Source organism: Salvia miltiorrhiza, chromosome 7 (genome assembly GCF_028751815.1).
Source record: "Salvia miltiorrhiza cultivar Shanhuang (shh) chromosome 7, IMPLAD_Smil_shh, whole genome shotgun sequence".
Lineage (NCBI taxonomy): Eukaryota > Viridiplantae > Streptophyta > Magnoliopsida > Lamiales > Lamiaceae > Salvia > Salvia miltiorrhiza.
The window spans coordinates 27,878,596-27,950,684 of NC_080393.1; the positions used below are offsets into that span (position 1 = coordinate 27,878,596).

Consider the following 72,089-nt stretch of genomic DNA (forward strand, 5'->3'; position numbering starts at 1 on the left):
GAATCATGTGGAAAAATGGTCATTGCCAGAGAAGCCATCGCTACCAAAAGAGTCATCTTCGCCAGAGGAAGTATCCTCGTCAGAGGAGTCATCTTCACCAGAGGAGGTATCCTCGTCAGAGGAGTCATCTTTGCCAGAGGAAGCATCCTAGTCAGAAAGAATATCCTTGCCAGAGAAGTCACTACCGCCAGAGGAGACGCCTTCGCCAGAGAAGACGTGTTTACTAGAAGAGGCATTTCCACCAGAGATGTCAACATCACCAGAGAAGACGCCTTCGCCAGAAAAGACATTGCCATCAGAGGAGCCAACAAACGCGCGGGAAGATCTCCCTCATATTATCAAAATTACCAGCGTACCCTTCCATCACGCAACACGCATGCACCGCAGATGTTTTTACTATTTTACCCCTCCGCTTGTAAATCTATAAATAGGGCCCGAGCTCGTGTACTGTGACTTACGCTATCTCATATTTTGAATACAACTGCTATTTTCTCTTGCGCAAGATTTCCGATCAGCCACTTTTACTCTTCTCGACTAGGTAGAATTCGCGATTTCCCTTTATAGATTTAGGTGTTGGTTTCGCAAACACCAACTGGCGCCGTCTGTGGGAAAGCTACTGAATTAAGACGTGAGGTCGCGGTTGCCGACGTACGCAGATCTGTAAATTCAATCGGATTTGCGGGCGTTGGCACCGATTGGTCCGATAATCCGGACATCCAGCTGTTTTTAATCGGTTAATTGTGTTTTCTGGGTTAATATGTTGTTAATCTGCTGAGTTCTGTGTTGATTTGTGTTTTGGGTGCATGGGGAAAGGTGGCGACGAGCGTAAAACATGAATCAGGGGAAATTTACGTTTATTTACCGCTTGTTTGGGGTAGTTATCTGCGAATAAAGGGTTCTATTGTAGTATTGAGGTTTTCTTCATCGATCTAATGTTTTGCATGAGGGAATCGTAGTTGGGTGCTCTGTTCCGATTGTGTTCGTCGTTTCCTTACGGATTCCCGATATTTTGGGTTTACGTTGCTGGTATATGGTTGTTTCGCGTATTAATACGATAATTGTGGTCGATCTTCGTGTTTTATCCTGTTTTTGGTAAAGCATGTGGTTATTACTGTTAATTCCTGGGTTTGCATCGATAATACGCCGATTAGTACTTTGCTTCTTTTGTGCTCGGTTTCGCGTTGTTAATCCGTGGGTATTCTTTGTTTGCGACCGATAATTACCGTTACTTCTTATGTTTTGGTGACTAATCCTTGCTTTGTATCGTTGAATCGGGGGTTTATAGACATTTTTCGTTTAAAGGAGGGGGTTTATGGGGGTTTTCCATGCTTGTCGTGGTTGATCTTCGATTTCGACGATTAAATTGGAAGTTCTGTTCTGTTCCTGATATATTGGGGTTTCTTGCTGTGGATCTTTGGGTTTTGTGGCTAGCCTCCGATTTCAAGGGTATTTATTGTCGTTGATGCAAGAGATTTGCCTCAATAATATGATAATTAAACGCTTCGTCTTAGTGGTGGTGAGATTCATATTATTGTTTTGTGGACGATCTTCACTTATGGGAAACTTTTATTCATGTTCTCCATGTTTTCCTTGACTAATCTTCGTATTATGGTAGTATTTTACATAATTCTTTTTGTTATCATGTTTAATGAATCGTGCTAACATGTCTTCCGGTGGTTGCTCTGTTTGTACTTGTCTCTGGGTATCTCGCGTCTGCTGGATTTTACTGAGGGCTCTATTTTCCTCAATCTATACTCTGGGTTTATTTTCCAGAGTGTAGAATTACTCGGAACTTTTTAACGGTCTTTGTACCGGTGCTCGGGATTCTTTATTGGATTTCTTATATTGGGACTCCCGTCGGTAACGGAGGGTTTGCTCTTTTGTCCTTGAGACTTTTCTCACTTTGCTTACATGTAGGTACTATGGGATCGTCAGAAGCTCACCGCAACCTGGAGAAAGAGTTCGACTCCGCTGCTCTCACCACTGAGGTGCCTGCCTCCTTGTTCGCTGGCCTACAGAGTAATGCTACCCTCACTGCCCCACCGGGGTTTCAGGCTATCTCCGCCACTCCGTTGACAGGGTTGAATACAAGCTTCCAGAGGACTGCTCTGGTGACGCCAGGATCAGAGGTGCCGAGCTTGGCCCCCACATCTGGTGGGGGATCGATTAACTTTGGGATAGCAGAGCAGATGATGGCCTTGCTCAGTTACGCTAATATGCGCCAAGCGATGGGAACACCAATGCTATCTATGGTTCCTACAGTAGCTCCCCTGGTAGGAGCAGTAAACCCGCAGGGCACTGAGGCCCCACCTCCAGCTGCTCAGGAGATAAACACTTTAGCCATCAACAAACAGGCTGCGATGCCTCTGGAACTGCAAGGGGACCCTGCTGATAGGGAAGTGGAAAGAAGACCAGAGGGGAGTCGGGTCAGACTCAACAGTGTTGTGAGAAAGGAAAGGGTTGACGAGTCTGATAGTCAATCCGTTTCCCTTGTGTTCGAAGAAGAGAGGCCAAAGGAGAAGGCACGGTTGAAAAACCAAGTATCCCAGCTGAAACACCAACTCCAGGATCTGGAAGAATCTTTGAGGGAGAAGTCTCGGAGAGATGACAGAGGTCAAAGATCAGAGAGGTCGAACAGAGGGGAGCGTTCGTACGGGGTAGAGAAGTCCCACCGTCAAGAGAAATCCCGATATACGGAAAGATCAGAGGAGAGGGGGCCAGAGTATTCCTCTGGCAGACATGAATATAGAACTCATAAGCGCCACGCTCATGACACACCCAGGGACAGAAGGGAGCAGGGGAGGCAAAAGGGGGACAAGAGGGCTAAGATTTCACGACATCATCCCATCAACAACCGTAGTCCGTTCTCTGATGATATCCTGGAAGATACTCTACCCAGAAGTTACAAGCCCATCTCGTTGGATTACGATGGCACTACTGATCCGGAAGTGCATCTCAATCGGTTTGAGGGATTGGTCACATTACACATGTACACTGAGGGCATTAAGTGTCGAATCTTTTCCACTACTCTCAATGGACCGGCTCAGTTATGGTTTGGGACGCTGCCCCCAAATTCCATTCACTCTTTCGAAGAATTACAGATTCGTTTTTTGCGTCAGTTCGCGAGTTCACGAAGGGTAGGGAAGTCAGCCCTTTCGCTGATGGATATTAAGCAGGAGCAGGGAGAAACGCTACGGGAGTACACAGCGAGGTTTAACCTTGCCGCTCTGGAGGTGCCAGAGGCAGAATCGCAAATCAAAAACTGCGCCTATGTCAGAGGACTCAGGCCGAGGATCTTTTTTGACGAATTACAAATTCGACCAGCAAGGGACTTTGATGACATCATGGCAAGGCTGCCGGGTTATCTACAGTTAGAGGATGCCAAAATGGCGAGGAAGGTGGAAAATGAGAAACACAGGGTCAAGAAAGCTGAGGAAGCACCCGAAAGACAAAGACATCAAGATAGGGCCCCGTTCAGAGGGTTGCCTCCGAGAGTACTCCCACCCCAGCGAGGAATGCCGCCCCAACAACAGCGCACTGTGAATGAGGTTACGCGGTTCACCGAGTACACGCCCCTGAATAAACCACAGGACGAAATTTTTCACTTAATAAAGGATCAACCATTCTTTCGGGCACCGGGAACCTACCGGGCTGGGCCGCCACAGGAGGGGCCTAATAACAAGTTGTGCGAATACCATAACTCCTTCGGGCATTACATGAAATATTGTGGACATCTTAAACATCAATTGGAGTTACTAGTACGTCAGGGATACCTCGACCAGTTCATTGATAGAGGAAATGAGGGTCAGAGGCGGAATGATCAGAGGGATCAAAGAGATCAGAGGGATCAGCGAGATCAGAGGGATCAAAGAAATAACCGTGATCACCGACAAGAGCAGGGGAACAACAGGGATCGCAGAGCGGATGATAACCGCGATAATCGCAGAGAGGGGGCAGACAGGCAAGTGCCTCCTCCTCCCCCGTATAGAAGGGAAGTTCACATGATTTGTGGGGAGAACGGGATGCCCACATCAAACAGGGCTAAAAAGCAAGTCGTCAGAGCAGTCAAAACAGGGTATTATCCTAAAAAGGTCATGGAAGTCACCAGTGCGGCAGAGGAACCGGCGATTACTTTTGGGACAGAGGATATACGTACACTAATGTACCCGCATGATGATGCGCTGGTCGTAACGGCAGACATCGCCGGTTGCATTATCCACCGTATTTTCGTGGATTCGGGTAGTGCTGTAAACATCTTATATAAGGAATGTCTTCAAAATATGGGAATTGATGCCCGTATCGAGCCGACCAACGCCCCGCTGTTTGGGTTCGGGGGAGAGATGGTCATGCCTTTAGGGTATGTGGAGTTGCCGCTAGTTCTTGGCAATACAGTCACAGGCACCAAAACAAGGATGGTGCGGTTCTTAGTAGTGGATATGCCTAAACCTTCATACAACGTCATACTGGGCCAGCCCGCTTTGACGGCGTTCAGAGCAGTTATTTCTTTGTTTCATCTGAAAATGAAATTTCCCCTCGAGGGAGGAAGAGTGGGAGAAGTCTGTGGCGATCAAACGACATCAAAAGCATGCCATGTACAAATGCTGACACAGTCAGCGGGGCAGAAAAGAGAAAGACTGACAGAGGGGGCGGATAGTCGGAAGAAGGGGAAGGTAGGTGAAGTGCATGCCCCAGCCGAGGAGCGCCAAGAATTGACAGATTTACTGCAAAACAGAGATTCCACAGGAAAAACCGCGCTGGTGTCCACCAGTGATGTGTGCAACATGATCGAGTTATTTCCAGGGAAAGAAGGTTTCCAGACTAAGATTGGATCGGCCATGAGTGATCAGGTCAGAGAGGAGCTCATTGGTTGTCTTCGGCGAAATGCGGATGTGTTTGCTTTCAGCACCGCAGATTTAAAGGGAATTGATAGAGGGTTGGCGGAGCACTGCCTCAATGTGGACCCTAAGGTCAAGCCGGTGAAACAACGGACAAGGAATTTCGGAGCTGAAAAGGATGCTGCCATCAGAGAGCAGGTCTATGAACTATTGAAAGCTGGACACATTGTGGAAGTGCAATATCCAGAATGGATCTCAAACGCGGTGATAGTACCTAAGAAAACAAACACCTGGAGGATGTGTGTGGATTTCAGAGACCTAAACGCTGCCTGCCCAAAGGACCACTATCCTCTGCCGAGGATTGACCAATTGGTGGACTCTACTTCAGGGTGTGCTCTGCTATCTATGATGGATGCATACCAGGGATACCATCAGCTAAAAATGAACAGGGGAGACATCGCCAAAACGGCTTTCGCTGTTTGTTGTGGGGTATATGGATGGAGAAGTATGCCTTTCGGCTTAAAAAATGCGGGAGCTACATATCAACGGATGATGGAGAAAATTTTCAAAGAGCAATTGTCAAAGAACATTTCAGTTTACGTGGATGATATGCTGGTGCGAAGTGTCAGGGCAGAGGATCATGTTTCCGATCTGGAGGAAATCTTCACAGTAGTCAGAGATCACCGACTCATGTTAAACCCAGCCAAGTGCACCTTTGGGGTCACGACAGGGAAGTTTTTGGGATATAAGGTCACGCCTGCAGGGATTGAGGTTAATGCCGAAAAGGTCAAAGCAATTTTGGAAATGACACCGCCTAGAGGGATCAAGGAGGTGCAGACTCTGAATGGGCGTATCACTGCCCTAAGTAGGTTTATATCGAGATCGGCAGAACGGAGCATGCCGTTTTTCAAAGTGTTGAGGAAGGGAACCAAGTTTCTGTGGACAGAAGAATGCCGAGTGGCATTTGAAGATCTTAAAGCATACCTAGCAGAACTACCGACTCTGACCAAACCAGTTCCGGGAGAAACGTTGTATTTATACATAGCTATGGGGGAGGAATCAATCAGCTCGGTGTTAATCAGGAAGGAGGGAAGTCATCAGAGACCCATTTATTTTGTCAGCAGAATTATCCAGGGCCCGGAGCTTAACTACACAGAGATCGAGAAGGCTGCTCTGGCGGTCATGATCACGGCAAGAAAGCTGAGGCCTTATTTCCTTTCACACAAGGTAGTGGTGCGCACGTCTTTACCTTTTAAACAAGTTTTGGGGCGCCCGGATTTGTCGGGGAGAATGGTCAAATGGGCTGTGGAACTAGGGGAATATGATGTAGAGTACGAGCCGCGAACGGCAATCAAGGCGCAGGCATTGGCAGACTTCATACAAGAAACAACTCGGCGTCCCGTGCCAGAGTTCTGGGTTGCTTTCGTAGATGGATCAGTAACAAAAGAAGGGTGTGGAATTGGGGTTTATATCACTTCGCCGGGTTATGGGACATACCAGTTCGCCATCAAATTCACCTGTCGGTTATCTAACAATGAGGCGGAGTATGAGGCCGTGGTCAGAGGGGCTCACATCCTATCAGAGCTTAAAGCTGAGTGTGTCATTATAAAGACAGACTCCCAGTTGGTTGCACAACAATTCTCGGGAAGTTACAGTATCAAGGATCAGAGGATGAAGGCATACCATACCAAAATAAATGAGATGAAAGAAAAGTTCATGGAATTCAAGCTTGAACATATTTCTCGGGAGGAGAACACGAAGGCCGACTTACTGGCGCGCATGGCTAGCGCAGTAGAGCAAACTTGGAGCGACGAAATTATTTTACTCTGTGATACCAGAGAGATGGAAACTTCGCAGGTGTTCTCGGTAGAGATCAGAGATGATTGGCGGGCTCCGATCATACACTTTCTGAAGACAGGGGAACGACTAAGCAGAGAATCCAATCAAAGGGCCCGCTATGAAAATTACTGCCTAATCAACGATCAACTCTTCAAAAGATCTTTTACTCAACCTCTGTTAAAATGCTTATCGCCAGATGAAGCTAACTTTGCTCTGAAAGAGGTTCATGCAGGTTGCTGTGGTGGACATACGGGATTTCGGGACCTGGTACGCAAGATCATTCGGGCAGGGTTTTATTGGCCTCATATCAACAAGGAAGCCAGAGAGTTCGTCCGCAAATGTGAAGCTTGCCAGAGGCATGCCGGCAGAATCAACATACCAGGGGAGCCCATGGGTGTAATGTACGCTGCTTGTCCGTTTGACAAATGGGGCATTGATATAGTTGGGAAGTTGCCTACAGCACCTGGCGGGAAATGTTTTCTCATTGTGGCAGTAGACTATTTTTCTAAATGGGTCGAAGCTGAGGCTGTGAGCAAGATTGATGAAGTTACAGTAGAACGCTTTATCTGGAGGAATATCTGTTGCAGATTCGGAGTGCCACGCATCATCGTGTCTGATAATGGGACACAATTTACAGGGCAGCGGGTGGCGGATTTCTGTGATCGTATGGATATTACACAACGATTTGTCTCCGTGGCTCATCCACAGGCAAATGGACAAGTGGAATTGGCTAATAGGACCATATGTGAGGGAATAAAGAAGAGGCTGACGCAGAGCAGAGGGAAGTGGGTGGAGGAGCTTGACACTGTCCTTTGGGCCTATCGAACCAGTCCAAAAACGGCGACAGGGGAGGCACCATTCACGCTGGTGTATGGATCCAATGCGGTGATACCAGCGGAGGCACGACTAGAATCATACCGGATTACCACGTACGACACTGAGCACAATGAGGAGCTCCGCCGAGCAGAACTGGACTTGGTGGAAGCACAGAGGGAGGAAGCCCGTGTCAGAGCGGCCAAGTACAAAGGCATCATCAAAGCGGGATATGACAAACGGGTCAGAGTGAGGAAATTGTCAAAGGGCGATTTGGTTCTTAAGCGGGCAGATGCGTTGAAGGCGGTGGGCAAGTTCGAAGCCAATTGGGAAGGGCCATACATAGTCACGGAGGTCTTGGGCGGTGGTGCATACATACTAAAGGATTCAGATGGCAGAGATCTTCCTAGGCCATGGAATATAAACACGCTTAAAAAGTTCTATGTGTAACTGCTGCCTAGCAGGAATGATCATTTGTAGACCGGATACTCTTTTTCCCCACAGGGGTTTTAACGAGGTCCGGGGCCATAATATCAATAAAACAGATATGTGGTTCTAGGGAATTCCCTGGTGTTGTTTTATTTACTTTCTTTTATCGTTTTCTTACATTACAAATGCTACTTAACATGTTCATGCAGAGCATTGCACATGTCACCAGAGGGGGGAGTAGGGTGTATACCCGTAATCCTCAATTTACAAATTCAAAATACAAACTGTTTCTCAACAGGTCAGGGGCGAAACAAACACAAAAAACTGCTCCTCAGCAGGTCAGAGGGAAAACAAACATCAGGGATGAACACCTTTTCTTCTACGATCCAACACTCCGAGTTCTTCTTCGTTACTGGGACATGCCCATCTCTCAGACCTACTTCAACTCCACTTTATGTCTGCAGAATATCAAGGAAAATAGCAAGTCAAAATGCTACAAAGAAGAAATACAGAAGAGGAACAAACCAAGGGCCAGATCTGAGGAACCAACGCTCAGATCTGAGGAATCAACGCTCAAATCGGGGAAGTCAACGTCTAGATCTGGGAAGCCTGGTTATAAAACACTCAAGCAAGGGAACTCCACTCGTTACAACCACAAAGTTAGAGATCTACACCAGAAGCATAGGGGAAAAGGCGGAGCCCTCAGGGATGTGAGTGTTTAGAGGGGAAATTCCCTTACCTGAGTGCCTTACAACCGATCTAGGGAGGCAAAACATCAACAGATCCAGGGTTTGAAGGATCGGAAGAGGATATATATATATATAGAGGCGATACTGGGTTTAAAAAATGGGCTAAGGGGTAATGGGCCCGCGTGAGCTCACGGGCCGGAGAAGGGAGTAAGAAATAATTGGGCCAACATGTTCATAACAGAGTATTGCACATGTCACCAGAGGGGGGAGTAGGGTGTATACCCGTAGGTCCCAATTTTTAAATTCAAAAATTGCTTCTCAAGCAAGATTAGGGCAAACCAGAGGAATCATGCTCCACCAGAGCAGAGGGGTCACGCTCAACCAGAACAGAGAGGTTGCTGACAATCGTAAGCCGCGAAAGTTGGTTGTGCCACTCGGGCCCTCCATGCTCCGCGCAGAGGTTGCTGACAATCGTAAGCCGCAAAAGTTGGTTGTGCCACTCGGGCCCTCCATGCTCCGCGCAGAGGTTGCTGACAATCGTAAGCCGCGAAAGTTGGTTGTGCCACCCGGGCCCTCCATGCTCCGCGCAGAGATTGCTGACAATCGTAAGCCGCGAAAGTTGGTTGTGCCACTCGGGCCCTCCATGCTCTGCGCAGAGGTTGCTGACAATCGTAAGCCGCGAAAGTTGGTTGTGCCACCCGGGCCCTCCATGCTCCGCGCAGAGGTTGCTGACAATCGTAAGCCGCGAAAGTTGGTTGTGCCACCCGGGCCCTCCATGCTCCGCGCAGAGGTTGCTGACAATCGTAAGCCGCGAAAGTTGGTTGTGCCACTCGGGCCCTCCATGCTCCGCGCAGAGGTTGCTGACAATCGTAAGCCGCGAAAGTTGGTCGTGCCATCCGGGCCCTCCATGCTCCGCGCAGAGATAGCACTTAATCGTAAGCCGCGAAAGTTGGTTGCACCCCCCGGGTTTTCCATGCTCCGCGCAGAGGTTGCTTTAACCGTAAGCCACGAAAGTTGGTTGCACCCCCCGGGTCTTCCATGCTCCGTGCAGGGTGTTCCTGACAATCGTAAGCCGCGAAAGTTGGTTGTGCCACCTGGGCCCTCCATGCTCCGCGCAGAGGTCCCTGACAATCGTAAGCCGCGAAAGTTGGTCGTGCCATCCGGGCCCTCCATGCTCCGCGCAGAGATAGCACTTAATCGTAAGCCGCGAAAGTTGGTTGCACCCCCCGGGTTTTCCATGCTCCGCGCAGAGGTTGCTTTAACCGTAAGCCACGAAAGTTGGTTGCACCCCCCGGGTCTTCCATGCTCCGTGCAGGGTGTTCCTGACAATCGTAAGCCGCGAAAGTTGGTTGTGCCACCTGGGCCCTCCATGCTCCGCGCAGAGGTCCCTGACAATCGTAAGCCGCGAAAGTTGGTCGTGCCATCCGGGCCCTCCATGCTCCGCGCAGAGATAGCACTAAATCATAAGCCGCGAAAGTTGGTTGCAACCCCCGGGTTTTCCATGCTCCGCGCAGAGGTTGCTTTAACCGTAAGTCACGAAAGCTGGTTACACCCCCTGGGTCCTCCAGGCTCCGTGCAGGGTGTTCCTGACAATCGTAAGCCGCGAAAGTTGGTTGCACCCCCTCTGGGTCTTCCATGCTCCGCGCAGAGTGTTCAAAGCTTGGATGGGAAGCAGCTTGGATGGGATGCAGCTCGGATGGGAAGCAGCTTGGAAGGGAGGCGCAAAATCATGGACAGAGAAATTAACCAAACCCTCGTAAGAGGAGGCGGTAAAATCCCTATCATAAGGGTCAACCAAGTCCTCGTAAGAGGAGGCGGTGAAGCCTCCACCATAGGGGTCATCAAAATCCTCGCCAGAGGAGTCATCAAAATCCTCGCCAGAGGAGTCATCAAAATCCTCGCCAGAGGAATCATCAAAATCCTCGCCAGAGGAGTCATCAGAATCCTCGCCAGAGGAGTCGTCAGAATCCTCGCCAGAGGAGTCGTCAGAATCCTCGCCAGAGGAGTCGTCAAGATCCTCGCCAGAGGAGTCATCAAAATCCTCGCCAGAGGAGTCATCAGAGTCCTCACCAGAGGAATCATCAACAAGCAACAAAAACAATATAAACAATAAAGACAAAAGAGGCGAGGAAGGGAAGGAAATTTCATTAAAACGTGCCCGGAGGGCAGAGCTATACATCAAAAATTAAAGGTAAATGTTCAGCTTATACAAATCTAAGAGTTACAAAAAGTCCTTTTGGTAAAGACAGGAGCATTAGGAGGGAGGGACAGAGGCAGCTGGGGCAACAGCAGAGGAGACAGGAGCAGAGGCAGATGGAATGGGGGAAGGAGCACCACTTGCAGAAGCGTGGCCAGAAACGGTTTTTTCTATGAATACGGGCAACAGGCCAGTCTCCACCACTTGGGGAAGACGAACTCCCAAATCCAACAACTTTGCAGCTTCTTGCACATACAGATCCTCATTTTGGTATAGGTCGAACAGCTGTTCCACCGCAGCGGAGGAAGAGGCAGAGTCGGTGAAAGCAGAAGCCGCTAAGTCAGAGGGCAGAGGGGGCTCTAGGCCGAACTGAAAAAATGTTCGGGAGCTCTCGCCAGAGGGATCCCGCAGCCGGTTCACAAAGCGCGCCAGGGAAGCAGAGAACGCAGGCGCATACACGGGAGCAGAGGGCAGCGAGTCAGATCCAATCCCAAGAGAAAAGTAGGGAATGGCTTTCTCTAGCACAGGGTACCACCACTCTGGCTTCTCTGGAGAGTGCTCAGGGATTCCCATCCGCCTGTTTATTTCCTCGTCCTGGAGGTTATCCATCAGGGCTCTGAAATTCAAAGTGGCAAGTTGCTCTGGGGTGGCCCCTGCCATCTCCAATGCCTTGGAAGCTGTTTGCTCTATCACATAAGCAAAGAGGGGTCCGAAATCCTCCAAGTATTCGGGAGTCTTTTTGAAAGACTCCAGAGTGCCTTCCAGCATCACCCCCAGGAAGTGTTGACCTCGCGGAGACAAGAAGTACTCCAGGCGTTGATCTCGGGCCCCCAGGACATACGCGCGGTTCTGAGCTTCCACAAGTATCCTTTTCCAGCCCCGCCTGGCTTCCCTGTAGTCTCTTTCATAGCCAGCTTTGAACCGGGCCAAGCTTTCATGGCTCTCCTTTGTGGCCCTCGACAGTTCGGAGGCCAAGGACGCTCTTTCCACTTCCACCTGGGCTAATTTATCTTTCAATTCAGCAACCTCTGCTTCAGCTTTACTCAGACGCTCCACCACCCCAGCGACAGCATCATCACGCTTGGCCACGTCCGCTTGTTCCGTCTCTCTCTCTTTCTCTGCCATCTCATAGTCATGGATGCACTTAACAGCCCCCCACATCCCCGACTCCACCTGCAAGAAAATAAAATGGGTTCCAACAAAACAATAAAAGGTTAGTAATTTAAAAGTTTTTCTTTAACAAAAAGCATAAGATGCAGGATACCTGAAGAGCCAACCGGCAGAGATGGGTAGCTAAAGCCGATCGGGTCAGCTTCTCCATTTTCTCTTGGTCCTTCGAATGGACTCGAGCTATCACGGCATCAATCAATTCCTGCCCCGATAAACTCGAAATCGGCCCAGGGACAAGATCGTCTGGTTCGTCAGCCGGGGGCACCACAGCTTTGCCTTTACCTCTTCCACCGGCCGAGGGGAGAACCTTTGAACCACCAGCCGACTTCTTAGCTGGCCCCTTGCCCTTGTCCCCAGCAGAGGGAAGAATCTTTACGCCACCAGCAGATTTCCTTGCTGGCTCTGAAGATTTACCAGCCTTTTTCAGGCTCGCCTGTCTCTCCTTCTCACCCACAGAGATCAGGGAACCTCTCTTCCTCTTCTTCGTAAGATCAGCAAGGGTGGCATCGGGAGCCGAATCAGGTGAAGGAACCTCATCGGTGATATCCACGACTTGGATATCTTCTTCACGGGTACCAGCGGCATCACCAGCGCTGGAGTGCCTCCCCCTGTGAACAAGAGCCCCCGCATCTACTTCCTCCGCATCAAAGGGGCGCGAGGCTTCCACATTCCCCTCTGGGATTTCAACTACAGGGGGAATGGGGATCAGTGCGGACACAGTAGGTTGTTCCGAGGGACTTGTTCCGGAAGCAGAACCGCTTGGGCCATGTGCTCCGCTGCCAGCAAGAGAAGGGGTGTCAGGCAAATTGTCCCCACATTTCGATCTCCAAGACATATCTGCAAACCAAAACTTCACATCATTAAAAGCAGGGTAACAAAAGCTAATGTGTTTTCTAATGTATATTTTTTACCTATTGATCTCTCTGGATACAGGGGAAACAGACCATTATATGCCAGAGAGGAATTGTTCTCGGCCAGGTACCTACAGTCTAGAGGCTGGGCCTTATTCATAGCATTAAGGTGAGCTATAATATTCTGGTCACGGGTAGAAGGGACTTCGGAAGAGGCTGGTTTATAGGTAGTGCGACTTGTATGCCATTCCAGCTCCGAAGCACCATAATCGCGCCAGTTGCCGAGAAGGGTGCGCACATAACAATAATATTCCAGGAAGCCTTTATCCAAGGAATTCAGGGAGGAAAGAAAAGTAGTAGGATATTTAGGGTGAGAGGCAAAACTATACAAAGGATTGCCTTGCATGCGAAGGGTCTGGGTCTGACAAAATAGCTTGGCGGTGTCCCCAACGCCGTTAGCCCGGCACAAAACATGGAAAGCATATAACCTCCGGATAGCAGAAGGAGCGACTTGAAAAAAGGGGATGTGAAAGTAATTACAAACGTCAACCAGCAAGGTAGGGGGAGGAAGCCTTAAACCAGCATCTATCTGTGCTTTCCAAACAACTATCACCTTGGGATGACGAAGGCTTTCAGGAGGCGTTGAATCTTTAGAGAAGGTCTCGAACTTCAAACCTGCAGGACGCCTACATTTGCTTTTCAATTTTGCCACCTCCGCGACACCAAGGCGGGATGGAGGAACACTTTTGGGGGGTTGGCGGGGCTTTTTCCCTTTTTTCTTAGATGGAGAAGGAGGGGGTGCAGTTTGAGATTCGTCAGAAACAGAAGGGGAAGGAAGATTTTCAAGATCTTGCCGCGATGGGGAGGAAGATGAAGGGTCTCGGGCAGAAGGAGAGGGCGAGCGAGAGGGTTGAGGGGCGGAGGTGCAGGCCATGATGGGAGATGCCAACCCTAGGGTTTCTAGCACGCTCAATCAGAGCACCAACAGTTATACCACTACACTACGATTAAACACAAAATTGCAGGGAAGAAGGATGCGCGAATTACCTAAGACAGAGAAAGAGGGATGGTAAAACCTGGAGCGAAAAGGTTGTGGGAGGACGCCGGAACAGTGAAGAAATCGCCGGAAAATGCAGGAAAATCGTTCGGAAAACTTGGAGAAGAAGAATAGTGAAAAAATGGGAGTTCGAATCGGCTAAGTAAAATTGTACGCGGGCAACCACCAACACACGGGATGAACGACGCGTGGCACACGGGGAATAATCGACGGATGAGGATTTCTACGGAGAGACGAAAGGACGCAAAGGTTAAAAAGTAACCTCGGGGTACGGGGAAAGTACTGTAGATCGGGCAGGCATTTAATGCAGGTGACGTCATCCACGCGGGCGAGTCCTCTGGCTAGTTGCACCACTCCAGAGTGAACTAGCCAGACCAGGGGGTGGGAGCAACAAAAACGCCAGAGAACAACTTACAGGGCTTATCTTTACTCTCTCATAACTGCAAAATGCTTATGTCTTTATGATTTACAGGGATCAAGGAAAACAACAAAGTGTTGATGCTAATAATACACCACTGGTTGAACACGAAGAGTACCCGGTTCAACCAGACTAGAGGGGGGAGTGGTTGATGAGGAGTAATGTGTGCAGAGCAGAGAAGGGACATAAATCAGAAGAATCATGTGGAAAAATGGTCATTGCCAGAGAAGCCATCGCTACCAAAAGTGTCATCCTCGTCAGAGGAGTCATCTTCGCCAGAGGAAGTATCCTCGTCAGAGGAGTCATCTTCACCAGAGGAGGTATCCTCGTCAGAGGAGTCATCTTTGCCAGAGGAAGCATCCTAGTCAGAAAGAATATCCTTGCCAGAGAAGTCACTACCGCCAGAGGAGACGCCTTCGCCAGAGAAGACGTGTTTACTAGAAGAGGCATTTCCACCAGAGATGTCAACATCACCAGAGAAGACGCCTTCGCCAGAAAAGACATTGCCATCAGAGGAGCCAACAAACGCGCGGGAAGATCTCCCTCATATTATCAAAATTACCAGCGTACCCTTCCATCACGCAACACGCATGCACCGCAGATGTTTTTACTATTTTACCCCTCCGCTTGTAAATCTATAAATAGGGCCCGAGCTCGTGTACTGTGACTTACGCTATCTCATATTTTGAATACAACTGCTATTTTCTCTTGCGCAAGATTTCCGATCAGCCACTTTTACTCTTCTCGACTAGGTAGAATTCGCGATTTCCCTTTATAGATTTAGGTGTTGGTTTCGCAAACACCATTTTGTTTTTTAAAAGTTTAATAATGTTTGAAATTCCAACTGTTTTAATAAATCCACGTCACAGTTTCCGGCGTTCCACATCATCTTCCGGGCGCCGGAAAATTTTTAGGGGACACAATTGAAAAAATGTTGTTAGGTTGGGTACCAATTAGATATTATCGATAAGTTGGGACATAATCGATAATTCGGCCAAACGATGGGACATAAAGTGATATTTACCCTTATTTTAATATCTGTTCCGAGGATTAACTCTCTAATGGTTTCGTAATTGTACCATCTATCTAGTCTAATTGACTTAACGTCACATATAAATTTGTTCAAGTAGGGTAAGTAATATATATATATATATATATATATATATATATATATACTCGAATGACCATTTTGAAGAAGGAAACACAATATTTGGCCACTAATTGAAAAAAATACAAATTCTTGTCATTTTTTACGTTTTATGATTATTTTGTCCTTAAATAGGGCGAACCGGATTCGGGTCGAATTCGGGTTTGCGCGCGGGTTAGGCACATATGACACTATCAGTACCATATACTCTGTCTTATGTAGTCTGCTGCACGAATGGTATTTATGGTTATATTAGTACCATATACTTGTGTGCTGATATTATTTAGATGGATACAGTTATATGATCATTTTGAACACTTCTCGGTAGGGTTTAAATTATTTATTTAGGGTTTAGATTCTCTATTTATGGTTTAGATTCTTCATTTAGAGTTTAGATTATTCATTTACGGTTTAGATTCTCCATTTAGTGTGCTGCACGAATGGTACCTTATGATCATATTAGTGTCATTAGTGTCGTATACTTAGATTTTTTTTTTTTAGGTTGGCACATATGATACTAATAACTAATAGTGTCATATGTACCTAACCCGCGCGCAAACCCAAATTCAACCCGAATCTGATCCGCCCTAATTAAGGACAAAATAGTCTTTACACGTAATAAATGGTCAGAATTTGTATTTTTTTCAATTAGTATTATATTTTATTCTTTAAAATGACTATTTCAAAAACGCTCGATATATATAAAGAAAATTCGCATGAAGAAATTGGTTAGTATTGAAGACATGAAGTCAGCTCTCTGTCCTTGTAAAATGTTCATGAAATCCAAAATTAACCTGCTAAATGGGGAATGCCTGTGTTTCTAGAGGAGAGATGGTGCAATGCCTGTGTTTCTAGTGAGGAAACGACGGAACACCTGTTCCTCTATTGTCCGAAAGCAGCGGCGGTGTGGGACAAGATATTTCAATGGCTTGACATCAAAACGGCAAATCCGAGAGGTATTTCTCAACACTTCATTTCTTTCATTGCGGCTGGAAAAAAGAAGAGAGAAAGAAGACTGCTTAAAGCTTTGTGGGTGGGAACAGTGTGGTTGCTCTGGGAAAGTAGGAATGGTAGTCGTTTTCAGGACAAGACTTGGGATATTGATAGACTTGTTTTACAGATTAAGGGGAGACTTTGGAGTTGGAACGAGGCCTACAAAATCGTGGAGTTAGGAATTACTTTTACTACTTGGTGTTCCAAAGACTTCAAACTTGTTTTGTTGTTTTGATTGGCATTCCTGATGCCTTGATCCATTTTCTTTTAATAAAATTTTTACTTTACTGATCAAAAAAAAAAAAAATGGGGAATGCATCACGAAAGAAAGTTGACGACTAACAGTAAATGGTGAAGACTATTTATTTTTATAGTGCTGCAATTTGTGCAAATGGGAAGCTATTATTTAACACAAGTGGGCTATGTAGGTCAAATTTTGTTTATTACATAATAATATGATGTCGCCATATGATAAAACAAACATAAAAAGTATTACAGAATTTCACTTGCTTAATTGCTTGTCCAGTCTTAGTTGTGACAAATTAAGCGGAGCAAAATTACTTATTTAATAAATTAATAATGGAATTCCGCACTACAGTTTGTGGCATCTCTAACAAAATTGAACAAAATTATGGTTTATTAACATAAACTTGACACCCCTCAAAAGAAAAAAGAAAAAAAAAATACATAAACTTGACACGCGTTTAGGAAAATTGGGAAAATCTCGAAGTCATATTTAATGTCTGATAGTTCTACATATTTTGTCGCGTTCAATTTCTTGTATTTTCCAAGATTAATATTGTGAAATGAGGTTGAATTCAACCGGCGCCGAAACCGGATTTGAAATGCCTTTTCTTTCTCCTCGTTAATGTCGCCGAAATAAAGCCGCCTCTTTGATTTCTTTTTAGATTTTTGTTTAGTAAGGTTTTTTTCAATCCAAAAAAGTTGTAAATATAAACATGATATTTTCTTGGATTAATGGTAGTTTTTATCCACTACAAAAAAATTAAAGTTATCCTCAAATTTCAAAATTTCATCTCATTGTCCATAATATAGTACTCTATTTGAATCACGATTTTTTTTACTAGTACTCGATCTATGAGAGTCGAGCATTAATGATTACATGCTCGATCATTGGAAATCAAATATATCTAATTTTATTAATAAATGCATTAATGCTCGACTTGTTCGATCTCAATAAGTCAAGCATTAATAGTTTATGCTTGACATGCTCGATCACTGCGAATTGAGCAATCAAGCATTAGTGACCGATAAAAATAATGTTTGACATAAAAGTAAAAAAGTCATAAATGATTTTAATTTACACATTTTGTGAAAAATTAATATTTTTAAAATTTTATCTTTTCAAAATAAGTAAATACCATTTTCACCCCATTTTCTTTACAATGGGTTAAATCGTTCGATTTTAGTACTAAATCTCAATTCTGTACGGTCACTTTCATATAAATATTTTCAAACCTTTTCTTATATGCAGCTGATTCTTTTCAATTTATGGAACCAAATATTTCTTATCCAAAAGGTGCGGGTGTTAACAATTTCAATAGTCCAAACATATATATCCCGCATAAAATATGAATTTCAAGTCGGATTCTTTATTGTTTAATCATACAATAATTTTTAAACATCATAATGATTGTCATATTATTAAAGAAGGGTAAAGTTAGACTATTAATTCAATAGAAATTACGAACTATAAAAATATATAATAATTTTTAAAATATGATAAATTTGCTGTGAAAGATAATAAATATAAAAAAAAAGCATATGCCCCTTGTGGGATTCAAATCCATAGCCATGAACTTTCTTTTAACATGATGATAAATTTATCGTGAATCTTCACGATTTAAGTGGTGGCAATGAACCCTAATTTATATTATTAAATAAAATAAAATTTTATTCATTTTTATAAATGAAAATGATAAATTTTTGTTCATGAGTTTCGTACATCTTGATGATTGTTCATGAAAATCTGCACAATTATACAATAGAATTTCAGACTTGGTAGATAAAGAAATATTTTTCGATAGAATTTCAGACTTGGTAGATAAAGAAATATTTTTTGTGTGTGTTAGTATAGTTAATGATAAAGTGGTTAATGTTTGAGGTCGTAATGCGATATTATTATTTATTTTTTAAAGTATTCTCATGACACTTTGAGATTACACAAGTTTTAATGCAATGATTGATAAATACTCACTCCGTCCCGCCCAAGCTGCTACATATTCCTTTTCGGGCCATCCGAACGAAGATGCTACATTTCTATATTTGACAAAAATAAGAAATTTTAAACACTTAATTAACACTAATTAAGTATTTCTTTATTACATTCTCTCTCCTACTTTATCACTTTATTACCTTCTATTTCTTACTTTATCACTTTATTACTTTCTCTCTCCTACTTTATCACTTTATTATTACACTTAAAACATTAATCTACAACTCCTTAAATCTCGTGCTGAAAAACAAATGTAGCGTCTTGGCCGGGACGGAGGGAGTATGTTTTTAGTCAATAAATGATTTCATCGTATATGAAATGAATAGTTGAGGTTAAATTAAATGTGGATTATGAATGATTTTTTTTTGTAATTAAATAATGAATATTTATAAAGATAAAATATAAAAATAAATGATAGAATTACGTGCTAAGAAGAAATTGATTTATTTTTTATAGACGTCAAAAATACAAGAATATCATAATTTTAAATTGTCATAATTTTAAAATGAAGAAACTACAATGTTTTCTTTAAATATTTTAAAAATAAAAATTTCGTCACATGCACCACAAAATTGTCTTGCTAAGCGGGGCGAAAAAACGAAAGACTTAAAGAGGGGGGCAATTTAGAGAAATAAAAACTTCTGACAAACGCGGAAGTATGAAAGCGACTGATAAAAGGCTTTAACGGCGGAGATGGAGCAGCTGCACATGCACGAATCTGCCTGCACATGCACCTTTTTTATACTTCCGTGATCAAAATTGTTTTTGCTCCTTTTTTATTTTTCTTTCAAATTTCTACTTTTCGCTTTCATTTAATTTTCCTCCAATGTTTGCCAACATATTGATGATAATTCGGGTCGGGGTACTAATTTTAATGACGAGTCGTTAAGGGATGTTTTGTGGGATACGGTCTTATCAATTGTGATGATGGTTGTCGATGAAGCCTAGTTTAAGTGCAAAAGCTGAGAGTCTGATGCACTCAAAGATTTTATTTTGTAAGAGGTTTTGACTTCAATCTCATCTGATATGGTGCAATATTTTTATTTTTGTGTGGGTACTAGTTTTGCTTTCGTGTAGTTATCTTTTCACTTTTGTGTTGTGTATAGTTTTTCTACCTTTATATGGTGTATTGTAGAGATTGTTAAAAATGAGTTTATAGTCTAGATCTCGTTTATAACGTGTGAGAAGGGTTTATTTTTAATTAGAAATCTTAATCACATCAGTACACAATTTTGGGTCAATTCATTCGATTTCAAATTATTTCTTATTCAGATTAATTGATATTTTTATTCGAGTCAAATTTTTTCGATCCGAACCTTAACTGACTCAATTTGGGGCTAGGTCATTGGGCTCACAAATTTACAATCTTTATATATATAAAAAGCAAAGTAAATGTCAATAAATTTAATTTGAAGGGTAATTTTGGAATTGAAAAAAATATACCCACTACTCCTAATTATCTAACCAACCCGAAATATGAGAAACAAAATTTATAAATCAACTTTTGATTCCATTTTCCAAAAAAACCGTATCATTATTTTATTTCCTATTTTTTCTTAATGATATAACTTATTGTTGTTATTTAATTAAGGGTAATTGGCAAGAAAATACACAACCTTTGAACAAATTCTCATATTTCCCTTAACCTTTCAATCTTTGCAAGAAAATACATCAACTCTTTAGATTGTAGCAAATTTCCCCAACCCATTTTCTCATAATTAGCAATCAACCCCTCAAGAAGTAAACAAATATAGAATAACCCCAACATAAATTCAAAGCAAGACAAAATATCCCAATTAATATTCTTAAACAGTTTAACAAGTAATCAGGCCCAACATGCTTCCGTAAACACTTCAAAATAAATCTTAAATTTAACCAACATTATACCTTTGTCGACTGGTCTTCTTCAGGAGTTGGTCTTGTTGCGTTTTACGGCTCGTCTACCCTCCTGGTACGCACCAACCACGCACTCGCAAGTGATGGTTGCAACCCTTCCCCTTCACTAAGTGCCGACTAAATAATATGTTGGAAAAATAAAGAAAATATTTTTACTCAACCCGAAATAGTTGGACAAAAACTAAGCGTTTATAGAGGAATTATATAATAATTAATTTATTTCATAAAACTTCCCCCAAGGGAGGAGACAACTTGTTTAGCTACTTATAGTAGCTAACTCTTGTGTACATAAAAATTAAAAGAACTAAAACTAAAAACTTAAAAACTTTGAAAAACAGAAAATAAAATTACAAAGATAGATTCTGAAGAGAGAGTGTGTAGTGTGAGAAAGTTGTGAGAATTTTTCGATGATCTCTTCTCTCCAGCACTTGTGTTTATATAGAGGTTTGAACCCCTCTATTATTGCTTGGTTGTTGGCCTCGGATTCCTTCTTCGTGGCCAGCTTGCTTGAATATGACATCCACCTTCTTTTGTCGGCCTTGATTGCCGACACTTGTTAGTGGCATCACATGGTGCTGGACCCTCGCCTTATCGTCTTGTGATAATGCTGGGCCGGCTACTTTTCCTTCCACTCACTTTTGTCCTGAAGCTTTTGGGGAGTGGTCCTCCTGTTCTTCCACCCACTTTTGTCGTTTCTTTTGTGGGTGCGATCCTTGCTGTGAATCACATGATTCACTCTGCTTTGTCGGCCACCTTACTTTTTTGGTGCCCGAGGTGTTCTACCCTTTGGTGTCTGACGTTCGTCATGTTCATCAGACCGGAACCTCCTTCTATCAGGTTTCGGGAGGAATCCTTTGCCGAATTCTGGCTCCTTCTGCGACGAACATTGGTCGCAGATTCTCTCGATCCAATGGCTAACATGAGCCATATTGCAGAATTTGCGACGAGTCTCTTTGCTCCCCGCGATCTTGTTTCCCCAAATAGTTTGCCTCTTATTCTCGAAAGAATTTTCAGCAAACTGGGTTGTGGTTCCTGTCATTGTATTGACCAGGAACGTTCCCAGATCTGAGCTCTGAAAGAACTTGAATCTGGACTTCATTTTGTCCATCTCTGTAAGACAGACCCAAAGACCCCATGCTCGTCTCGTGGAGATTTGATCCTCCGTGAATGTTGAGACGATTGCGGCATTAAACTCAGGAACTTTGATCCGGTTCAAGGCTCCTGTATCTGGTCTCCGAAGCTTGATGAAATGGAAGGCTTCGTAGACTCCTTTGCCAACTGGCTCTGGAGCTGCACTGAAGAAGTACAATTCCAGAACGTCTCCCCTTTTGAGGGACTCGTTGTTCTCCCATGCGTCGAACACCGTTTTCTGGATCCATTTGGGTAGACCCTTGATTTCGGTGAATGCCGGGGAAGTGGTATAAACTGAAGCTAATGCCCCAAATTCATACCATTCTTTAACATCGTTTGGATTAGCTCCTGGCGTGAACCAAACCCTTGGATATTTTCCTGCAACATCAACCCGACAATTTCCCGGATTAATGCCCCTTCTCGTAAGAAGTTTCTCCCACCTGTCTTGATAATTCTGCCAAGAAGGAGAAGAAATAATAAGATTAGTATCAACCTTAACTTGGCCTGTCATGGGCCTAAGGCTGATCTCTCCCTCTTTTACCCCAGAGGTGGAGGGTTGACATGTTGATTCAGGGAGTGACCCCTTAACAACATCTTTTCCTCGAGCGTCCGGCTGTGAAGCCATTCTCTCAGGACTTGGGCTAGGGGTACTTGAATCCCCTGCTACAGGTAATCCGCCCTGTACGGAAAGCATTGCTTTAGCCCGATTTTCACGGACTGCGCGCAAGAGCGGCTTTTCAGTTGCTTCCTGAAGATTGAACATCTTCATGAAACAGACATCAATTTGGCTAGATACTTTGGCTTCGTCAGCCGCTTGTATCTTTCCTGCTTGTTTAGTATGCAGCACACATCTGTGCCACTCTTGTTGTAGCAGCTCTAGACTTTCAAAGAGCTGCCCCTGTATTGCCTCGATGGCCTCCGCTTCAGGGAGCTCCATCCCTTGTAAGGAAATCTGCAAGAACATTCTGATCAGATTTCAAAACGACAATATCATAATCATAATATTGGCATTCTGCTTGCCATCTAATTAATCTAGCCTTTTCAGGTTTAGATTCAATCTTTTTTGTTAAGAAAGCTTTAACGTTAGTGTTATCAACTTTCAAAACGAATTTTTTAGCCAGTAAGAAAAGCGGCCATTTTTTAAACGCCTTCCGCACTGCAAAGAATTCTTTCTCGTTGATGTGCCATCGCACAGCCTCGTCGTCGGAGAAAAGACCGCTACAGTATCTGCAAGGTTCTTCTCCATATGGGGTAATCTTTGTGAGCACTGCTGCCCACCAGAAATCACTTACGTCCGTGTAGAGGACTAAATCATCCTCGTCTTGTGGTATTGAAAGCTTTGGGAGATTTTTGCAAATCTCTTTCAACTTCTTCATACCCTCTCGATGTTCTTCCTTCCAGATGAATGGAACATCTTTCTTCAGTAATGGACTGAAGACCTTTCTGTGTTCCGCAAGGTTTTTGATGAACATCCCTGCGAAGTTGACAACTCCTAGAAAGCTTTGGAGCTGTTTTTTCTCTTTGAGATCCTCCGGAAATCCCTGGACTTTTTCCACAATATGTTCTTGTAGAATTATCCCAGATTCATCGATCTCGATCCCCAGAAACTCCATTTTCTGAGTGGCTATGACTGCCTTCTTTTCAGACAGCGCTAGTCCTTCTTGTTGACAAACATCCGCAAAGATCTCCAGATGCCTAACATGTTCATGAATGTTTTTTGATGCAATGAGGATGTCATCAATATAAACAAACATAAACGAAGAATAATCTTTAAAAAGATTATCCATTTTCCTTTGGAATATCTGAGGCGCGTTGGCTAACCCCATTGGCATGACATTCCAGACATAATGTCCTTGTGGAGTTGAGAAGGCTGTGAACTTCTTACTCCCTTCCTCCATGCGAATCTGGTAAAACCCTGACTTGCAATCGAACTTTGAGAATACCCTTGCACTTCTGATGCAGTTGATAAGGTGTTCTCTACTTGGGATGAAATATCCGTCAAACTCAAGAATATCATTAATTCCTTTGTAATTAATAACCAATCTTGGTTTTCCTCGCTTGATCTCCCCATGATTTCTCACCAGAAATCCCGGACTGCTGTAGGGTGATCTTCCATCTTCGATAAGTTTTAAATCAAGATGCTCCTTGATTATACTCATCATATCCTGTTGATCTTGAGGATTCATCAGGATAGGCTTGTATCTTACGAACTCATGCTCCTTTCCAGTTTTGACTTTCAAGATTGCTCTGAGCTGGTTCTTGTCCCACCATGCCAAAGGATTCTCATGGTAACACTTCTGAATCCTCCTTTTGACGTCAGCAATGGACACCTGTTCATCTTCCTTAATATCTTTGTGTGATATCAGGGATACTTTGAGGATTTGAGTTTCTTCCTCAGAGAGATTTGGGAATCCCTCAGTTCTGCATTTGAGCAAAACTTCGCCGAATCTCCTTTGATCCTTCATTTGAGGTCTCCGGAGTCTGCCATCATCACCACGCTTGCTGCGGAATTTGATTGGCATTGAACGATGAAAAGCTCCTTGGAGCCTTTGCACAATGATTTTGTGGTCACAGTTGGTTGTGAACACAAGCCTCCTGGCTTCATTGTCTTGTATAAATTTCTTGAAGCTTTGCAGAAAATTATTTCCCAATAATATATCCGCTCCGGTATCATGGAAATAAATAGGTGGAGTTTTGACCTTGTACCAAGGTGTCTGTCCTGCTCCGCCGATCAATATTTCCGTTTGCTTTACTCCCTTTGATAGGAGCAAAATCTTTTTGGAAAAATCCCTTCCTGCAATTCGAGGTAGATCTTCTTCCACTTCTGCTGGAAAGACTCCTCGTTTTGCTGTACAGATTCCTGCTCCCGAATCCACATAAGCAGCAAAATATTCTGCTTTAAATTTCTCGTATAACATCCCAACAGAGATGTATATTGAGAATGGACTTGTCATTAGATCATCAACCTTTGACGCCCGATTGTGATCTCCATTCTTCCTGATTTCCATGACCATGGTTTATATTTGTCAAGGAAATCTCGTCCTAAGATCAGGACATCTGCTTCTTGTCCGGCTTGGCCTTCGGTCTGGATTTCAAAACCTCCAACCTCCAGAGTTCCGATGTATCGGTTGTCACCTGGATTTGCCAAATAATACAACGAACTACAAGGAAACTGATTTTCCCTGCTTGTTGTATCAAATTTTGTGGAAACTTGTCTCCATCCTTCGGGACATTTGAGTTTAACCCTCATGTCTGGAGCTGGTGTTTCCTGGATCGCCATTCTCTCATATGATTGAGAGAAACTTCTTGTAATAGATCCTGAAGTCAGTCTATTTCCCTGGAATGATAGCCTCGGTGCTCCCAGTCTGAGACTTTGAGTATGGCTTAGCACCGACTTGTCTCCAATATCGATGTCGATTTCTCCGATCTGAGGAATCTCCACTCGGTTTGGTTTGACTGCCTTGGCTACCTCCTTGAATATTTCTGGAATCTCAATAAACTCTTTTCCCAGAAATAATTCCGTGTGATGAGAATTTGATAGGGCATACGAGACTTGATAAGTCAGTGAGTATGGCCTATTCCCTTCTGTCAACAGCTCCTTCTTTTTGTAGTCCTGATAGAGGGTCAGGGCTCTGCTGAAGGATGAATCCTGTAGATTATAAGCGATCTGTGGATAGAACTCGGTTATAATCGTCTTGGCATAGAGATTGCCTGAAAAGGCTCCCAGAACTGATGCTCTAGTATCTCTGATTCTTTTGTCGCAGAGTGCGACATCAATTGGTTGGTCTGTCCCTGGGGAGAGGGATGATTTGATTACCAACTGAATTGCTCCAATATGAATCCATTTCATCGTGCTTGCGACTTCTGGCTTCATTTTCTTAAGATCCTGCCTAATGTCTTTAGCAGGAACCAGCTGGATCTCCACCTGATTACTTGTAATCTCCATTGGAAGCGCTATTTCTCGGTTTGTGACACCAAAATAGACATGATGCTTCCTCTTGGATGGTATCAAGCTATTAAAAACTCGATTCAATCTTCCATTGGAAAACCCTTGGTATGTTTGTACCTCTCCAGTTTCCCGGTTGAGTTTTCTTACGAGCTTCTTCACCACTTCTTCCTGTGGAATCAGAAAATGGCTAGAAAATCCATTCTGATCCTCTTTCTGGGTGTGGTGGACCTCGTGTTCCTCTTTAGTCTGACTCGTCTCCGGTTGATCCATCGGACATCCCCGAATCTTCAGAACTAAAGACTTCTTCTTGCTCAAATATACTCTCATCAGAGGATATATCTTCAAATTGATACACGGGTATCAATTTCTGGTGGTAGATCGCGTCTTCGATATCCGGTGTGGATTCGAATCTCCTTATCTGCCTTTTCTCGTTGACTGGGCAATTGGTTGAAATATGCCCCTGTGCACCGCACGACCAGCAGTTGCAATCCTTAAAACTTTCATTTGCTTTGGCTTGAGTGCGCCTGAAAGTTTTTCTCGCCGGGATTCTCTTTTGATTTGAGAATCGGTTTCTTGATGGTCCGCTCCGTTGGCCTGACTTGTAGGAGCGTGCCTTCTGTCTGGTCCACATAGTTCTTGGCTTCCAAGAACTCCTTCTGGTCTTTCTTTCATAGGGTTGATACCTATGTTCCTTTCTGCTCCTTCTTTGATATAGCAACTCAGCACCGATCTCTGTTGGAAGATCAATATTGTCGCACATCAATGGAGATTTCTTGTTGAGCTTCCTCAATCTCTTGAGATTTCTCAGGTCCGCCGCCTTCTGGCACCATTCGGACAGTTTCTTGTGAACATAGGACATCCTTCTTGATGCACTATCAAGTGGATATTCTCCTGGTGACACGTACTCGTTGATGAGCATTTCCCTCCATGGACTTGGAAACTTTGTGAAAAAGAGGTCCTTGGCGGTTTGAGCATCAACAACCCCCATATGAACATATAGGGTATAAAGACGTAGAAATTCATCAAGAGCTTTTGGCTCTAGCACCACTAATCTTAGATTGTAAAGTGCCTGATGATATTTCTTGCGTTTCTCCTCTGCCGATCCTTCGAAAAAACCCATTCCCAAGAAATGGATCTTGATCTGTTTAGTAGCTTCCTTAATGATGTCATAAGGTTTTGTGCTAGTAAACAGTTCTTCCCTTGCTGAGATGTCGATTTTATCCCAGTATTGTTTTGCCATTCCTGCCAGACTTGCTTCGAAGATTTTGGCAAACTCCTTTTTATCGTACTCTATAGTGGTGACTACGATATTCAATGCTGAAGCCCATTCATCGATAAGATCCTCCCAATCTTTGAAGCTGGCTTCGTCGAGGTTGAGAATCAATCCATAGGGATGGATTGGTTCAAGTGTGGCCTTCCCTACAGGAGTATCCCGCATCTGTGGCCTGCGTCTTCTAGTTCGCTGGTAATGGCTGGCATCATCTGAAGCCCCGCCCTTTTTTGACGAACTTTCTTCTTGGTGCTCAGTTTTGGGCACCTCATCTCCTTGGTTCATCTTTAGATCAACCATGTTGAGGTTAGCAAAAGATTCTGCTAACTCCTGTAGATCCTCTAATCCGATTCTGTCAAGGCTATTCATAATATTTGCCTTTCATGATTCGGATTATGTCCTTCGGCTGCAACTCCTTGGGTGCTGCATCAAATAGAGATGGATTCGTCGGGTCGTTGGACCATTGCTTCCGGATTTTTCCGGAACATGGTTTTCGCCTTTCGATCTCCTCCATTCTTTTCTGGATATCACACAAGAGGGTAAGAATTTCCTCTTGTTTGAGTGATATTCTGCTTAGCTCCATCGGTAGATCGTACAGCTTGACGCCATAATATTCCACCGTCTTTTGGATCTCCCGCAAGTTGACGTTGTCGGAAGAGCTTGGCTCAATCTTTTGGTAGCCTGGAAAAGCTACGCTCGCCTTGTCTTTTGGTTCCATCAGTAGTGGGACCAATGGGCATCCGCCATGTTTTGTTCAATGGTCTCTCTGGCTGAGACCATTCTCATGAGATGCTCATGATAATTCTGGATACTCGCGATGATATCGCGAATAAGTTCAATATCTCCTCCTCGTCGTAGGTTGGTCACGAGGGCTCGATTGTTCCACCTGAGATCACTTATAAAGTGACCCATTTCTATCTCCAGATTTTGGAGAGAGTTCCTGTAGTGTACACATCTCGGACACTCGTCCGGATCCATAAACTTTTAATGGAGTCTCCTCCCACATGGGTTAATCATAAAAATAAATAAAAATTATATAATTCCTCTATAAAAACCCGCTCTGATACCATTTTAAACAAGGATCTTTTTAAACTGTTTTTTGCTTATAAGTACGTGGCATTGTCTCACAATCCAGACCCAGATCACCAAGTAATCTATCGGGCACGAGGAAAGTTTCCAGCCTATATACCATTTAAGCAAGTTCATTTTTGGGTAATAATGTCTTTAAGTCAAAACAAAAGTTTTATCAATAGTTTTGGGGTAATTCTATAAAAGTTATTTTAAATGGGGTCAATTTGAAATATTCAATGCTTGGAAATGGGAAATTTGAGACCATTTTCAAAGTTGGTGTATTTTTTCACAACTTTGAAAGGTGAGGGGAAAAATGAGAAAATATCCAAAGTTCATGTATTTTGATGCTAATAGCCCTTTAATTAAAATATAAGTTTTTTTAATCAAATTTTATTTTCAGGGACGCTATTTTTTTATAACAAAATTGATTATTATATCTCTAAACAAACTCAACAAATTTAATAGGAGTATTAACAATATTAATATAATTGACTCTTTTAAAAAATAATGTAAAAAAATTATTGATAGAATAAAATAATATTACTATCAAAATTCATCAAATTATTATAATTTATTCTATGAACAAAATTATAAAATTATTACATTCGAAAGGATAATATATATATATATATATATATATATTAGTTTTTAATTAATTTTAATGTCCCTTAATGGGTTACAATATCTTTTTAACATTTTGTAATTTTTTCTCATCATTATTTTTTTATTTATGACATTTCGATTTTCCGTATTAAATAATCCTATTTATTTTACATTGAAAATTTGTTAATATGACACAATGTTACTATTATAAGAAGATAATATTACTCCATCCGCCTATAAAAAATAGGCCTAAAAGGGAACAACACGAGTTTTAATAAAAATAGTTGAGTTTATTATAAGTGAAAAAAAGATCTCACTTAAAAGTAGTGTTAATAATGATTATTAATTAAATTGTGAGTGGAGAAAGGGGCCCATCATGTGATAAAAAATTTCTAAAAATGAAAAGTGATTAATTTAATCTCATCCTTAATTTAATCTCAAGTGTGCATTTCTTATAATGGTAGAACATTTTTTCACTACATAAAAATCACCACTCATTTTATGAATAATTATATTCACCAATAGTGTCATATTTTTGGTGAATTGAGGAAGTATATTGTATGTGTAGCTCTCGCAAGTTTAGAATCATAACCACCACGCATCGCGCGGGAGAGATACACTAATTTTTTTATATGTATGAAAAATAAAAATAAAATCAGTTTGTGATTTTTTAATCAAAACACTTTGCCTCGTTTTAGATACAAAAAATTAGTGTCAATCCAACATCAATTTATATAATAACTAATAAATAACTTTGTTACCGATAAGAATTGGATATAAATTTAAGAGTCAACTTGTGAGATAGACACATTGAGCAATACAACTCAATAATTGGCCACTCATATAAAAAAACACAAATTTTGGCCATTTTTTTTTACGTATTAGGACTATTTTGTCCTTAACTAGGCGGACTGAGTTAGGGTTACGTGCACGGGTTGGGCTTCGGGTCGGATTGGGCTCGCAGGTTATGATGGTACAAATGGCACAATTAGTGCCATTAATTAGTAGGGGTGTAAATGAGCCGAGTCGAGTCGAGTATCGCTATGCTCAAACTCGAACTCGCCTATTTTCATGAAGCTCGAGCTCGAGCTCGACTCGGCCGAGCTTGATTTTTTTGAGCTCGAGCTCGACTCGTTGCCATATTTGTAAGCTCGAGCTCGACTCGGTTATGCTCGATTGTTGATTGTTGCTCGAGTTTGAGCTCGAGCTCGTTTAAGCTCGTCTCATACATGCTTTAACAAATTAAATAACATTACAAATCATTCCATTACGGAGACTTCGGGAGGAGAGGATGCCATTATCAACTGAAAAAAAAAAAAAAAAAAGAGAACATTCTGACAATAAATAAAGAGAACATTCTAATTTAGACAATTTGTTTAAACTGACCATCAATAATTCGACAAAATTCTGATCATTCTCACAAACGAATTTAACTTTCTTCACCTCCAAATCTTCCTTTTCCCCATTCCCATTGATCCTCTTTATTCCAACAATCTCACAATCAAAGATCACAGCTTAAACCCAACTCAACCCCAAACCCAACAAGAATTTAGGGGTTTCCTCGAATGAAGCAGCAAAACAAAAGGGGGAAATTTTTCAAACCTTGCTTTTCATGATTGAAAAAAAACAAACAACCCACAAAAATTAAGGATCAAACCCGCAAAGAATTTCACGCAGCACTCAAAATCAAGAACAATTACCCAGCAAGACTTTTATGCAATATTTCATTGACAACAAGATTTCAGCAAGATTTCAACAAGATTTCAGAGAAAATAGAACCTTAAATGGCAGACCGTGCTGCACCGCTGCTGCTGTCGCGCCGAGGAGAGGAGAGCCGTTGGTGTCGCTGCTGTTGTCGCGCCGGGCTGGGAAGCAGTCGGTGCCCGGTGACCGGTGGTGGCAGATGTTGCTAATGTCGCGCCGGACCGTGCTGCACTGCTACTGCTGTTAAGATCGTCGAATCTTCGCTGGAAAGATGAGCCACCGTCGTGTCGGAGTGTGCCGTCGCGCCGAAGTGCGCGTCGCCGGCAACCGAGAGAGAGATGATAGATTGGGGGTGGCTGCTGCGTGCTGAGTTAGGGACTTAGGGAGTTAGGGTTTGTCATGTGTGTAATTCAAATTCACTAGTAAGGTAGAGTTCTAATGGGCTTAGGAGTTGGGCCATTTTGTGGGCTCAGAAATATATTTAATTTTGGGCTTACATATAATATATTATATATATAATTGTTTGAGCTCGATTAGGCTCGCGAGCCTAACGAGTCGAGTATCAAGAAACTCGAACTCGGGCTCGATACCTAATCGAGTAGCTCGAGCTCAAGCTCGACTCGACTAACATCGAGTCGATTTCGAGTAATTTTCGAGCCGATCCCGAGTAACTCGCGAGCTAGCTCGACTCACTTACACCCCTATTCATTAGGTTCACTTGACACAATTAGTGCTAATTGTGCCAAGAGAATGGGCGTGGCCGTGGAAAGAGGCGCGACCGCTGGCAGTTGGTACAAATGGCACTATTAGTTCCAACTATGCCATTAATTAGGTACACTTGGCACAATTAGTGCCAATTGTGCCAAGAGAAAGGGCGCAGCCGCGAAGAGAGGCTCAACCACTGACTTTCCCGCAGCCTCTGGTAGTTGGTACGAATGGCACTATTAGTGCCGATTGTGTCATTCATTAGGTACACTTGGCACAATTAGTGCCAATTGTACCAATAGTCGCCCAACGGGGCAATGAGCGAGGGAGAGAGGGGGCGCGAGTAAGAGTATTTTGGATCGAAATTGTAAAAAATGGCCATAATTTGTGTTTTTATTATGGGTGGCCAAAAATAGAGTTTCATTGCTCAATATGACTATATGAGTGCATATATTTTCTAAATTTAACATAAATTACTATATTTGTTTGGTTTCTATGATATATATATATATATATATATATATATATATATATATATATATATATATATATATATAGGGTTAGACTCCTGTGAGAATTTAGAATTTTGTAAGAACTAGGAACCATCTTAGACCATAGATTACAATTAATCCAGCGGCTTAAATTGAAAATTAGGCGTTAAAGTGATTGCCTCAATTTAATTATTAATCCACCGTTTTTAATGAATAAGGGCAACAGTGGAAATTAACTTTAAGGTAAATAGCGTGTGAATCAAATAGATTTGGTATATATGGTCTAAGATGGTTCCTAGTTCTTACAAAATCCTAAATTCTCACAGGAGTCTAACCCAAATAGCGTGTGAATCAAATAGATTTGGTAAATCAAAACTAATCCATGATTTATAGCTTTGAATTATATTCAGAAATTAAAAGTAATCGCTTCAGCTACCCTAAATTACCTATCAACATCAATCAAATTCATCACTTTTCTTCCACCGCCATTTTCTACCTATCACAACCATTAATATTCAAGGCTTTTATTCCACCGTCATCCTCGACTTTCGGGTGGAACGCCGGGTAATAGAGAGTACCTTTGTTCACGCCGGAATCGAACATAATTTCTTTTCCATTCTTTTTTTTTTTGGGTTTTTCCCGCGCTTACCGACGAACCGGCGAAAATATATGAACAACACTTATTGTTCATTGAAATTAATCTAATATTCACGATAATGTTCCTTTTGTTCATGAGTTTCAGTGTTATTGTTCATTAACTAACATTGTTCATCAAATGTATTCATTGTTCATCAAATGTGTTCATTTTTCATCAATTGTATTCATTAATTTAGTATATGATACTAATAATTTTATTAGGTAATGATGATGTACTAATGTTAATTGAAATTAATATAATATTCACGATACTGTTACTGTTGTTCATGAGTTTCAATGTTATTGTTCATTAACCAACATTGTTCATCAAATGTATTCATTGTTCATCAAATGTGTTCATTGTTCATCAATTGTATTCATTAATTTAGTATATGATACTAATAATTTTATTAGATAGTGATAATATAATAATGTTCATTAATATTAGTTTGATATTGACGATAATGTTGATTTTGTTCATGAATCTAATTGATATCGTTCATTAACTTAAATAATTCATCAAATATATACCAATATTGTGATCAGATTATTAGTGAATAATTTTATAGTGATGAATAAGTTGAATAAGTTGTGGCACGACTACATGTAAATAAGTTGTGGCACAGCTACATGTAAATACGTACACTATTGTAATTTGGACATATGTGCATTAAATGTTGGACTTAAATTGTTTTGTTTCTGGAATCTTATAGCTGCAGAGGAGGTATCAATGAAAATGTTGTGGAGGAACGTCCAACGAAGAATGTTGTGGTAGGCTCGATACCTATTAAAGATGATTACACATCAATATGGAACGAAAAAAAAAAAATCAAAATTGATTAAACAATATAATCAAATACAACAGCCTGACATTGGCAAAATCAAACCCATGAACATATGCATACTTTTTACAAATATTAAATTATACACCTCCATGAGTAAAAACTATGAGATACAATGTTAATTAATTTAAAATCATGTTCTTTTGTGAGACATCTGCCGCAAAAGTGGGTGACGACTAAACTAAGTAAAATATGAATGTGCATTAAATTAATATCCCACAACAAAAAACACGAACATGTTCATCTGAGAGATGGATATTAGTTTACCATGAGAAACTATAATTTGTGCACACATCAATACGCTTGATACATATATTTGACTCCGACGTTATGAGAAACTTGAAATCTATAATCCACTATGAATATTATAGTTGTTCTACGCATTACTGGAAAAATAATAAATAACATATAAAAATTAATTAAAAAACTAACCTAGAACAAACATTCTTGAATATAAGACGACGAAACTCTTGAGACTGTTGAATATTGTATATGGAGTCCAAGAAACATGAACAGGATGAAACTTTATTCAATGGGAAACAAAATAAAAAAATACATATTTTGATCAAAAAGATTAGACGTGGGCTAGTGGATATGGAATTATATGGTTAAAATATTAGATACCATAATTAGGAGATACGTTTTTGCTTATTTAGTGGAAGAGATCGGTTATGATAAAATAATAAAAGACAAATCAACCCTTAAGTGCCGAAAAGCCATGGGATTTCTTAAATTATATCTCAGCCGTTGAATTGGGAAAATGAAGGGTTGTGATTGGTTCCTAGTTCTTACAAAATATTTGAGTTCTCACAGGAGCCTATCCCTATATATATATATATATATATATATATATATATATATATATATATATATAAATATATAGGGAGAGGTTCAAGAAAGAACCATAAATAAAAAAAGAACGGAGAACCATTTTCAGCCATTCGATTATCAAGATCTACGGTGGATGTATCATCTTGTTGGATGAATGCAGATCCTGGGTTCGAATCCTGAAGGGAGCAATTTTTTTTTATTTTTTTGAGTACATTACTTTTAACAGCGAATGCCTTTAATTTTATAGTAAATGCATTAGATTTGATGGTTCTCACGTTCTCACAAATAATGTAGTTCTCTCTAGAACCACACCCTATATATATATATATATATATATATATATATAAATATATATATGTTATTTACTGTTTGTTGGGTCCCGGATGGTCACTGAACAGGTGTATGGGGGGTGGGGGAATACACCTGTAAGCTATTTTACAAAAACAACTTTTACAAATAACTGAAGAGTATCGACTGATACTGAAAAGGTTGACTGATGTGAGCAGTTAAAGAAACTTCAGTTGTAAAGTGGTTGTAAACTGATACTGAAGTAACTTCAGTTAGGCTCAGAGCTTTAACTAATATCCACGTAAGACTTCACTCTAGAATTTGTAAACAGAGGAGTGTTATGAATCTTACTGATCATCTGGAGATTTATTAGTTAGACTAATAACACTAGCCGTGAAAAATTAAGCTTAGTTCAAATAGCCTTTAGAAAGTTTGTCACTTAATAAAATCCTTAGTTTCTCTTTTCAGTTAGCCAGTTTTAGTTGTCAAACAATTTTAGCGCAAATAAAAAACACAAGGATTTTTACGTGGTTCAGAACAAGTTCCTACGTCCACGGTCAGTTAAACACACTGACAAATACTCTGGGCTTGTGCTTACGGGTGCACAGCAAACCTTGAACTGAAAATACAAATTTTCAGTACGAACACTCTGGGTTGGATATCTCGCTCTTTCTTAGCACACTAAGACAAAATGCCTTTTCCAGCGGGTGGCTAAGAACTCTGGAGTCAGAGCACTGGTCTGAACTCCTCTCTTCTCAAAATCTCTTTTCTCTCAGTTGAAAAAGGTTCGAAATACCAACTAGATTACAGAGAACAAGTTCTTTATAATCGGAAATTTAGGCTTTGGATAAAACAAGAATTTGCTTAAGAAATTAAGAAAATGTGTATAATAAATGAACTGATTTAGGTTTTGATAATTCTCTTCTTCGATTCAAACTTTTGAAGGAAGTGAAAGGCTGAGTTGCAATTTCGGCAGAGGTTCAGCTTGTGCGTTTGAATCAGTGTTGATTGTGGTGTTCCTCGAGCTCTATTTATAGGCGAGGTCTTGAATAGATCCGTTGACTGAGATGGTCTTCAAGAATTCATCCGTTGTGAGAGAGATTTGAATTTAGCTGAGGCTTCAATCTTCGAGGTTCCTAATTTGGTGAAGAACGGCGTCTCAGGTACAACAGGTAAGGCGCCTCTGAAAAGCTTGTACCAAAAAGGAATGCTTTGCAGAGAAAGGACGATCTTCAAAATCTCTACATTTAATGCGACTATACTTGAAAGTACGTGGCTTCCTTTTAACTTAAGAGTTTCAGTCCGAGTAAGAATGTCAACGGATACATGACTTGAGTATCAGTCCGATAATTCCACGTGGCCAACATTATTAAATCAGTCATAACTGATTCATCAGTGAGATCCTCATTTAGTCAATACATCAGTATTGGACTTTGTCTTTTCACAGCTATCTTCAGTTGAGTTTTTTAGTCTTCAGGACAGCAGTCAAACTAGAAAACATAAACTCTAACACTTGAGTTCGAAAAGTTCTAGTCTATTACAAGTAGTTTTAAGAGTTTTGGTATCATCAAAACTAGGGATATGATATTTCATTAAAAAAATCTATCAAATGTTTATTGTGAATCGAGCGTGTATTTTTCTTTAAAAAAATCTATCAAATGTTTTTCTTTTTGTCAAATGAATTTTTAAAATATGACCAAACATTAAAAATCAGGTCGATCGTGAATTAAATGGGATAAATTTATTGTGACCGAGCCTTCCTCACAGTTAGCCTTTTTTGTAAAAAATAAGATTCCATTTTTTTACAGGATTAAAGAGGATAAAGTCGATCTTTCTTCGGTTTCTCACTCATATATGTCTCCACTTACCAAAATTTTATAGATTTACGGGTGATTCCTAGATTCAAGTGTGCTCAATTGCTTGTTGCACGTAAATGGTGGGATTTGGGTGATCCTATGAAGGCCAATCCACTGACTGGCGATTACCCAAGTGTACACGGGTTCAACTGTTTCTTGCTCGGGTGAATCTCCAGTTGAGATGTCCAAGTAAGCATATTTTTTGGATTACTTCCAACCCATCCACCTGTTTGGATTGTGCGTCATATTCACTTCTATATGTACAAGATTGAGGAAAATCAAAAGAAGGGACATAAATTTCTTCACTAGCCTCATCATGAACAACAACAGAAACCTCAAGACAATATGGTTGAGACTCCAATAACTCAAGCAAATCACTATCATTGATAAGACAATTTTTACTTACAACTCTACCATTTAACCTATTCGTCAAATACTATAAGTTGTAAGTAACGCTTAATGAATTCTGCAACATCAAGTGGTTTATCATGTACAACGTCGTAGCCATGGTGTCTCCAAAAATATGCAACATCTGAAAAGTGTTGCCGATGTAATCATAACATTGAAGGCACCTCTATAATTAACCGTAAAATATCTTGTATATTGATTCGTCTACACAAAATATAATAAATAAATATATGAGCTAAAGGGAATGCAACATCTAAATCAAAGAGCTAACATGTTATAATAATCGAAAATCATCTGGCCGCTCGGAAAAGGTGGTCGAAAAAATGTGGCAGATCGTAAGATACATCATCTGAGATGACTGACGATTGGCTACATTTTCCCGGCCACTTTTCCGGGCGGCTAAATGATTTCTGATAATTATACGTCTACTCCTAAAATAATAATAGTATTTATTAATTTATTCCTTCAAACATGATAGAACATGCTCTATTCCACATACAATCCTTAAAACATAGCTTTAAATGAGAAAACACTCTACAACATGCTAACAATTCATGTCTATTACTAATCTCAAATTTAAATGATAAAACATGCTTTCCATCAAAAAAAATTTAAATGAACAACAAACATAGTAGCATTAAACAAAATATTCAAATAAACAATAAACAACTTCAAATTTCAATAAAAAAACATATTAAATATCATTTAATTACATTATAAACATAAATGACATTACCTTTTTATTTTGAAAGTGAGAATTCACGCAAATATCTACACCACTTATTTGTCTTTCAGTTTGAGTGTGTGAGTGTTTTGAATTTGCTATGATCGGTGCTCATATTTATAAAGAGAATCACTATTTCAAATTCTTCATTGCACATCAATTTCAAAGAAATTAATTGCATTTCACGTGCATACTTTACATCGACTGCTATTTTACACCATATTTTTCTTTTATAATCAACGAAAAAAATAATATATATAGCCAACCGGCCGGCCGATTAGATGTTTATCGCGGCCGCCCACATGTGCTTTTTTTTTTTTTGCCAAAGTGTACATTTGGAGGGCCAATAAAATAAATTAATCATGTGTCAGTAGACTATTTTTTGGTTTTTTCCAAGACTGACTTGATCAAAAATCAGTCTTGAAAAATAATGATTCATTGTTTTTCTTACATTTAACAACTTTTGTCATAAATGTGCAATAGATTTCGCTGAAATTGGTGCAACTCCATCATCATCTAAGAGTAAATTAAGTTCTTCAGTCAAATTTGGCATAAAATGCTTAAGTTTAACTTAAAGAATATGACATTTTTACCTATAAACATATATATATTTTATGTCCACCAAATGTGTATTCATTTGAGGGTGTCATGAGTTTTAAGAAATTGATTAAGTATGTGTGAGTGAAATAAGAGTCTCACTTTATTGTGTGTGGGGTGCACTTACCAAAAAAGAAAATGAGCATTCTTTGGACGGACAAAAGAAAAATAAATATAGATACTCATTTAATGGACGGACCAAAGATGAAATATGGATACTCATTTGATGGATGGAGGGAGTATATGTTAAAAGATATTTTGTAGTATTATTTTTCATTCCATGGCCCCACAAAAAAAACAAATGTATCTTTCTTCAGCCCACTTATCCTTTAGACTTTTCTTTACTTTAATACAAGTTAATTAAAAAATAAAAATGTGCTCAAATTTTGTTAAAAAATAAATAAAAAGAAACAATATGAGAGTTGAGAGAAACACTGACAAGTGCTATTTGAGATATTCTGCGTGTAGCTAGGGAGAATTGTTTAATTCAAGTGTTTCATGTTTATAGAGACGGCAACATGACTACTCATAGATTAGCCAAGTATGTTAGAGATTGCTCGGAATCTATATGTTGCACCTTGAATTTCTCTAGATGGCTTAGGAATATTGCTTCGGATGATAATTCCATGAATAAGGCTCACATTTTTCCTCATTTTTTTTTAATTGTTGGAAATATGGTTTTAATGCCATATCTGGAAATTATTATTTAATTAAATATTTATTATTTAATTAAAATAATGATTGGATGTTAATCTACATCTCGAGTAGATCAACGTGATATACTTGAAGTCTCAAAACCGATTTCCGATGAGTGAGATATTGTATGTCAAAGTTTGGATGTTGAAGAGGGAAAATAAATGCTATCCCACATTGGAAAACATAGAGATGTTTTTCATGTATAAGAATAGCAAAGCACATGGAGTTAATAAATTGACTTGTGGGCTTGCTAGTGGGCTTGATCTAAGTACTAGCCTCGCGCGCACACACACGCGCGCCGCCGCCGACGATCGATCGATCGATCGGACGGACGACGTCGCCGCCGCCGCCGCCGCCGGACGGGCGGGTCGGGTCGGGTACGGGTACGGGCCGCGGCCTTGGATCTTGGCAATTGGTGCTTTGGGGTGGTGTTTGGGGCCCAACCTTAATTTTTTGGACCAATGGACTTTTGTTTTGTTTTGGCCCAACTAATTATTCTTGGCCCAACTGTTTCCAAACCCAGCCCACACAGCAACATTGCAGCAGCAGAAAAAAGAAGCAGCAGCAGAAGCACGCAAGTTACGACTTCTGCATGGCAACTCCGATTTTGCAGCTTAGTTTCTTCAATGGCTGCTGCCACCGGCCACATCTTCAACCTTCCAGCCGTCGGAGTGGAATTCAATGTATTGAATTCATACTTACCACATGTCTATAAATAGACTTGTGGAGAGCATGCAGAAAGAACGAACAACACCAAGAAATACTGCATTCTGCCAATTCTACACACACACCCTCTGCACAACACTTTGCTCAGTTCTTGATCCTATTAAGTTCGCCGGAGCTCGCCGGATTGTGGTGCTACATCCGACGAGACGTAGTCGTTTTACCTTTGGGGAAGATACGCCAAACCGAAGAGCACTACCGGGGCAATAATCTTCTTGCGGGAAGAGATTCATCTCGACTCGACTTTGTTTTATACGTATAATTTATTTATACAGTGTATTTCAGTTGTATCGAATTATTTGAGTTGTAATTTCTCAAATTATTTACTTTGTAATATTTTCAATTATTTTGAGTTGTAATTTCTCAAAATAAATATTTTGTAATATCTCGATCGTGTACCCGGTTATAACAATCGCAAGAAGATTATATTTCTCTGCCGTTGATACACGTTCGAGAAATGGCTCACACCGACGTCAATATGGATGGCTCCACCACCTCTGCAACCATCGGTTCAACCACGTCGTCAATATTTTCCTCGTTTGCATCAACGGGGGCTTCTTCGTCAACATCTAGAACTATTGGTCTTGCCGAGAAACCATCAACGTTCTCAGGCAAGAACTTCAAATATTGGCAAGAGAAGATGCTATTCTACCTCACAACCGTAGGGTTTGCCGGATTCTTAATGGAGGATAAACCTCCAACCCCGAGTGAAAAGGAAGGGGAGACAAGCCAAGAAATTCGTGCCGGATATTTGAACTGGTGTCGCGGCGACTACTTGTGTCGTAACACCGTTCTCATGTCTCTGGACGAACGGCTCTACCGTGTTTTCAAGGTTCATGAAACCGCGAAACAATTGTGGGAGGCCCTTGATCTAAAGTATCAAGTGGACAAGGCGAATACTACCAAGTATGTCGTTGCCAAATGGTTGGAATATAAAATGGTTGACTCCCGACCATTGATGGACCAAGTGGAAGAGTTCCAAAATCTTTCACATGAGGTTCAAGCCGAAGGGATGCCCTTGGCGGATGCATTGCTCGTTGCAATCATCATAGAGAAATTACCTCCTAGTTTGAGGAAATTTCAAAACCTTTTGAAGCATGAGCGCTCGGAGATGTCCGTGCCGATATTAATATCCAAGCTTCAAATGGAGGATCACGTGAGAAGTCGTGATCAAAAGGGAAAAGCTCCAATGGAGGCAAAGGCCAATCTCACCGAGAAAGGCGGTCCCTACAACAAACGTGGTCGCCCTAACCCTAATAATAAGGGTAAAGGGAAGCAAAGCGGTAGTCAACCATCAAAGTTTGATGGTGTATGTTATAATTGTGACAAAAAAGGTCACATGGCTAAGGATTGCCGCAAGCCAAAGCGGAAGAAAGCAAATGGCAACGTGAACAACGTCGAGAAGGACTTCGACGATTGGAACCACGATGACTTTGCTGCCATGATCTCCGAGGTGAATCATGTGGACAACCCGAACGCTTGGTTCGTGGACACCGGTGCTACCGTCCATATATGCATAAATCGTGAGTTGTTCCACAACTACAAAGAAGTGGAAAACAAAACGATAATGGAGGCTAGCGAGCGGACATCCCAAGTCCTTGTCATGGGAGATGTGATTCTTCAACTCACGTCGGGCGTGGAGATCACATTAAAAGACGTATTACACGTTCCAACTGTCCGAAAGAATTTAATTTCGGGCTTTAGGCTTACGAATAAGGATTTTGAATTGTTTTTCAAATCTGATTATGTTGTAATACGCAAGTGGGGAAAGTTCCTAGGGAAAGACTATGCCTCCGAAGGACTTTTCAAACTTGGTGTAAGAGCTTGTAAGCCTGCCAAGGCTAAAATCAATAAAGATGCATCAACCTCTTCTGCTTACTTGATTGAGTGTTCAGATTTATGGCATTGTAGACTTGGACATGTTAATCTAAATGCTATAAAGAGATTAGTAAAAATGAATTTACTAAAAGTTGATGAATACAACTCACAAGAAAAATGTGAAGTTTGTGTTGAAGCCAAAATGGCTAAGTTACCGTTTAAATCGGTAAAAAGGAGCACTCAACCATTGGAACTTATTCACACCGATGTTTGTGATTTAAAGTTCGTGCAAACTAGAGGTGGCAAGAAGTACTTTATCACCTTTATAGACGATTGCATAAAGTATTGTTACCTTTACTTATTGAAAAGTAAAGATGAGGCTATTGAAGCTTTTAGAAACTTCAAAAATGAAGCCGAGAATCAACTTGGATGTCGAATTAAGATGGTTCGAAGTGATAGAGGTGGAGAATATGTAGCTCCGTTTGCTGAATTATGCAACGAAAGTGGTATAATCCATCAAACGACGGCTCCTTATTCACCACAATCTAACGGCGTTGCTGAACGCAAGAATCGAACTCTTAAGGAGATGATGAATGCCTTATTGATTAGTTCAGGATTACCCCAGAACATGTGGGGGGAAGCTGTCTTAACGGCCAACTATATCTTGAACAAGATTCCACTCAAAGGGAAAGATGTAACTCCCTATGAGCTATGGAAAGGAAGGAAACCTTCGTATAAATACCTCAAAGTGTGGGGGTGTTTAGCCAAGGTAGAAGTGCCTTTACCAAAGCAAGTTACAATAGGACCTAAAACGGTGGATTGTATCTTCATTGGTCATGCACTTAATAGCAGTGCCTATCGTTTTATAGTGCACAGATCGGAGATACCTGATATACATGTTGGGACAACGATAGAATCAAGGAATGCTATATTCTTTGAAAATATCTATCCTAACAAGAATAAAGGTACATCGAACTCTAATGATGGAGTTGATGGTGATGCTACAGGTTCTAAACCTATGGAAGTAGCTAGTAATTCTACTCAAGTAGATGATGCCACGGGTTCTAATCATGTACCACCTAATAGGAAAAGACCAAGGTCTAAACCTATGGATGTAGAACCGAGACGTGGGGAACGAGTTAGAAAAGCTAATGTCTATGGACCGGATTATGTTGTCTTGATGCTAGATGGCGAACCGGTGACGATTAAAGAAGCTATGTCTGGCTCAGATGCAGCTCTCTGGAAAGAAGCCATCGATATTGAGATTGATTCCATTATGCAGAATCATACTTGGGTGTTAGTGGATCTACCACCTGGAAGTAAAGCTTTAGGATGCAAATGGATCCTAAAGAAGAAGTACAAATCTGATGGTACTATAGATAAGTACAAAGCCCGACTTGTCGTTCAAGGTTTCAGGCAGAAAGAAGGGTACGATTTCTTCGATACCTATTCACCTGTGACCAGACTAACATCTATTCGGATGCTTCTCGCTATTGCTGCCTTGCACAATCTCGAGATTCACCAAATGGATGTGAAAACTGCGTTCTTGTATGGCGAGTTGGAAGATGAAATATATATGAAGCAACCTGAAGGGTTTGTAGTACCTGGGCAAGAGCACAAAGTATGCAAACTTCAAAGGTCTTTATATGGGTTGAAGCAAGCACCGCTTCAATGGCATTTAAAATTTGACAGTGTAATGTTGTCAAATGGATTCAGAATCAATGAGTGCGATAAATGTGTCTACATTAAGAATTCTAATAACGGATATGTTATTGTTTGTCTTTATGTAGATGACATGCTCATCATAGGAAGTAATTCCCGAGTGATTCAAGAAACCAAAGGCATGCTAAGTAAAAATTTTAGCATGAAAGATATGGGCTTAGCTGATGTTATCCTTGGAATTAAAATTCTAAGAAGACCTGATGGTATTACTATAACACAATCTCACTACGTTGAGAAAGTGTTAAAGAAATTCAACGCTTTTGACAAGCCAATAGCTAAGACACCATGGGAACCTAGTGTGCATTTGAGTGTACACAAGGGAGAACCTGTTGACGCGATAGAATATGCGAAGATTATTGGGAGCTTGTTGTATCTAACAAATTGCACTCGTCCCGATATAGCATGCTCGGTCAACAAGTTGGGCAGCTTTACAGCTAACCCTAGTAATGAACATTGGAAAGCTCTTGAAAGGGTTTTGAGATATTTGAAATATACTCAAAACTATGCGATTCATTATACTAGAGAACCCTCTGTACTTGAAGGGTACTGTGATGCAAATTGGATATCTGATGCCAAAGACTCATTTTCAACGAGCGGTTATGTATTCACTGTGGGGGGTGGTGCTGTGTCTTGGAAATCCAAGAAGCAAACATGTATTGCTAGATCGACCATGGAATCAGAATTCATAGCTTTGGATAAAGCTGGTGAAGAAGCCGAGTGGCTTAAAAATTTCCTCGAGGAAATTCCATGTTGGTCGAAACCTGTGTCGTCCGTAATAATTCATTGTGATAGTCAAGCTGCTATCGGACGAGCACAAAACCATTTGTATAACGGTAAGTCGAGACATATTCGTCGACGTCATAATACCGTGAGACATTTGATCACTAGTGGAGTTATCTCAATTGATTATATAAGATCAATTGATAACATAGCGGATCCTTTGACAAAAAATTATCCATCGAGATCAGATGTATAAATTGTTAGGGGGAATGGGTTTGAAGTCCACAAATTAAGGATAATCATAGTGGCAACCCAACCATGATGACTGGAGGATCCCAAGAACTTGGTTCAATGGGACAACTAAGCTATGAAAATCCGTGTGTTGAACACTCGAATTGCCTATTCCTTGTAGAACAGTGAGTGTTCGGAAACCTGCACGTGGTGAGGTTAAGTCTTTGACTTTTAATGACTCTAGAACTCCTCGAAGAGGACAAGTATAGCAGGATACTTGAGTTAAGAGTCACCTATGTAAGTGTGAAGTGGGGCCGCTTCGATTGAACACTTATGAATCCAAAGAGGTGTTCCAAGGCCTGTAATGGACACAAACGTGAGAACGAATAAGGATTGAAGCAATATTGTGTCAATATTGTTGACTCAGTATACACCGAGGAGGACTAGTTCAAGGAACACAATCCACTAGGCCGCCAGTATACTCGATAATATTGACTATGGCAGGTTCAAAGCCACAAGCTACCTTTCCAAATGCAATGTTGTATCTTAAGAGGACTGAGCTAAGTGTTTGCATACTTTCGCATACTGATTTCTCACTCATGTGGGGGATTGTTGGAAATATGGTTTTAATGCCATATCTGGAAATTATTCTTTAATTAAATATTTATTATTTAATTAAAATAATGATTGGATGTTAATCTACATCTCGAGTAGATCAACGTGATATACTTGAAGTCTCAAAACCGATTTCCGATGAGTGAGATATTGTATGTCAAAGTTTGGATGTTGAAGAGGGAAAATAAATGTTATCCCACATTGGAAAACATAGAGATGTTTTTCATGTATAAGAATAGCAAAGCACATGGAGTTAATAAATTGACTTGTGGGCTTGCTAGTGGGCTTGATCTAAGTACTAGCCTCGCGCGCACACACACACGCGCGCCGCCGCCGACGATCGATCGATCGGACAGACGACGACGTCGCCGCCGCCGCCGAACGGGCGGGTCGGGTACGGGCCGCGGCCAAGGACTTGGATCTTGGCAATTGGTGCTTTGGGGTGGTGTTTGGGGCCCAACCTTAATTTTTTGGACCAATGGACTTTTGTTTTGTTTTGGCCCAACTAATTATTCTTGGCCCAACTGTTTCCAAACCCAGCCCACACAGCAACATTGCAGCAGCAGAAAAAAGAAGCAGCAGCAGAAGCACGCAAGTTACGACTTCTGCATGGCAACTCCGATTTTGCAGCTTAGTTTCTTCAATGGCTGCTGCCACCGGCCACATCTTCAACCTTCCAGCCGTCGGAGTGGAATTCAATGTATTGAATTCATACTTACCACATGTCTATAAATAGACTTGTGGAGAGCATGCAGAAAGAACGAACAACACCAAGAAATACTGCATTCTGCCAATTCTACACACACACCCTCTGCACAACACTTTGCTCAGTTCTTGATCCTATTAAGTTCGCCGGAGCTCGCCAGATTGTGGTGCTACATCCGACGAGACGTAGTCGTTTTACCTTTGGGGAAGATACGCCAAACCGAAGAGCACTACCGGGGCAATAATCTTCTTGCGGGAAGAGATTCATCTCGACTCGACTTTGTTTTATACGTATAATTTATTTATACAGTGTATTTCAGTTGTATCGAATTATTTGAGTTGTAATTTCTCAAATTATTTACTTTGTAATATTTTCAATTATTTTGAGTTGTAATTTCTCAAAATAAATATTTTGTAATATCTCGATCGTGTACCCGGTTCTAACATTAATTTGTCAAACAAAGTTAAAAATGAGAATGAGCTTAACTCTGTTGTAAAATTGTATTTTTATTTATTTATTTGATATGCAAATTTGTTTTGTTTATGAATAGATTTAGTTTTGTCAACTTAAATTTAAAACCTTGAATCTGGCACTGCTCATGTTGCATAACAAATGATCCCTAAACATATTTTTAATATAAATTTGAAATAAATAAATATATTTCTTATTATGTAGCGTTTACAAATATTTGGATGATCATAAAAGGTATGTAGTGTAACTTAAAATTATCTCAAATTGAAAATAATTGATATATCTCTTTTGGGAATTATAAGTACACATTTAAGACATTTTTGAGAAAATACATCTGAAAATTGCACGTCTGATCTATACTAAAATATATTTCTAAAACAGTACCGCATACTAGCATATTTCATTTCGTTCATTACAAATGGAACATTGGCATAAAATCACTCAGCTATATATATATATATATACTCCCTCCGTCCCGGCCAAGACGCTACATTTGCTCTTCGGCACGGGATTTAATGAGTTGTAGATTAATGTTTTAAGTGTGTAGTAATAAAGTGATAAAGTAGGAGAGAGAATGTAATAAAGAAATACTTAATTAGTGTTAATTAAGTGTTTAAATTCCTTATTTTTGCCAAATATAGAAATGTAGCATCTTCGTTGGGACGGCCCAAAAAGGAATATGTAGGGCTGTAAACGAACAGAGCTATTCGCGAGCTATTCGGATTTCGGCTCGAAAAAAGCTCGTTCGAAGCTCGGTTCGATAATAAACGAGCCGAGCTCGAGCCTAAAATCGAGCTCGATAATTTTATCGAGCCGAGCCCGAGCTTTGTAGTGCTCGGCTCGTTAGGCTCGCGAACATGTTCGGATTCGTTGATAATCGAACATGTTCGCGAGCCCACAATCGAGCTGTGTTCGCGAGCCTACAATCGAGCCCATAATCGAGCCCACAATCGAGCTTATACTTCAAGAAAGACAAATAAAAATTTTTGTATGAGACAAGGTTCGAACCCTTGACTTCAAGGCATAATAGCACTAAATAAACTTCCATTGCCATTGAACTACATTTAGCAATTGTTGTAAACTTTAAACTTAATAAATTCTTATATATTACAAAAAAATGAATTTATGTATATTACGTAAGAAATAAATTTATATATATATATACATATATTAATATACTCAATGTCTATGTCTATATTTATAATATGTAGCTAGCATTTGCAACCATGCTCCGTGACAATGCATTGAAACATCTTTAATTAAATATAACTTTCATAATTAGTCAAATTTCACAATTTTATAAAAAGAAAAACATAATTTACTAATAAACCTTCAATTTTATTATAGTCACACAATTGATTTCAAATATATTATAGATGTATGTGTCATGTGTGTATAAGGATAAATGTTATGCCGTATACTTTGAATGAGCACCGCTTACATTTAGTCGATATTATAATTATTCTTTTTATTTTATACATATATTTTTTAATTCTAATACATCAAAAATCATTATTGAAATTACTAATTTATCAAATTGCAAAAATAAAAAATCAATTTGTTCATTTTTACCTTAACTCCAAATAAACGAATTAAAAGAACAATCGAGCTTTGTTACTTTGTTCATTGTTATATCGTTTAATAATATAATATCATACATTGATATTATATAATATAATATATATACTATATAATCAAATCATGCACTATAATTTATGTGTTGTAGTCCATATCTATATATATCATGCATGTTATATATGTTGTATACTTTGAATGAGCGTCACTTATATTTAGTCGATATTATCATTATTCTTTCTTATTTAATACATATTTTTAAATTTTTAATACATAAAAAATTATTATTGAAATCACTAATTTATCAAATTGAAGAAATCAAAACTCAATTTGTTCATTTTTATTTTAACTCGAAATAAATGAATAAAATGAACAATCGAGCATTGTTACTTTGTTCATTTTTATATCATTTAATAATTTCATGCATTGACATTATACAATACAATATATATACTATATAATCAAATCATCTACTATAATTTATGTGTTATAGTCTATATCTATATCTATATATATCATACATGTTATGTTGTATACTTTGAATGAGCGTCGCTTAGTCGATATTATCATTATTCTTTTTTATTTTATACATATTTTTTAAATTCTAATACATCAAAAATTATTATATAATACAATACAACATATATATACTATATAATCAAATTATCTACTATAATTTATGTATTATAGTCTATATCTATATATATATCATTACATGTTGAAATTATATAAGTAACATGTATACTTTATCATCATATTATAATACTATATAATATATAAAATAAATATATATCTAGTAGATAATATACAGTAATAGATTAATATAAATATATTATATCATTCTATCATTGTATTTATAATGCATGCAATATAGTCTATATTAAAGCAAAAACAAAGACATGGAAATTATTATTCAGTGCGTCTTTCCGTTTTCCATGCGTCTTTCCGTTTTCCATTTTTCCATCAGTAATCAATTCACGATCAGTAATTAGGTCTTTCCATTTTCCATCATTCCATATTTTCAAACCCTTCTTGGTTCTTGCCGCCATTCACCGAATCACCATACCCACGATCTTTCAGCTTATCAAGGTTCTCAAACCATCACCGCCGCCGTTCGCTGCTCACGGTCGGTCGACGCTCGCTGCTCACCGTCGGTCGACGCTCGCTGCTGCTGAACTTTGAGAGCAAGTACGTAATAGTTTAACTGTGATGAACTTTCTGTTTTACTATTATATTGTGACTTCAGATTTTCCAAAATTTATGAAACTTTGTACGAAAGTACTAGGGAGTAATATGAAGGTTTCTGTAAATTTTCAGACCAATCCAATATGTTTTGCTATTTTTCCTTGAATTTAATAAGATGCTCGCAGAAATAGTTTAACTATGATGAACTTTCTGTTTTTCTATTATATTGTGACTTCGGATTTTCCAAAATTTATGAAACTTTGTACGAAAGTACTAGGGAGTAATATGAAGGTTTCTGTAAATTTTCAGACCAATCCAATATGTTTTGCTATTTTTCCTTGAATTTAATAAGATGCTCGCAGAAATAGTTTAACTATGATGAACTTTCTGTTTTTCTATTATATTGTGACTTCGGATTTTCCAAAATTTATGAAACTTTGTATGAAAGTCACTATTGACTTATGAGAGTTTAGATAAAGATTCAGGTACCACAGCTACATTTATGGAAAAAATGCTTGAAAAGATGAAGTTGAAGTTTGATAAGTATTGGGGATCTTGTAATTTATTGATTTCTATAGCGGCTGTTTTAGATCCTAGAAACAAAATGAAGTATATTGAGTGGTGTGCTGACAATTGCTATTCTGGCGTGGAAGGGATTGAACTTAAAGTAACAGTTTTTGAGACATTGCGAAACTTGTATGCTGAATATGTAGAGGCTTATAGAGTTAGTACTAGTACTACTAATATTGTGAGAAATGCTAGTGATGCTCAAACAGGAAGTTCTAGCAATGTTAGTGGTGTTAGTAGTGTGAAATCTTGTACAAGTAGAAGCCAAAGCAAATATGAAAGCTTTAGGAAAACTGTTACTAGTGTTGATCAAATGAAGTCGGACTTTGATTTGTACTTTGAGGAGGCAGTTGAAGAATGGAATGAGCCGACTCAGTTTGATGCAATTGGATGGTGGAAGATGCATAGGATAAAGTATAAGATCCTATCAAAGATGGCTTGTGATGTGCTATCAATTCCCATAACCACAGTAGCTTCAGAGTCTGCCTTTAGTGCTGGTGGTAGAGTTATTGATCCACATCGTGCCTCTTTAGGAGTGGATACTGTGCAAATGCTACTTTGTGCCGAAGATTGGCTACGAGCTCGCTACGAGATCAAGGGAAAAGCCAAGGTAAGTATCAGTTTTAATCTTTATGTCTTTACTATATATACGTCTAATATTTAAATTTATGTGTTTATATTTTTATAGGACAAAGAGAATACCAAAGAGATCACTTTCACTTAAGCATGTCATCAATATAATGGGTAAATTATTGTTTTTATTTATATTAGTCTTATTATTTATATTTGTATTATTCTTAATTGTGTGATTTTGATTTTGTTGCTGCAGTAGTGACGCTTTGCTAGATTGGAGAGAATCTACAAAATCAATGCTTCTCTTATATAGTAGTTTTTGGTGTGTATGTTTGGACTTTTTAATGTTCTTCTAGTTACACAAGACATTTTAATTGTTTGGATTGTTGTTTAAATTATGTTATTTTGGCATGCATGTACATTTGTTAGAATGATTTTTATTCGTATTGATGCTTGTTTTGGACGATTGATTAGAATATATAGAAAATAATTTTTCTTTGAGGTCGAGCTCTCGAGCAACAGGTTGATTAAAAGTACATGATTTCGAGCTTGACACGAGCTCGAACTCGAATATTCGAGCCGAGCACATTTCAAGCCTACACGAACCTTTAAACGAACATAAAACGAGCCGAGCTCGAGCATAAGCTCGAGTTCGACAGTAACGAATAAAACACGAGCCGAACTCGAATCGAGCTCGAGCTTGATATTTTGATGTCGAGCCGAACTCGATCATGAACATAAAAGCTCGAATCGAGCTCGAGCCGAGCTCGAACACCCGAATATTTAAACGAGCCGAGCTCGAGCAGCCTAGTATTCGGCTCGGCTCGGCTCGTTTACAGCCCTAGGAATATGTAGCATCTTGGGCGGGACGGAGGGAGTATATTACATCATAAAATTTTAGTTTAATACAACATCGCATTGGTCCCATGTGTTTTGCATTTAACTACACGAAAATCTGCTATGCCTTGTCGTCACTTTGTATCTTACATCATAAGTTTTACCCTTTGCGATTTTTATTATTTTATTTGATTGGACATTAATTTAGAGTCGAACACTTGTAGCCTTGTAGGCATATGTATTTAGAAGACGCTCGAAATAAAAAATTTAAAATGAACAAAGAGTCGGTTTTCAGTGAGAATCGATCTCATTCATGAGACTGATTCTCACCACCACATTACAAATAATTAGCTGCTACTCTACAAATAAAATACACTAGTTTAGTAGTACATTCATTTGCCTATCATCTCTCATGTGTGGGTTCACTTTTTTAGAGCAGCAATATTTTTTATACTTTTTTTTAATATTATAATATCTATTGAAACATTACATTTCTTCATATCAATAGTTACTTTTTCTTACGACAATAATTACTTGATCAAATAAATTAAAAGTACAAGTTCTCGTGAGTAAAAATAACAATTATCATAAAAAAAGTAACGTTTAACAAACATTACCTTTCTCATGTCGATTATTACTTTTCATTACAACAATAATTACTTTGAATTATTCATGTTTTTCAACCAACCTGCAACCTGCGACCCACACCCAACCCGCTCCAACTGCGTTCTGCTCCGGCTCGACCCGTGCCCCAACCCCGCCCTGACCCCACTCCTAGGTGGGACCGGTCTCACCCAACTTTTTGGAATAAACAAAAATAAGTATTCTTATCTCTTTTAATTTTATTTCACTGACGTTCATAAAATTTGTTACTAAAATAAAATAAAATTAAATAAAGAAATATAGAACCAACAGAGAAACTTAGGAGTTGATCGACATGAAAGAAATGAATAAGATAGGAATGAAATGATAGAGAGAAAATGAAATAATATTTTTAATAATTGATGTGTTCATGGAATGATTCGATTGAATATGTTTATTCGTTCATAAAATTTGTGGTCTTAATAATATTTCCCTTTTCGAAACTTTAAATTATATTTTAAACCCAAAATTGTTCACCCAGTTCGGTTAAACAACCTAAGTCTGGAGGGCCACGCCCAGGGTAAATTATCCACTAGTGAAGATAAGTTATACAAACTTACACGACAAACTCTCAAGCTTTCTCACCTCTATAACTTCCCAAACCCTCACAACCGTGAATAATTAAGAGACGAACAACGATCAACTCTCTAAGTGTGAATGAACTCCCTCACCACCAACACACAGGAAAATAAGCTTTAGCAACAGCCTGGTAAAGAGAAAATTAGAAAACCCAACTCACCCAACTACCTTGCTTACAAACGTAAAAAGCAAAACACAAAACTAGTTCGTCTACCCTCACAAAGAACGAACTAAGCACTCACAAGAAACACTATTTATGAACTGAAGAAGAGTAATAAACGCAGCAGCAACCCCTTCAATGAAAGATCTCTTAGTCTTATATAGATGTCGCGACGGAAACCCTAGAAGAGATTATGTGAGCCAAGAACTCTTCTTGATAACTCATTTCCTTCAATTTACCAAGGAGACGTGTGTAGAGGACTCAAGAACCATGTATATCAAAAGCTCACCGGATATACATCATTGTGAAGAGATAGAGTCAAACCAGAACTGGACTGTACTAGCCAAAGTACCAACACCGATAGATACGTGAGTGCATAAAAACGCCTTTTGTCTTCATAATGACAACTCACCAAAACGTGAGTAATATCAATACTCAACAATCTCTCCCTTTGTCATTGATGTAGACAAAACACACACAGCAGAAGCAACAAACAACAAGAGCACACCACAAGCATTATAACTGCTCCCCCTCAATCACAAGCTTCACATAAGAACAGAGTAGCTCCCCCTTAATCATAAGCTCCCCATTTAATCGCGATCCACTTACTCCTCATTTTTGTCAGACATCAGGGACAAGGGAGATCATCATCAGTAGCAGGAGGTAACAATAAAAGAACATACATTCCCATCAAATAAACAAAAACCATCAACAACCACCGTTGTACATAATCAAGAGCTAAAACAAACAAGCTCGGAGAATTATCGTATAGGAAGAATCATCATAATGTAGTAGCAACAGTAGTAGAGTACCACACGCTACTTCTCCTCTTCACATCAAGAGCAAATAGATGATGTATCACAAATAGATCAAGCAAGTAGCAGACCATTGCCATGAACTCCATTAGCTAAACTATAAGCAACTCCACGTCGAAAACCACTCCACATCAAAAAACACTATCTCACCCTCTATTTATTTTAAATAACAAAGTGTCAAAATGAATGAGAGACACTAACAACACCTTCACCAGACATACCAGTCTCATCGTCTATATCAGAATATATATCAGGAACAATAACAAAGTGATTATCATTCGAACGCTTTCCTGTAATGAAATCATTTTCTCAATCCTTAACCAAACAATGATCCTTGTCAAAAAGAACATCCATCTTGTTATCACACAGTTGGCTGATACTTATAAGATTTGCCTTTAAACCATCAACAAGCATAACATTATTAAGCTTAAGTAATCCTGGAACACTCAACGTACCTCTTCCAATGACTTTACCCTGAACTCCATCACCGAAAGTAACTCATTTCCCAGATACAGTTTTGATATTTGTAAAAAAACTCTTGTTTCCAGTCATATGCCTGGAGCATCCACTATCCAAATACCATTTATTTTGAACTCCAGACCATAGTGAATTGTGACCAACAAATCCTCTATGATTCACATGTGATCTCCTCTGAAAATTCCTTGAATTCATCCTCATGTCACCAAGAAGAAATCGGCACCTTGGTCGAATGTGTCCTCGTCTACCACAATAATAGCAAGTAGGAACAAATCTGTAATTATTGTTCCACTGATTTGAAGAAGCATTTCTTTGTGGTGGAGGATTATTTCTCTGCGGTGGAAGACTTTTGTATGAAGCTGGTCGTTGTTGATAAATTTGCTCTGGTTTCAAAGAAGTATCGGCAACATCTTTTCCTTTATCTTGTTTATTTACCCATTCAGCTTTCTTGAAACCATCAGTACCAGCTTTATTTTCAACATTCTGGCCTTTGTCCAAGATTTCCTCCAATTTATCAGTGCCTGTGTTCAACATCTTGACTAATTTATGATGATGCTCGAGTTCACTAATCTTTAACTTCATAGATTGTTGAAGAACCACAATATCCCTTTGAAGACTGTCTGATAGGATTTTCAACTCATCTCTCTCCTTTGTAACGGCCTCAAGTTTAATTGAAAGAGATTTGTTGACTTCAAGCATAGAAACACACTTCTGATGCATAAGTTCATAGTTTTGAGCAAGGTATTCTTCATCTGAATCCATAGTATCACCATCTGCATCTTCAGTCATTGTTGCTTGAGTAAAATCACTATTCAGTGCATCCTTTAATTTGACAGTGAAACTAACAATATTAATGTCCAAATTTTTTGACGTAAGTACCAGAGTAGCAACTTCGTCAGATACCTCCTTGGTCTCACCCTCACACTGATCATTTTTTGAATCTAATTAAGTAGTTTCTTCAAGCTTTAGTGGATCAACGAACTTTTCCTTCTTTTCCAGAGATTTCACATTCAGTGCTAAAACTTCTTCATCAGAATCACTTCCACTATTATCAGTCTCTTCATCACTTTGAGACACGTTGTAGGATTTGTTCAGCTCCTTGAGTTTGTTCAGGGTGTTGGCACATTCGGATTGAATATGACCAAATCCATGACATTTATAACATTGAATGCTTGACATAGAAGAATTTTTCTCACTCTCCATATTGTTCGAATTTTGAATATTCGAATTATTGAAATCCTTTTGAGTGCCTCATTTCTTCTTGAACCTGTTAAATGCCTTTCCAAAATTTTTAGTAAATAAGGCAAACGATTCCACCAAATCATTTGTATCAAAATTCGCCATCTCCGATTTACTGCTTCTAGATTCAACTGCAAACGCAACACATTTCTTCTTACCAGATTTTTCAGACTTGAGATTCATTTCGAACGTCCTCAGCGACCCCCATAAGTTCATCAAGTTTCATATCAGATACATCGTGAGCTTCATCGATAGCAGTAACTTTATAATTAAACCTTTCAGGCAACGACCGCATCACTTTATGAACAAGACTTTCTTCAGATATCCTTCCACCCAATGAAAAACTCTCATTTGCAATAGCAAGTATTTTACCATGAAACATAGTGATAGTTTCATACTCGTCCATCTTTAACTCTTCGAACTTCGAAGTCAATTGTTGAAGTCGTTGTTTCTTTACTTTGGAATTCCCTTCGTAGGTGCTTTGAAGAATTTCCCAGGCATCCTTCGTTGTAGCACACATAGATATGAGTGTTAAAACTTCCATAGAAATAGCTTTCTGAATAGAGTTCAGAGCCTTTTGGTTCGCATTCGAAGCAGCAAGTTCATCGGTCAACCACTTTACTCTGGATTTCACTTTTCCTTGATCATCAACTGGATGAGCCCAACCTTCTTCAACAGAGGTCTGCAAATTTTCATCAACAGCACGAATGAAATGAGCCATTCGTTGCTTCTAGTACACAAAATTTGTTCCATCAAGTAATGGTGGTCTGACAATTGACCCACCTTCTTTCTGCGAGGCCATCGAGCGTGGCAACGGGATAGATTGCAAAAAACACCAGGATCAACACCGATAACTTAGGTGACCCTTTCTGGTACCAATCGAAAAGTATCACATATCCATACACATGAATCTCGCATACATAAAATATGAGTATTTGTAGCAGCAAAGTAACAACGAAAGTAAGAACACTAAACACCCGTATTGTTCACCCAGTTCGGTAAAACAACCTACGTCTGGAGGGTCACGCCCAGGTTAAATTATCCACTAGTGAAGATAAGTTATACAAAGGACTTACACGACAAACTCTCAAGCTTTCTTGCCTCTATAACTTTCCAAACCCTCACAACCGTGAATAATTGAGAGATGAACAACGATCACCTCTCTAAGTGTGAATGAACTCACTCATCACCAATACCCACGAAAATAAGCTTTACCAACAACCTGGTAAAGAGAAAATTAGAAAACCCAACTACCTTGCTTACAAATGTAAAAAGCAAAACACAAAACTATTTCGTCTACCCTCACAAAGAACGAACTAAGAACTCACAAGAAATACTCTTTATGAACTGAAGAAGAGTAACAAACGCAGCAGCAGCCCCTTCAATGAAAGATCTCTTAGTCTTATATAGATGTCGCGACGGAAACCCTAGAAGAGATTATGTGAGCCAAGGACTCTTCTTAATAACTTATTTCCTTCAATTTACCAAGGAGACGTGTGTAGAGGACTCAAGAACCATGTATATCAAAAGCTCACCGGATATACATCATTGTGAAGAGATAGAGTCAAACCCGAACTGGACTGTACTATCCAAAGTACCAACACCGATAGATACGTGAGTGCATAAAAATGCCTTTTGTCTTCATAATGACAACTTACCAAAACGTGAGTAATATCAATACTCAACACTATATATATATATATAGGAATAGGATCATGTAGTATCCAAGCTTATGGTAGTACCGTAGGACCAATTCTTGACCACACATTTATGACATGTGGCGCATTAAGATGGTGACACGTGGCAAGACATTCCAAGGCAAAATTTGGAGAGGGGTGGAATTGGAATATAATTTTTGAAATTAAAAATTAAAAAAAATATATTTTTTTTAGATTTTCACAAAATAGATATATTTTAGATGCATAAAGACTGACACGAAGATGCATAAAGTTTTCACATAAAATGCATAACTTTGAACAGAAAAATGCACTTTATTTTTACAGTTTTGGTATTTTCACCACCCCACACCATACCAACCCCCAACCCACCCCACACCACCCCCAACCCTCCCCATTACCACCCCTAAAAAATAGGCATGTTTCACATGCATATAAAATCAAACAAAAATGCATAAAGTTTCCACATAAAAATGCATTTCATTTTAATAAATCTGGTATTTTCAGCACCCCACCCCACCCACCCCCCAATTTTTTTTTCAAAAACTGATTTTCTGATTGCAAACCCCCTCCCCCCCAAACTTTTTTATCAAAAACTAATTTTCTGATTGCTGACCCACCCCTCTCCCCCCCCCCCAAAAAAAAAAAAAAACTTATTTTTAGTTAATGTTTTATGCATTTTCATGTAATTAAATAAAAGATATAGTATTAAAAAATGTATTTGCATAAATAATTATTTGTAGTTAATGTTTTATGCATTTTCATGTAATAATATATGCATATCAGTGTATGAAATTATGCATCCCCAAAAATTAAAAAACTAAAACCCAAACCCTAAAATAAATACTAAACACTAAAACCTATACACTAAAACACTACAAACTAAACCCTATACACTAAACCCTAAACACTAAACCTTAAAAACTAAACCCTAAACACTAAACCCTAAACACTAAAACACTACACCCTAAACCCTAAACCCTAAATCCTAAACACTAAAACACTACATACTAAACCCTAAAAACACTAAACACTAAACCCTAAACACTAAAACACTACACACTAAACCCTAAACCCTAAACACTAAATCCTAAACACTAAAAACACAAACACTAAATCCTAAACACTAAACCCTAAACACTAAACACTAAAACACTACACACTAAACCCTAAAAACTAAACCCTAAACACTAAAAACCTAAACACTAAAAACCTAAACACTAAACCCTAAACCCTATACCCTAAAATAAAATATTATAAAACATGTGTATATAAAAAAGAAGAATGTATAATCAAGAACAATAAAATGCATACTCCATCAGTCCCGGCCAAGACGCTACATTTTCTTTTCGGCACGAGATTTAAGGAGTTGTAGATTAATATTTTAAGTGTGTAATAATAAAGTGATAAAGTAGGAGAGAGAAAGTAATAAAGTGATATAGTAAGAAAGAGAAGGTGATAAAGTAGGAGAGAGAATGTAATAAAAAAATATTTAATTAGTGTTAATTAAGTGTTTAAAATTCCTTATTTTTGCCAAATATAGAAATGTAGCATCTTCGTTGGGATGGCCCAAAAAGGAATACGTAGCATCTTGGGCAGGACGGAGGGAGTATATTATTACATGAAAATGCATAAAACATTAACTACAAATCAGTTTTTTTGTGGGGGGGTGGGTGGGAGGGGGGTGGGTCAGCAATCAGAAAATCAGTTTTTGAAAAAAAAAATTGGGGGGGGGGGGGCGTGGGTCAGCAATCAGAAAATCAGTTTTTGAAAAAAAAAATTTGGGGAGGGGGGGTGGGCAGGGGTGGGGTGGCGAAAATACCAGATTTATTAAAATGAAATGCATTTTTTGTATAATTTAATGCATTTTTATGTGAAAACTTTATGCATTTTTGTTTGATTTTATATGCATGTGAAACATGCCTATTTTTGGGGGGTGGTAATGGGGATGGTTGGGGGGTGGTGTGGGGTGGGTTGGGGGTGGTATGGGGTGGGGTGGTGAAAATACCAAAACTGTAAAAATCAAATGCATTTTTCTGTTCAAAGTTATCCGTTTCATGTGAAAATTTTATGCATCTTCGTGTGAGACTTTATGCATCTAAAATATATCTATTTTGTGAAAATCTATTTTTTTTTAATTTTTAATTCCGAAAATTATATTCCAATTTTACCCCTCTCCTAATTTTGCCTTGGAATGCCTTGCCACGTGTCACCATCTTGATGCGCCACATGTCATAAATGTGTGGTCAAAAATTAGTCCTATGGTACTACCATAAGCTTGGATACTACATGATCCTATTCATATATATATATATAAAGAATCTTCTATTATTATGAGAATATTATAAAATCAAATTTCAAAATTTGATGATATTATTTCCTTAATTATTGTTAAGGCTAATTGTTTAATATGCTAGTTGCATTAAAACTTAGTAATAATCGATTTTTTTAATTGTATTATAAATTGACAAATTTACCCCAGTTATATATATATATATATATATATATATATATATATATATATATATATAGAGAGGAGAGATCAAATGAAAACATTAACTTATGTGTTAACTAGGAACCAATATGAACCCTTCATTTTAAAAAATCTATGGACAAGATTAATTGATAATAATTAATGTTTAAGACTTAATAACTAATTAAATGTCTACGCCTTTTTTTGTGGAATCTTTCAATTAACCGTACGTCCCTTATTTAGTGGCATCATTTAGATCATAATATTAGTTTTATAAATACTATTAATTGTGTAAATTATTTTAATACTTATCTATTTCTCTCTCTCTCTCTCTCTCTCTCTCATTTATTTCATAGTTACGGTTAATACTCTCTCTATTATTTCTATTGTTTCATAGTTATAGTTAGTATTAATTAGCACTGAATTGTGTCGAAATTAGCAATTACAAATTGAGTAATTAGCATTTAATTTAAAAGTAATTATTCATTTCTCCATCTGACTGACGAAAACATAACTAACTAATGTATAAGAAAAAAAATATTCTTAATCCAAAGCATTTAACGTTTCAATAAGGGATAATTGCGTGAAAATACACAAACTTTGCCAAAAATCCATGTTTGACGCGAAGTTAGAACTTTACATTTTAATACACCAACTTTCGTTATTGTCTAAATTTGACACGACTTAATTCTTAAAAATTCAAAAAACAACCCTTTTTTTGTAAATAATTATACAAAGACCCACTTATGTTCTTATTTGGGACATTTAAACCAAAACAAGATATTTCCTTATGATGTTTTCTTTTAATCTTTGATCTGCGCCTAAAATGGTTTAAAAGAAAACATTATAAGAAAATATCTTGTTTTGGTTTAAATGTCCCAAATTATAACATAAGTGGGTCTTTGTATAATTATTTACAAAAATGGGTTGCTTTTTGAATTTTTTAGAATTAAGTCGTGTCAAATTTGGACAACAACGAAAGTTGGTGTATTAAAATGTAAAATCTTAACTTCGCGTCAAATATGGATTTTTGGCAAAGTTTGTGTATTTAGGTGCAATTTTCCCTTTCAATAATTAGCAAAAAAGTTCCAAAGCAAAAATAAAAAGAAATTATAAAAATCCACCGTAAAAATAAATTAAAAAATAATGGTTCTTAATTTTCATGCTTTTGGCAATGTCAACTTAAAACTCATTACTTTCATTTTATCCAAAAACCGAGCTATAAGTATATAACTGCATGTAGTATATATAACATATTATTATATTAAATTCACATAAATACAACATTAGAATTTTACTATATAATTTAGAAATGTTAATGATTATTGATTAAAATCTAGAGAATTAGAAAGTATTTAGCACTGAATTGTGACATAATTAACAATTAGAATTCAAGTAATTAGCATTTAGTTTAACAATAATTATTCGTTTCTCCAAAGTTTGGAGTGACATAATTAACAATTAGAATTCTAGTAATTAGCATTTAGTTTAAAAGTATTTATTCGTTTCTCCAAAGTTTGGAGGTTACTCGATGGAAACAACACTAACTATTGTATTAAAAAATATTCGACGAAAAAATCCAACATAAAAAACATGATACAAGATCAACCAGTATAAGCACAAATGAATATTTAAGCAATAAGATATAATAAAATAAGCATCTACGATTTAATATAAAAGCATAATACGCAAGCAGCCACTTCCAATGCCCAAATGCATTTCAAAACATCAATATCTTAGAACAAATAAGCAAATCTTGATCAATATATAAGCATACTAATGAAAAAATATTCGACGAATTAAAAACACAAATGAAAAATCCGCATTTAAAAGAGCCCTGGAAAAACCCAATATAACCGAGCATCTATCTTATGAAAGAAAAAACATCTTACAAGTAATCAATAATTAATAGCACATTTAGATATATAATTTAAGAATCCTACTTTTGTTGCTTCTTAAAGTATTTTTGTATATGGAATGTATTTGATACACCAAATGAAATGCTTAATTATATTCTGTACGAGATAAAATTAGAGGGATTTGATTGTATTTTATTGAAGATTAATTTAAATTGTGTAGGGATAGTATATCAAATCACATGCTAACTTTGCAAGATTTGATTTGCTAAAATCAAATCTCTATCGCTATGATTAGTAGATTACTTTTTATTTCGATTTTTAGCAATTAAATAAAGCATAATTCATTAAAACTAGTACTTAATCTGCACCGTCCAATTAATGTAAATCAAGGATCTAGAATGGTTCCTAGTTAACATATAGAGGTTAGTTTCTATTATAACTCCTCCCTATATGTATATATTGTAAATTTATCACTACTCTTCCAATTATATCCTTGAAATTGAATTAAATTACATTTACTTTTCCTTTTATATATACTAGCATTTGCACTCGTGCAACACACGAAAAATAGTTTTATATTTTATTATAAATAAAATTGATATTAATTCGATTATTATATAAAAATTATAAATATAATTAAAAATACTATAATTTAAGATAAATATATTTTAATTTAATATAAAAATAATAAAGAATAATTCATATTATTAAAAATTGATATTGTAAAAAAACAATATAATTTAAAACATAATTGAAAAAAATATTTATTCAAAAAAAAGAGGAGAGAGGAGAGAGAATTTTCTTAAGTTTTAATATTTAAATAAATATAATTTTTATATTTTAAATCCAATATTTACATAACATATATCAAATTTAAGCTCTTGTCATGATCTTTAATTTGATATGCATATCAAATATTTTATAATTAGTTGAATTTCACAATTTTAAAAAAGAAATAAAATAGAAAAATAAGAAGTTAATGAAAAAGAAAAAGAAAATATGCATAGCTTATAAATAAACCTTCAATTTAATTCTAACTACAAAATTACCACTCAATTTCAAAATTGATTTGAAATCAATTTAAAATTGAAAACTCTCTTTTTTAATATAGTATAGATATAGATTTTATTTGACAGAGGCACCGGTTTTGATGTTCAGTGAGAGAACAACAACGGATAAGTTAATACTGCACGTGTGAAGTATACATACGATGTAAATTCGTAATTCCAACATAAAAATCTACATGAATCTAGTATACACGCACCTATTTTATTCTGTTAAAAAACCTACCATCTTATATCACAATGGTGATAGTATTATCCCAAATTTAAGAAAGAATTTTGAGATAAGATATGAAATGACATTTTTCTTTGTGCTAAAATTTATTGGGCAGTCACATCTCTATTTATTTATCACTTTTAATTACGTTGTTGCAAAACAGCGTATCGTCTTAGTTGGATCACACTAATTATAGTTGTCAATTGCTAAACTCCGGATAGAAAATTATACATGGAAGCATATCTAATCAGAAAGCAATATTTACAATTTGCATAGTTTTTTTTTTTTTTTTTTTTTACTTGAGGGAGTTCGGGAGGGGAAAAACAGTGAAGTTTGAACCCGAGATTTCACTATTCACACACAGGAAGTCGCACCGTTTGGTGTCCCAAAGGACTACAATTCGTATAGTTAAACAATTTGTATATTGATTTGACAAATATAATAAAGGCTATCATTATCAATGGTTATTTTGAAAATTTTAAAATATAAATATTTATTTTATTAAGTCCTCATGCTTTTATAGTCTTGTTATGAAACCGGCCCATAAACTTAATTGAAAGTGTGAATGATAATTAGCAAATAATTATATATACTTTTAGCACAAGTTTTATTAGTATATGCTAAGTTGTTAGCCAGCATAGTTTAGGCTAGGTTTTTAAGTTCAATAATTTTGAGTACAAAAAAAAAAAAAATCGTGAAGATTCTCGAATTAATTCATTAAGTTAGTTAACAATTGATAGCCGAGTACTATGTTGCACTGAGTAATTAAAATAACAATTTTCGCCGTTCTCTTTAAGAAAATTTTCGTATTTCTTAAGAAGATACAACGAATCAAATAATTTTATAAAAAATACGACACTAAGCTATTATTATTATTATTATTATTATTATTATTATTATTATTATTATTATTATTATTATTATCATCATCATCATCATCATCATCATCATCATCATCATCATCATCATCATCATCGCCAAAATAGGATTACTAATACCATATGATAGCTCTAGTTAATTACATGAACAAACCTTCTCAAGAAAAAGAAAAAAGTCGGGGTTTAGAGCGGCGTATGAGTTGGCTCGTTTTGCTTTCTCTGTTTACGGTGTAATGATCTAGAAATCGGGGTTTCCTCCTTGGCTGTCGGATATTGCTCTTTCTGAATTGTCGTAATACATGTTTTTCTTTCCCTCAAAAAAAAGAAAAAGAAAAAAGTCCCTAAAAAAAAGAAAAAAGAAAAAAGAAAACGATAAACACCTAGCACGACGTCGTATGTGTGATCATAACGTGGACGCGTGTAGATGGAAGTGGAGAGTAATTCTCCGGGATCAGTGGAAACCTTTTTAGTTGCTACTTAAAAAATGTAGAAAATGCAGATTTTTCTTTTCTATTTAAAATTTTTCATTTCCAAATAAAAAATACTATAAAAGAATTGATGGCTTAAATATTTAACTACCATATCTGATGAAACCTAACTGCCACATTTGCCGTCGGATTTTTAGTAAATTAATATACGAGCCTAACTACTTCATTTCCACCTATGCGCATCAATTATAAATCAGAATTAGGTGAAATTTTCAGTCACACTTTGATTCTTGGTAAGTAAAATTTATTATGACTTGTCGTTGTTCAAATTAATTTCATATAATTTTTCTCAACGGTTGATTGCTCGTACGTGGCTGGAGGAAATGTAATGTTTTTCTTTTTCTAATATGGTTGTTCCTTTCTCATTATTTCTTTTAAATGTAGTAAACATTCTAACTATTAAATGAGACACAAGTCACACAAGAAAACATAAAAATAGTGGGAGCTAGATGAGAGTATTAATCTCATTATTATTTATCATCTTATCCTAAGGACACTTACTTTGAAAGAGTAGCTTTGATAGATGCAAATAACAAAGTTAAATCTGTTATTCATTCAGATGGATTGAAATTTAAGAATATCCCAAAATCTTTGATAATTTATATAATTTGAATTCATTTTGCTTTATTCATATCATTGAAAGAGTTAAATTGAAGATATTCTAATAATGAAGATAAAAAAATTTCAATTATATATCTTATCAATCATGAAAAGTAAAATCCTCTAAATATATTACTTTAAATCCAAACGAGCATATATTTAGTTAGAATGCTAGACTTACTTTTTTAGTACAAAAATGCTAGCCTACTACTAAAAATTTTATATTAAAAATTAGCTATAATTAGAATTCGAAACTCACCCATTAATAAAAAGTTAATTGTCTATAAATACACGAACTATACCCAAATTTTAGTTTTTGACCAAATCTATTTTTTGATTAAAAAATACATAAATTTTTATATTTTTGAAATTTGACCTGAGCCGAAAGTTCGGCGGCTAATAAATTTATTGTCTAAATTCCGATGGATAATCCGAAAGTACCGTTGAAAGCTCTTAACGTTATCTTTCTAATGATTCTTATATTTTTGGATTTTGATAACCGAAAGTGCTAAAAAAATGGCATAGAAGTTAAGGTCACAAAATTCTATATTTTTTCTTTTTTTCGAACACTTCCGGTGACCAAAATCCAACAATATAAGTATCATTAGAAAGATAACGTCAATAGCTTTCCAACGGTACCTTTAGAATGCTGATAAAAATTCAAACAATTAAGTTATTGGCTAACGAACTTTTGGAGTCAGGTCAAATTCAAAAAAATTAAAATTTTTTGTATTTTTTGACAAAAAAAATAAATCTAATTAAAAATCAAAGTTTGAATATAATTTATGTATTTATTGCCAATTAACCAGGTCTTACGTTGAATTGTCGTCGATGGAACAGGAATAAATGGTAGTTAATTTGTTTTGAGGAGATAAAATGGCCATTATAAATTGCCATTGGCTATTAATTAGTCTGTCTCATTTGAAATGAGCATTTTATAACGCGCGTGCACAAAACCAAATTTATATGTGAAATATTCACTGTATGTACGTAGGTGAAGTGTCGATTTTTTTGTTTTTGAGAGGGGGGGGGGGGGGGGAGTGTACGATTATTGAAATACGATGTATCTAAATATTTGAGCTACTTATTTTGATGTACGTACATTGATTATCCTTAAGGAGACGTTTACTTTGCAATTTGCATTATCGATAAAATGTATGATTGAATAATTTTATCGTCAAAAGTAGAAATAGAATTGCTCTAATCCCACATTTTCAATGAGATAAGAATTAAGCAAAATTAGTTTGAATAATAAAACTAATCAAGGGCTTGAGATATTCCAAAGTTTCAATCCATCAAAGTAAATAATGGATTAATCATACTATTTTTATCTATCAAAACTAATCCTCCAAAGTAAACCTCCACAATCGATCCCTTGATTTGTCATATATTGGCGATACCACAGCGCAGATTCTTCATATTGCTGATAACTTTCACAGATGTGCTTTCAATTGGACTCCACGGGAAGGGAACGTCTCGGCCGATCGTCTTGCAAAATTTGCTCTTTCTTCGTGTTCTTTGCCTATTTCCCTTATGTCTTTGCCTTCTGTTTTAAACTCCCTTTTGGTTGATTAATGATATCTCCTTTTGGTCTCAAAAAAAAAAAAAAAAAAATACTAGTACTATTTTTCTTTGTCCAAAAAGAAAAAGAACAACTATTTCAGTACCCAACTTAGCAAACATGATTTTGATAGAAGGAAGCAAAGAATAAAGCGAGTATGAATATTCAAATGATTAATTATCCACTAATTAAGGAAGAGCTATTCTGCATATGATTCATCACAAACTAATTAAGTTTGATTACCGACATGAAAGATGGCTTCCTCGCATCTTTAATTCTTTATATTATTACACTACAAAAAAAGCGCTGATTACCGACGGCTAAATGCCGTCGGTAACAAAAGACGGCCGCCGGTAAATAGTGTTACCGGCGGCGATAACGGCGGCAATCTCCCGCCGCTAAACGGTTCGTCGGCAACGACAATAACGGCGGCGAACATCCGCCGTCGGCAGTTAACGGCGGCGATGCCGCCGGAATTGTCGCCGTTAAACGGCGGAGCCTAGCCGGAGAAATAGCGGCGGCAGACACCGCCGCTAGTTACCGAGGGCTATTTTGCCGTCGGTAGAGAGCCACCGGAGTCCGGCTGACCTTGCCGGAAAACTACCGACGGCGATTACCGCCGCTAACTAGCGGCGGCGAATCGCCGTCGGTAAAAATCTACCGCTGGCCGGTGGTTCACGCCGGAGGATGGCCGGGTATTTACCGAGGGGAAATTGCCGTCGGTAACTACCGACGGCGTTTTGCCCACGGCAATGTTTTTTATTTTATTTTTTTATTTTATTTTATTTTATTTTATTTATTTATTTATTTATTTTATTGTATATTGTATATCCACAATTTATTTCCGTATTTATACGGTATTGCATACTTTAGACGAACTTCCCAGTCGGCGACCCGACTTCCCAGTGGGTCACCCATCTTGCTTGTGCTATGTGTCAAGCACGCTTAACTTTGAAATTCTTTTCGAGTGATCACCAGTACAGAACACTCGTATTATTGATATATCTACATCTATTAATTCATTTAAATGCTATATACTCACTCATATAATTATAATCTTTGAATATGTGGAGATAATACCTTAAATATGTTGTTAATTAGTGAGCGAGTTCGTTTCGGTCCTTATTTTTATCGTCGGTAAAATATTTAATTAATATTTAATAATTAATTAATTAATTAATTATTTTTTTTTTTTAACATTAATACACCAAAAGTGTTTTAATTTGGTTATTATAATGTGATTTGAATTTATTTGTTTATGTTAAATGCAATCATCATCATCATTGCCATAAATATATAAAATATTTATAGTTTTAATAATTAAAGCACTTGAAATATATAGTTCAATAAAATATAAATTTGAAAAGAAAGTGCAAATGTAATTTTGTTTGAAAACATAAACATAAGTCTAAGCATCATCATCATCATCATCATCGGCATCAGGGTGTGGAGGTGGCGGAGCATTATACATCCTCATAAACGCCTCCAATTGAGCCACGCGGTCCTGCATCTGTTGGCGTTCTGCTTGCTCTGCCGCCATGCGCTCCTCTATCTGTTGGCGTTGTGCTTGCTCTGCCGCCAATCGCTCCTCCAGCGTGGAGATCCGTGTCTCATAAAGCTGCTGAGACACCGCAGAAGTGCCCGTGCTGCGGATAGACCCCCTACTAGCCTGACTCTGCCCGGCACTCCCGACGCCGTAGATCCGTGACCTATCAATTTGCACCACCTCCAAATACACCTCGTCTAGCCGCTCCTGTCGTCCTGTGGCAGCGGCCAGTCGATGAACCTCGGCCTAATACATACATAACAATGCATAATTGTTAGAAAATAAATACATTCACTAAATATTTGAATAAACTTAAACACTTACGTCAATTCTAGCATCTCTCTCCGACGTATAACTTCCGTCGGCGTACGTGTGGAGGCGGAGGAAGGTGGCATAGTTCGGTGCATCCTGGGGAGTACCAGGATCCAAGCTCTGTATATGCATTTATATAAGATAAATAAGTTATATTAGTCAATATATTAATTTAATTTATATACTTAATTATTTGTTAATTACATACCATATACTGCTGCAGGATACGAGTCGACTGGGACCCGCCCACGTGCCTACTGATCCCTGTACCCTCCCCATCGGGCTCGGACATCCGGTTGGCACGAGCTCGAGTTGAAACAGCCTCAACCTCGGGCTGATGCCAGTAATCCCGGAGTCCAGTCCAGAAATCGGGAGTCATCCAGACGGGCCTAGACATCTCTCTCCCTTGGCTGATACACTGCTTGAGAGTTGTCTTGTAGTCGCTCATCATGTCGGAGTACCTTTTGCGGGCTTTTGTCTCCCACATGATCCTCACGTCATGCTCATCATCGGGCTGCCACGTAAACTCTTTCTGTTGAAAGAAAGAGAATTAATTTAATATCAAACATTTTAACAATTTAATATGATATATTTATATGTATTATAAATTTAATTGTACCTGTAATTCATCAAAAAATTTATCCTTCATCGTCGGGGGCGTCAACTTCCATGTGTACCCGCCTGGGTTTTCAAACATCTTAAATGTGCACGTGCAAGCTTTGGACAGGCCAGTGGGCTCCAACAAAACACTGTGTACAAGTAATTTTGTCACTTAATCATGGTGTACGAGAAACAGTAATTTTAACTAATGTACTTACCCAGTCTCAGGATGCCTCTGAAATACCGTCCTCCCATCAGGTGCCTTAACCTCTCTCTCTCTGATAGCGGCAGCTGTAGGGCCCCTAGGCCTTCTAGCCCGTGAACTACTAGAAGCATTGGGAGTCTCGGGAGTCCCAGAAATATGCGTCCCAGACCCATCAGATGTATCTGCTGTAGCTTCTGGCGCATTAACGCCAGATCGCCTCCCAAATCCCAACAAACCTCGAGAGGTAGACATGATGCCTGTTGCATACAATTAAATTAACAAATATATAGCGAAACGTAACATTAACAGTAACTAACAAACATAACAAATTTGCAATCAAATTCAACCAAAATGTGCATTTACATTTATTCATAAGCATCACTACTATCATCATCACTATCGTTAGATGTCAACGGGGAATCATCGTCTTCTGCTTCATCGTCATCTTCAATCTCAACGACTCCACCGAGGGGATGAAGGAGAAGTGGTTGTTCAATGCCTACACTTGTGTGAGTAGGCATAATAGTAACCACTTCTTCTTGAAATGGTTGATCTAATGTTGATGTAGATGCTGCAGTAGACACTTCAACCTTAGATCTTGCGTTGACTTTGCATGCTGACCACCAATTTTTCTTTGATTGGTTCGTACTGGGATAGGGACAGTAAAACACTTGAACTACTTGACTCGCCAAAACAAAGGGATCATACTTCTTATATCTTCGTGTGTGGTTCAGTGAAACTAACTTGAAGTCTGTATCAATAGAAGTTCCCTGAGCCGACAAGTCAAACCATTCACAGTTGAACAAGACTGTCTGCTTAATTGGATACCCCGGATACTCCAGCACGCAAACCTCTTGCAGACGCCCATAAAAGTCTAGCACATCTCTATCACTACCATAGACCGAACCTTTTATGCAAACGCCACTGTTCACAGTCGCACTCTCTCTATCATGATCAGTTGTGTGAAACCTGTAGCCATTCACGAAATAGCCGGAGTATGTTTCAATCTCCCTTAATGGTCCAGCTGCAAGCGACCTAATATAAGGGTTCAACTCGTCGTTACAAGGACGACAAACCTGTTTCACACAAATATCATTTAAGTTTGCTAGCCAATTTTAGAGTAAGTAAATGTATATTTAACATAAATTTATCGTCTCTTACGTAATGGTTAAACCACAGAATAAACTCGTTGTGAAACGCGACTTCAAACTCTGCATCAGTCATGTAAGGATTTGCATATCGTTTTTCCTCCTTGAAGATCCTTGGATACAAAGAATCAAATAAATATGTTAACACCTATATATGATGAACACTTCTTATACGTAAATTGAACGAGAATACTCACTTGCTATATGTCTCTGCAACCTCTGCACAATTGCTCAAAATATACATGTGTGCAGCATGCCATTCGCGCTCATCCATGTATCTCTTCGTCCCTCGGCCAAGTGAACGCCCAATAGGTTTGAATATGGCGAGACAAAGAGGATCATCATTTTCAGCAACGGGCATCTCAATATTGCGAGGCAAAGTTGTCCACTTTGTAGATATTTGATCTTCAAAGTAAAACGAAGAGAAGGTTGACATTTCTGCAAGTAAGTATGCATTGGCGATGGACGCCTCAACCTTGGCTTTGTTTTTTATATGATTTTTTAATGTCCTCAAATATCTTTCAAAAGGATACATCCACCGATATTGCACTGGACCAGCCAATCGTGCCTCATCTGCCAAATGAACTGGTAGGTGCTCCATTGAATCAAATAAACTAGGCGGGAAGATACGCTCAAGTTTGCAAAGAGTAACAGCTATCTTCTCACTCAGTATTCTCATGTCATATATGGCCACGTTGCGGGATGTTAATTCTCTGAAGAAGAAACTTAACTCTGTAATTGCCTCCCAAACATTCTTAGGAAGAAGTTCTTTAAATGCAACAGGCAGAAGGATTTGCATGAACACGTGACAGTCGTGACTTTTCATGTTGTGCATCTTCAGGGCGTTCATGTCAACGCATCTACTAATATTTGACACGTACCCATCGGGAAACTTAAGACTCTTGATCCATTGGAGTAAGATCTTCTTCTCTTCCCTGTCAAGCGTATAACATGCTTTCGGATACCCTCGAGTTCCATCCACTTTCTTCAACTCTTTCCGCTTGCAGAAGGTGTTCAATTCTTCTCTAGATTTTTCTGTATCTTTTGTCTTCCCCTTCACATTCAGGACAGTATTAAACACGTTATCAAACACATTTTTCTCAATGTGCATAACATCTAGATTATGTCGAATCAAAAGATATCTCCAATAGGGTAGATCCCAAAATATGCTTTTCTTTTTCCACCCTACATCTTGATATTTGGCGAGTTGAGCGTTCCTGCCATCGAAGTCTTCGGTAACCTTCACGAAGCCTAACCCCTCGATTTGATTCAAGATTTGTATTCCTGATCTTTGTTCTGGTGGACCAACATTTCATGTCTTATTCCTCAAGAATGAAGTTTTGTTTCTCCTAAACACATGGTTAGGAGGTAAGAACTTCCGATGATTATCAAACCACGATTGTTTTCCACTCATCGGCAAAGTGAATGCTTCTGTATTCTCCATGCAATGTGGACATGCCAATTTCCCAGCTGTACCCCACCCAGACAACATAGCGTACGCTGGAAAATCACTGATAGTCCATATCAGAGCTGCTCGCATCTGGAAATTTTGCTTCAACGATATGTCGTAAGTGTTCACACCAACCTCCCACAGAGATTTTAACTCGTGTATCAATGGCTGTAAGAATACGTCCAACTTCATCTTTGGGTTTGATGGGCCAGGCACGAGGACTGTGAGGAACATGAATTGTTCTTTCATGCACAACCACGGAGGCAGGTTATACGGCGTGACAATAACTGGCCAAGAAGAATATTGACGCCCTGATTGTGCAAATGGGGCAAAACCATCTGTAGAGAGGCCCAACCTCACATTTCTAATCTCATCGGCGAATCCAGGAAAGACTGAATTCAAATGTTTCCATGCCGGAGAGTCGGCCGGGTGGCGCATTATCCCATCGTCTGTGGAGGTCGCATGCCACCGCATATGTTCAGCAGTTGCAGGAGATGCAAACAATCTCTGCAATCGGGGCGTCAAGGGAAAATAGTGCATCTGTTTAGCGGGCACTTGTTTCTTTCTGTGACTCCCAGATGCACGCAAGCTGTCCTTATATCGTGATTGGTCACAGAACATACAACTATGTAGCTCACTAGTTTCCCCCCAATACAACATGTAGTTATTAACACAGCAATCGATCTTCTCTACTGGCAAACCCAAACCACGTAGATTTCTTTTCGTACTATAGAAGTCTTCTGGACAGTTGTTACCCTCTGGTAAAGCAGCTTTCATCATCGAAGACATCTGATTGTAAGTCCTCTCTGACATGTGGCTTTCAGTCTTTATGCTCATGAATTGAGTCATCCAACTTAATTGTGAGTACGTGTCACATCCTGCGTACAATGGAGTATCCGCTGCATCCAACATGTTATAAATCTGTTGAGCGTCATTATTGGGCGGCTGCTCCAGATTTGGAGGATCTTGATAATTACTAGGTCCAGCATGGTCATGCACCATCCTTTCGTAGTTATTGTATAATCCATCATCCTCATTCATTATAGCATGTTCTCTCGGCATAGACAGCGGTGCTTCCCCGTGACAAACCCAAACTTTGTAATTCAGGACAAATCCACGCCTACTAACATGTTCTCTGACCGTAGGTACATCTAAATACGCTTGATTCTTGCACTTCTTACACGGGCACCTAATGTTACCTTGTCCATCTGTGTACGCCGTTTGATTGAACGCCCACTCAAGGAAAAACTCAAGCCCCGTTTCAAATGCGGTACGATCATTGTATCTCGCGTACATCCACGTACGATTATCACTCATTCTTGCAAATTCTAATTGAAAAAAACAAATAAAACATAATAAATTACTTGAAATCTAACAAAATTTCGACAGCATAACCCCACTATCCTAACTACCAAGTGCTCGACTCTACCAGCAACTATAGTGACCATAGTGGTCCTAATTTACTAAGCCTATACTAGGTCTACCCGACCCCCCAATGTCGAAGCAATAATACAATACAAATAAAAGCAATAAAAATCATGGTAATTAAATTAAAAACAATCATTTGTAGGGAGAAGATCCTTAAGAAATAATCAATTTCTATCCCAAAGGGAGAAGATCCTTAAGAAATTGATTAAATCTATCCCACAATATATCTATATATATATAATAATATAACATTTCATAAACACATAGCACATAACATTGAATTTAACAAAATTATCCAACATATATAAATTATTCTAACAAACAACTTAAACTAATTGATTAAAATTAATATAATTTAAAATTAATCATGCTTCATAATTTAAAATTAAACTAACAACATCATATATTAAATGGATTAATATAATTTAAAATTAATCATGCTTCATATAATTTAGTTATAAACAAAATCTATTATAAATTAATTAACTATATATAACAAATAAATCTATTTAATTAATATATAATTAAATACATAAATAAATTCATAATTAAATAATTAA

The 72,089-nt window shown here is 38.4% G+C and overlaps 2 protein-coding genes across 2 annotated transcripts; one reads left to right on the forward strand and one right to left on the reverse strand.

Moving 5' to 3' along the window:
* Window positions 1-10,859: 10,859 nt before the first annotated feature.
* On the reverse strand, window positions 10,860-12,602 carry LOC130994028 (uncharacterized). Its single transcript, XM_057919065.1, has 4 exons — window positions 12,549-12,602; window positions 12,067-12,414; window positions 11,328-11,975; window positions 10,860-11,171 (listed from the first exon to the last, which is right to left on the reverse strand). The coding sequence occupies exons 1-4, from the start codon at window positions 12,600-12,602 to the stop codon at window positions 10,860-10,862; spliced, it is 1,362 nt and encodes a 453-aa protein (XP_057775048.1).
* A 35,998-nt stretch (window positions 12,603-48,600) lies between these two features.
* On the forward strand, window positions 48,601-49,442 carry LOC130995818 (zinc finger BED domain-containing protein RICESLEEPER 2-like). Its single transcript, XM_057921262.1, has 2 exons — window positions 48,601-49,315; window positions 49,394-49,442. The coding sequence occupies exons 1-2, from the start codon at window positions 48,641-48,643 to the stop codon at window positions 49,427-49,429; spliced, it is 711 nt and encodes a 236-aa protein (XP_057777245.1). The 5' UTR covers window positions 48,601-48,640; the 3' UTR covers window positions 49,430-49,442.
* Window positions 49,443-72,089: the final 22,647 nt, after the last annotated feature.

Coding starts and splice junctions, on each gene's coding strand:
- LOC130994028 (XM_057919065.1), bottom strand. CDS start 12,602: ATGCGGGGGCTCTTGTTCACAGGGGGAGGCACTCCAGCGCTGGTGATG. Junction 12,415..12,548: donor CAGCGCTGGTGATGCCGCTG/GTACCCGTGAAG, acceptor GTGGGTGAGAAG/GAGAGACAGGCGAGCCTGAA. Junction 11,976..12,066: donor TCTGCCGGTTGGCTCTTCAG/GTATCCTGCATC, acceptor ATTTTCTTGCAG/GTGGAGTCGGGGATGTGGGG.
- LOC130995818 (XM_057921262.1), top strand. CDS start 48,641: ATGGAAAAAATGCTTGAAAAGATGAAGTTGAAGTTTGATAAGTATTGG. Junction 49,316..49,393: donor AGATCAAGGGAAAAGCCAAG/GTAAGTATCAGT, acceptor ATATTTTTATAG/GACAAAGAGAATACCAAAGA.